Source organism: Populus alba, chromosome 1 (genome assembly GCF_005239225.2).
Source record: "Populus alba chromosome 1, ASM523922v2, whole genome shotgun sequence".
Taxonomy (NCBI): Eukaryota; Viridiplantae; Streptophyta; class Magnoliopsida; order Malpighiales; family Salicaceae; genus Populus; species Populus alba.
In genome coordinates, this window is record NC_133284.1 from 31,143,612 (window position 1) to 31,198,317 (window position 54,706).

General features: G+C 31.4%; 3 protein-coding genes, 1 long non-coding RNA gene and 1 other non-coding gene across 5 annotated transcripts; 2 read left to right on the forward strand and 3 right to left on the reverse strand.

Moving 5' to 3' along the window:
- Positions 1-3,713: 3,713 nt before the first annotated feature.
- TRNAA-UGC (transfer RNA alanine (anticodon UGC)) lies at positions 3,714-3,786 on the reverse strand. Its single transcript has one exon. It is a non-coding gene; the product is annotated as a tRNA-Ala (tRNA).
- An 8,734-nt stretch (positions 3,787-12,520) lies between these two features.
- On the forward strand, positions 12,521-15,672 carry LOC118047056 (zinc finger protein WIP2). Its single transcript, XM_035056219.2, has 2 exons — positions 12,521-13,585; positions 14,809-15,672. The coding sequence occupies exons 1-2, from the start codon at positions 13,013-13,015 to the stop codon at positions 15,241-15,243; spliced, it is 1,008 nt and encodes a 335-aa protein (XP_034912110.1). The 5' UTR covers positions 12,521-13,012; the 3' UTR covers positions 15,244-15,672.
- A 4,883-nt stretch (positions 15,673-20,555) lies between these two features.
- Positions 20,556-21,393, forward strand: LOC118047059 (uncharacterized). Its single transcript, XR_012169000.1, has 2 exons — positions 20,556-20,924; positions 21,023-21,393. It is a non-coding gene; the product is annotated as an uncharacterized lncRNA (long non-coding RNA).
- Positions 21,394-25,532: 4,139 nt separating this feature from the next.
- On the reverse strand, positions 25,533-26,595 carry LOC118047108 (phospholipase D alpha 2). Its single transcript, XM_035056300.2, has 2 exons — positions 26,486-26,595; positions 25,533-25,966 (listed from the first exon to the last, which is right to left on the reverse strand). Exons 1-2 carry the CDS (start codon positions 26,493-26,495, stop codon positions 25,533-25,535), a joined length of 444 nt encoding a protein of 147 aa, XP_034912191.1. The 5' UTR covers positions 26,496-26,595.
- Positions 26,596-32,840: 6,245 nt separating this feature from the next.
- LOC118047048 (disease resistance protein RUN1) lies at positions 32,841-37,165 on the reverse strand. The gene is made up of 6 exons (XM_035056208.2): positions 36,923-37,165; positions 36,310-36,805; positions 35,102-36,197; positions 34,742-35,017; positions 33,739-34,635; positions 32,841-33,434 (listed from the first exon to the last, which is right to left on the reverse strand). The coding sequence occupies exons 1-6, from the start codon at positions 36,999-37,001 to the stop codon at positions 32,841-32,843; spliced, it is 3,438 nt and encodes a 1,145-aa protein (XP_034912099.2). The 5' UTR covers positions 37,002-37,165.
- Positions 37,166-54,706: the final 17,541 nt, after the last annotated feature.

Genomic DNA, 54,706 nt, shown 5'->3' on the forward strand with positions numbered 1-54,706 from the left:
TAGTAAACTGATCATCTTTGAATCTTCCTCGCTCTCTTTCTTTTATTTTGACAAAAATCTTCACGAATAAAAAAAGAAAAATACTAACAAAGAACTAGTGTGGGTTTCGTAAAAGGGCAGGAAAAAGACGATGAGAAGTTTCGTAAAAAATAATGTTTATGTTTTAAGAGTACTTTTAAAATATTATTAGATGAAGGAGGGTCTCTTACTTAATTTGTTTTTAGCTATTTTTAAATAATTTAATTTTATTTATAATTTAAATCAATACTCTAAATACTAGATTATTTTTTGTTCGGTTTAGTTTTTTATTAAAAAAAATAACTAAACCGAATTAAAAAAAAAACAGAGACCGTTTCAAACTGACTGATTTTGGTTCTGTTAAGTCTTTTTAGAAAAAAACTGGTTCAAATCAGCTTGACTCGGTTTTTTCAGTTTCGGCTAGTTTTTTTTTCCGGTTTGGCTTGATTTTTTGGGTTTGGGTTTGATTTTTCGGTTTCAAGCTTATAAAATTGAAACCAAACAGAACCAATCAATTTTTTTAAAATTCTAATCGGTTTAATCTATTTTTTTCACGATTCGATTTTTTCAGGTTTTTTTTGTTAATTTTCTTGGTTTAATCAGTTTTTCAATTTCTTTTTCACCCCTACTAAATATAAGCATTTTCCTTTTATTTTTGTCATGATTTTATATATTTTCCATGTATTCTAAGCAACACATTAGAAAGATGTAATATTTATCTATTTTTATTAGAAACAATTATGGTATGTATTGGTGGGGCGTGCACCACGCGGGTGGGGCGTGATTCGTTGTTGAAAGGTTAAAAATGGTCAAACTGGGCTGCTACCTTTTCAAATCTTCGTTTTCTCAAGCTCTTGGAGGGAAATAGTTGCTTTCGGTTGACTGATAATAATAATAATAATAATAATAATAATAATAATAAAAGGGGATATAATTGAGTATTGGAAAAGTAACCAGCAAGGGGTGATTTTTTTTAGATTAATATAGGTTGGAGGCTAGTTTATAAGTGTCTTGATTATTTTTACAGATTATTTTTACAGATTTTAAAATTAATAATTATATATATTTTTATTAATCTTGAAATTTATAAAACTGGATAATTTTTTATTTTAGATTAATATAGTTGTTTTGACAGCATCTTGATTATTTTTTACAGGATTTAAAATTAATAATTATATAACTCTATTTATTCTAAGATTTATAAAACTTTAACTAATAATTTAAAAAAAAAAATCTCACCGGTTTATAATCTCAAGATTTAATAAGGAATGATTTTGAAAGCTAAAGAGATACATTCGAAATTCCAATTTCATGGGTGCTGCTTTTGCTTGCATTTCTTCCCGTTTTTCAACCACTGGTTGGAAATTGCTCGAATTTGATGTCTGGGCCCCGACTCGACAAAAGGGAGGGCATGAGCCGAGGCTTATCTGCGGCTTCTTTTCTCTTAAAAAAACGTAAATCTAGCTTTAGGGGATGCAACTTAATTAAAAAGAAAAGAATAATATTCAATTTAGTTGGCCCACAGGATAAGCAATTAGGAATAACACGGCCCGACACATTTGTTCCTCGTCACCTCGGTTTTTTCAAGTGTAATTGGATTGTTTTTATATTATCAAAAAAACTAATTTGCGAGGCGAAATCATTGGAGCCTTTTATGCATCTGCACTCTTTTACAAATTAATGTGGAATTAAACAAGTATTTTTTAGTTCTTGAACTCGTTTTTGTTTTGCATAATTGCTTTTTTTAAAAGAGAGGGCTAGATTCAAAGTTTAAATAACAGGTAAAATAAGTGATAATTTTGAATTTTATTTAAAAATTTATTTTAATCCCTCATGTTTTTAATAGATTGCTAGTCCTTTTAGTTGATAGGAATTCAATTTTGATATAAAATTTTATTTTTTTTTATTTTTTTTTTTGTGAGAGGAGAGAGGGGCTCATTGGATTCTCACTTAGAGAAAAAAAAATCGTCTTTAATGAATGTTTTGTGTATTTTTAAGGTTATTGATAAATTTATTAAGGATTTAAGAATGTTTTGAGTCAAATGAGTTTTGTTTTTAATTGAAAAACCTAAACCCCTATTTTTTTCGGCCCTTGATTGCTGAATTCTGTGGAAAATAAATGACATGTTGTCTTTTTTTTTTTTTTGTTCTCTCCAAACAAAAGCAGGGACACCCCCCTTAATTTTGTTTTTTAAATATGAATTTAGGCTAAATGCATAGGCTAGGCTATAAGCCCCATGTGTCTAGGTTGTTTTTTTAAGGACTAAGCATGTTGGGTCACCAGGTCCATGTGTTTGGGCTCTATTTTGCTTTTTATTTTTTTAAAATTTTTTATTTTATATTTTATTCTAAAAAACAATTCATTTAACCCAATCAAATTCAATAGCCGAACCTTAGGTTTAACAAGTTAATTCGCGACAATCAAACTATTACTTTCTCCCTTTTGTTTTCTTTTATACATGTTTTGTCCTTCAATTTAAAAAAACACAATTTCATCATTTATTATCAATGATCCACTTTATTAATTTTGGTCCAACAAACATATCATGTTTTTTTTTTTTTTAAATGTTTCATACAAAGAAATTACTATGTGATTTATTGTCATATAATTAAATAGAGATAATCTACAAGATAAAAAACTTATTGAATCATGTGGCGTGCATGGATTGCATCATGAATTTTCTTTATTGACTCGAGTTCATATAGTTTTTTTTTCAAGATTATCCTCGTGAGTTTTGTAAGTCAGTCCGAGTTAATCCATATAGATATAGTGTGTTTTCATCTTAATATTAGATAAAAATATTGTTGAATTTATTGTTATAATCTATTTTTCCTCTTTAGAAGATACATTACAAATACTTAGACTCTTTTCCTGGCACTTATTTTTTTTACTACGGTTTATGATAGAGCGCGGGCCAATGAGTTAGTTAATAGACTACGAGCCATTTAAAAATAAAATAATATTTATTTTTTCAATAGTTCTTTATAAATTATATTAAAATTTAAGAAAATATTTTTTAAGTTTTTCACAATTTTCATATATAAATTTCTTCCCATTTTATAAAGAGCACAAAAGTTCTAAGAAATAACACAATACTTTTCTATCTTACACAATCACTTTTTGTGAACAGAAACACATTAAAATTATTTTCTCTTATATCATCATATTTATCCTTCATATTTGATCAATATCATAAATTTATTTTCTTATCATAAAACCTTATACAAGAATTTTTTTAGTTCGTAAAAATAACTCTGATAATTTATAATTTGAATAGAATTAAATACAAAAAATTAAGATGTTATTATAGATTATTTTTTCTATTTTTCATGAGAATAGCTATAATCCTGGTAGTTTGTTTTAGTGGAAAAAAAAAAACTACTACATTTTTAACAAATGAATATAATTTTCAATTTAAAATTGAAAATGAAGAAATACAACTTAAAAACGAAGAAGAAAAATAATTTTCTGATCCTAAAATGCCTACATGATCCCAGTAGATAGCCATCAAACAAATCTTGAAGATTCATGGACGGGATTTATCAATCAACAGAAAACAATTTTTTTTTTTTTTGGGATAACCTATCAGTATAAAGAATGGACTCAAATTTGGGCTTTATTTATGGAGTGGCCTTTCCATGAATGTGACTGGGCTTTGCAAAAATGGTTAATAAAGAAAGAAGAAAAACCCATGTGGAGATGCGGGGGATCGAACCCCGTGCCTCTCGCATGCAAAGCGAGCGCTCTACCATTTGAGCTACATCCCCTTCTTGAAATTTTCTACATCGTTAGATTAATTGATTTAACTACTTCCAATCCCATGTTAGTTAGTTAGACAAAGATTTAATATAGAACTAATGATAAAGATTTAATTCTTTTTTAAGAAGTAGAAATGAGATTTATGAAAATAAAATATCAATTTTAAAAGCATATTTATAATTCTATGGATATTGAAAGTATTTCTATTTTATATTGATCAGTTCTACGTACTTTTTTAAATCGGTATATATTCCTTAGAGAACTTCGTATTCAACTTGTATATATTTTGCCATTGCCCAGCAGGCTGCCTTTTCTTTACGCACGCGCATGTCCCCCTTGTCCTTGCAAGTGTGACATGGAATGAAGCTCCAACGCCAAATGAGAAATGAAACCATACAGTTGTACGTGGAATGGCCACGAGCTGGGAAGAAAAGTAACAGTATTCATCGCTGGAGAGTCCAAAATCCAAATTAATGGACGTATTCGCTTTGATTGTTGATGAACAACACTTACTAAATAATATAGCTGTCTTTCTGTCGTTCTTTTTAGGGTTTTAGTTATCTTTTAGCCTAAGGTTATGGCGATGGGAACTGTCTCTATCCATCCATCAGTATGTAGGGATATACAGGTGTATATATATATATACAGCCATATTGAAGTTCCAGTAATCGAATTAGGTCATGGAAGCTGTCCTTTTCAAGTTAGCAATACTGGAGCTCATTGAGAGGCCCATTTCCTGCCACACTATCCTTCTGCTAACCCTTCAGAACAGTAGCCATCTGCTTCAATGGGGACAGCAATCATTTTCCACATTGTTCACAAAATAATTTCTTCTGGAGATTTGCAGTGCTGCGCTGGGCAAAACACAAATGCAGGCTTACCCTCCGTTCGTTGAATCCATTGAATGCACGATGCTGATATGTTCCCCATGAGAAGTAGACTGGAAATCCAAGGCAGATGGACTACTGTACCATTGATGAGACTTGAAACACCTTCTGTTTGATTACATAATACTTTGCTACACATGAAATTGCTAAATTGAGATATTTATTGTAGGGTTTGATGAGACATGTGTATGCTCAGTGAAATTAATAAATTTAAAATTTAGTTTAGAAGTTTCAAAAATCTCATTAAACAGATTTAGAATTATTTATGATCTGCTAATATATATATATATATCTTACAATTAAAAATCCAATAACCGATCGGAAAGCTTGCGTTATTTAATTTACAACTTTAAAATGCCTCCTCTTAGGCAAACCTATGCTAATTTTGCATGAATTCGTCATTCTTTTGTTGAGGTTGATATAGCCATTAACTGATATTTGACTAATTATGATGTATGGTACTCTTGCATAGATCCTTCCTATACGCAATTAATCAACATGAACGACCTCGAAACAAGGCTGCACCTATCGTGCTAGTACTGTCTTGTGTTTTGATTTGCAGGTTTCGATTCATTTACGTGCTATTTTTAATTGCTTTGGTGGCCTTTGATAATCTTGTCATTTATTGACTTTTATTTCAATTATCAATATGTGTTCTTAGTTCTTAGTGTGTTTGTTTGTTACTCTAAAAAACATCTAATTAATATTTTTGAAGTGTTTTTGATAATTTTAATGTGCTAATATAAAACATAAATAAAAAAATTACTTTAATATATTAAAAAAAACTTTTATAAAATATTTCAGAACACATAATTAATACTGAGAACTAATTTATGAGCAGAACTTACCTGCCTTGACTTTTCAAAGAATGCTTTATGCATTTGATAGTTTTATATGGCAGAAGACAACAATTGTAGGCCCCAAACTGAGTTTCTGGGTTATTTATGATGGCAAACTTCGAACCATGGGCCTGCTTCGACCAGTTAGAGGACAATTGATCGGTTCTTGTAGACAAAAAACAAAAACAGAAAAAGAAAGAAAGCTAGCAGTCTAAGGCTGCAATGAAAGTGTTAGGTCCTACAAGGTTTAATTTTGTAAGTGGGAGTAAATGACAAGTGAAAGCCAGTTAAAATTAATGTGACAAGCAACTCTTGACAAACTTCTGAAATTAAAGCTTTCCTAGAATATATTGCTTGTAAATGTTTATAAACCAGCAGCAGTCCCTACCTCTTATCTACTCGATGTTAATTGTTCAGCTCCTCCCGTTGTTTTTCCCAAAAGGGTTTCAACTCTACTACCTCACTGGTGAAACCCAGGCATGGCAGATAATAACCCATCCCTTTCGTCTATTAGGCGAATAAGGAGCAAAGAGAGAAAATTGTCAGAGACGATGATGTCGCAACAGTGCGTGAACAGTGAGTTCCAATCATGGCGTCGGAGTCTCCCTCCCCCCACCCTTCTTTTGTAAACATCCCATGTAGGTCCTCGTCAGCTGTCACCCTCACAAGTGTTGTCGTCATTCAATAACACCTCTTATGGCCTGTTCTTCGTGAGGGAACTCATAGCCTGCGTGACAGGATTTAAACCTTTGATCACTGTTTAAGATTTCTAACTTGACAGTTGATTTATCAAACTTAAAATATTACCTGAAGTAACCGTTGATAGTTTTTTCTAGAGAGATACAATTTCTTTCGTGATCACTGCTTCTTGAAATATTAGTGAGACTCACTAGTTCTACCAGCTAAACTTTTTTAATGAATGTGATTGTTTCTTGATTTTAGAAATAATATTTTGGTAAAATAAATTAGCTTTATTAATTGTTGAAACTACAATTCATTGTTTCTTGATCGGTGGGAGAGAGACCATTTTGTGCCCAGCTAAGACATAACCATATAAAGCAGCAAAGACAAATTTCTTAATTTTGTTAGCAAATCTCCTTGATCTTTCGGCTGTAGACCACAGGCAAAATGTGAACAAAATAATTGTGATTTGGTTTGGATTTTATTGGATTTCCAATCTCGCAGGCAATTGTTTGGTATTTTCAAAACAATCTTGGACATGGGGACTCAAGAGGCCATTCCCACTTCCCGTTGACACTCACTCGTGCAATCTTGGAAACAAAAAACTTATAAGATCATGGACTCTGGTCAAATCAAAGAGAGGGGCTCTACCAAAATGAGTAGAACAGCCCCTCTTAAATTAAAGCTAGCCTCGGAAAACATGATCGTCGTTCCTTAAGGAACTCAAGTACCTATTGAATTGGACAGATTTTTCAGAAGTTCAAAATGTTTAATCAATACTATATATCTCTGGAGCAGGAAAAATATGAAGTTGAAATTATTTTGTTTTCCTTGTGAGTTCTAGAGCTAGTCGTCGTCTAGCTCCACCTCGACAAACAACGCCACCATCCCCCCCTCCTTCTGATTTATTCACCAGATGTATGCCTTAGACATTCGCAAATGAAATCCTGGAAGTAGAGATATACATATTTAGCAAATTAATCCTTGCGCATACCTAAATTTTCCATGTATCGAGAACATGAATGATTTGGGAAGTTCGATTTGTTCTTTTCACAATCCTTGATTCTGACTAGGAGGCATGTACTTTTTATTATCATCAGTTTAAGTTGGGATGAAATGCGCTTTTATATATATATATATGGTCAACATAGCTCCCAAAAAGTCTTCTTTCAAGACCGAGCTATAGTTATTATGGTTTGAGGAATTCTAAATCACGGTTCCCTTTGGAAGTTTCTGTTGTTTTTTAATTGTAAAGACCATCTGGCGGTGAAATTGGTATGAATTTCTGATCTTAAGTAAGTTTTTGTTACCATTCCGAGATGATACGTGCAATAAATTGTTGATCTAAATTCTAAAACTCCTGGGAGTTGATGAGCAAGGAGTATTGTACATAATCTACACTCAAAATTTCTTTGATTTAAAAATAAGTGTATAAATAACAATAAATACATTAACTGTAAGCACGAGTACCAAGCAATATTACGTCTTCACATTCATTTCGAAAGACCTAATATTATGTCTCAGTTCTTGTAGAGAGTTGATAAAAGAGATTTTTGAGCAAGATCAGATTCGGTACAAAAACGTAGAGGGAGACATTGATACTCTATTTGATCGCGAGGAGAGCAGGTGGGCAAAAAACCTACGTACATATTATGGAAAATCTGGTAGTAATCTATATTTGTCTGAAAATCTAACGTTTTTCATGTGACTGGTTTTATGTTCTAATCCAAGAAAGGGAAGAGGATTGGTATAGAGTATTAAATTCCCAAGCTGAATCTGTTGGGCAGGCATATCAGCGAAAAATCGAAGCCTCACTAGTAGCTGGCGATGAACTAAAATTGGTAAATATACAGTACCACACACTTACCTCAATCTGCGATTTTTTTCCTGGTGAGTTGCACCTCGTGTTAAAGCAACATAAATAACTCTATCCTCGTCCTTAACTTTGTACCAATTTCTTCTGCCCCGTCATTAGAAAGGGCTTCTCTCTTTGCGTCGGAAGGACCTAGCTGCTGCTGCTGCTATATATATATATATTAATTATTTGTGAATGCTCTACTATTCATGTTTTTTTTTAATTTACGTGGGTGTCCGGACCAGCTTGCGCGCACCACGATTAATTCCACGGTCCACTGAACACCCTGCAAACCCAGTGGGCATGTAAGACACCGCGGGGTTGACAAACATACACATGAGGACTTGAACTCAGGAGCAGTGGAAGGAGACAAGCTCCTCCCACCGCCAAGTCAAGGCCCTCAGTGCAATTCATGGTTTTTCTTAACACAAGAAACTGTTTCTTGAAAAGAGGTGGCTGTCTCACAATTAATAATGAATCTCACCAATAAAAAAATGTTTTTATTGTATTATCAAATAATAATAATTATAGTTATAAATAAATTTTACCCGCAATAACAATACCAAACAGCATGATAGAGATAGCCTTTTCCACCACTATCATTGCTGGCTGACTGCCAAATTTCTTTCTAGCCTCCATCTTGCACTTGCATTTCATTTTCATGCCAAAGTTTGTGTTCTACGCGTCGAGATGGTGTTAATGCCGACACCCAAAAAAAAAAAAAAAAAAAAACATTTATAACGTTAGAAATTTTTCTAATTTGATCAAACACTTCCCCCCCCGTCTAATGTGTATACCACGTGTTCCACTCTTTTTAATCGTGGAAAGTTTCATGGATACTTTGGAGTAATGGATTCACAGGGTATTTTTCCAAGGTCTGTTTTGCTGAAAGATCATGTACTGATTATTGACTCGTCTTACCCTCGAGAAATTAGTTTGATAATTAAGTGTGTGTTTTTAGTTGCTGTGGTGTGCGGTGATTTTTAAAAAATATTTTTTTATTTAAAAATATATTAAAAAAATCTTTTAAATTTTTAATATTGACATATTAAAATTATTATAAAATATTAAAAATAAATCTTAATGATTTTAGGATAAACATACTTTTAAAACACACACAAACATAATTGAAAATATATTTCCAAATTATCATTACATCCTGTTTGGGGTGTGGTGCAAACCTTTTTTTTAATCAAAATTTAAATTTATTTTCAAATTAATTTTTTAATGTTTTTTTTTATTGATTTCATGTCTAGATATCAAAAATAAATTTTTTTTTTAAAAAATATTATTTTAATATATTTCTAAGTAAAAAATACTTTGAAAACAACATCTTTCATACTCCCACATAGTCTCTAAAAAGTCTTGAAATTTAAATTATTTTGATATATTTTTAAATGAAAAATAATTTGAAAAAAACATCTTTCATAGTCCCATATAATCTTTAAAAAGCCTTGAAATTTACATTTTTAGCTCGACATTCAAATAACATTTATTAATTTTTTTAAAATACATCAAAATCAAATCAATACAAGAATATATTTTTAAGATTGTTTGAAAAAAAACTTGATACAGACTAACAAATAAATTAATTTGACAATATATATCAATTTTATCATTAAAAAATAAGAGTTTGAAACATAAAATTCAACATGACCTGATAGAAAAAGTAGAGGTTTTTAATTAAAAGAAATCTCAAAATGCATTTTTCTATTATTGAAATTAATATTTTATCCAGCCTCTTGAAATTAACCAATCATGTTATAATATTTGTTATTGAAATTAACTGATATATATATCTCCTCTAGTTTCAAAGAAAGAGTGTTGAGTGGAAAATTAACCTCAAGAAAGAAGAATGAAGAATTGATAATGACATGTAACCAGTCATGTTGAAGGTTTAGGTGGGCTATAGTTAGGTTAAGATTTTATTTATATTAAAAACTTATTTGTTTGATGGAAAGTGAATTTTTGGAAATTGTTTTTCAAAATTTCTTATATTTATTTGTTATTAGAAAAATTGATCAATGAAAAATACTTGAAATTTTTTTTTTGAGGAAAAAAACTTTTCAGAAGTGAAAAATTTAAAAATATCATATTATTTGCTGATTATAACAAATTTGATCTTCAAAATTTTCATTGCTATATATTTTTTTTTGAATTTCTTTCTCTTCAATTTCACTTTTTAGAATTTGATTTAATTTGATTTTTATATTAACTTTGGTCCTTATTTTTTTTATTATTTGTTTTTCTCTTATTATTTTTTTAATTGAAATTTTTTATCTATCAAATTTGGTCCTCATTCTTTTGATTGTTACTTATTTTATTTAAAATAATTTATGAAATTGTAATTATTATTATTTTAATTTCATCATCATTTTTCAATTTTTTTCATCTATTATTTTGATTGTTATTTATTTTATTTGAGATAATTTATGAAATTAGATTTTGTTTCAATTTCATTCTCATTTAACTTTTTAATTTGTAAGATTTGTTTCTCGTTGTTTTAATAAACTTAAAAACATAATATTAATAAGTTATTTTCCAGCTCATTTTCTACTGGAAAGTGTTTTCCAACTTATTTCTATGACACTATCAAACATAAAAAAATAATTCACTTTTCAGGAATCTTTTTTTTTTAAAAAAAAAAAAACTACTTTCCAAAAAAACTATTTTCCAATGAACAAACGGGGCTTAATATTAAATCAATCCAAGTTACATTTAACTAAATTATCTAAAAATATATATTTTTTATCCATCAAATCACCCATTCTTTTTTTTAATTAAAATCTATATTTTTTTGAGTTAAGAGAGCCAAAGTTGAAAATCGTAACCCCCCTGGTGCTTGATTACTTCTTATTTCCCTATATATTCAACTCACAAAATTTAACAAAAGCAACACACCTCTACTTTTTTCATTTATTGTATGGTACTATCCATCACATAAATTCAACTTAATTTTATCATAACTACTGAAGCATTGCTTTAAATTTTAAAAGATGTTGAATTTGATCTTCTCCTTGTACATATATGATATGCTTGCACACAATATGAGATTAACATGCTACATACAAATGCTTCTTATGAGATTGACATTCCACATAGTGTATAAATTAATAATTGATTTTGAAAACATAATTCTATATATTTAACTTAGTAGCATAGGGCATAAAAAATTCCGAGCTTTGCCTTTAATTGTAGCTACGACAATGTTTGACATTGTGTTTTGAAATTATACTTTTGAAAAAAATTAAATTTTTTTTTACTTCAAGTTAATATGTTTTTGATATTTTTATATCATTTTAATTTGCTAATGTCAAAAATAATTTTTTAAAATAAAAAAATATTATTTTAATATATTTTAGAATAAAAAACACTTTAAAAAATAATATTTACTCTAATTTCAAATACCCTTTTAATTACCTTAATTAACCAATCAGCCTAAATGATGGAAGAAATACATTGTCTTATCCTTTAGCATTGTAGAAGAAGTTCAGTTCATTTTGTCTTCCTTGTCATTATCGTTGCAAGCTATACTATAATGATGTGACTTCACATGTTAACATGCATGGTGTGTCTTGGATTTGTCAACATGTGTCACCTTATTAACTCATATATGCACCAAGCCTCATACCATGCATGTAACCAGAATAAAAAGTGGTTGATTTCACATTAAAATATATTAATGGGCCGTGTATAAAATTGTTATAATAGTTATTTTTTAAACTAATTTTTATTTAAAAATATATATAAAAAATTGATATCAATATATTAAAATAATTTAAAAAAACATAAAAAATTTAATTTTTTTTTAAAATAAATTAAAAAAATCATGATTTTAATCGTAAAATTAATTTTTTTAAAAAATTAATATAGAGTTTTTTTTAAAAATAAATCTAGATGAAAGTATTTTTGAGTCCGTTTTTGTATTTAATGAGATTAAGTTATTTCTAGACGATTTTAAGACCATATGTTTCACATCAATTTCATTAAATTTAGATATTGTTTTTGAACCTAAAAAAAAAAAAAACGTGTTTAATTATCAGACCAGTCTCTCAAAATCAAGGTAAATTAGTTCACATAAATAATCATAACCCATGAAAATTTAAAACCCAGCACTGAGTTTTAAGGAGTTTGTTGACCGAGCCGTCAATTTCATGCATTGAATTTAGATATTGTTTTTAAACCTAAAAATAAAAAAACAAAACAAAACATTTTTAATTATCATACCAATCTCTCAAGATCAAGGTAAATAAGTTCACATAAATAATCATAACCCGTCAAAATTTAAAACCCCGCACTGATTTTTTAAGGAGTTTGTTGACCGAGCCGAAGCCGTAAAGAATGCCGCTGGTAATTAAAAGGGGCATTTCAGTCCACAATTTTGAGATGATATTTTATTTTTTAAAAAAGAAGAATAAAATTCTAGAGATTCATTCATTTAACTATTTTAATTTATGGGTAACACCACCCGTATTAGAAATCGAAGAAATTTTGGAGTTGAGGTGCTTTCTTCCCATGGAAATACTGGCAAGCTCAGAGGTGTAAACAAACACAAAACACACCCATCAAAGCAAATGCCGAAGGAATTACTGGTTGTTTCAGGCAAGATAATATTGAAAACTGATAAAAATAATAACAATAAAAACAGAATGTTCCCTCTCTCTTTCTCTGATGATGTGTGGCGCAATCCTCTCTTGGGAGACAACCTGCTGCAAGCCTAATCCCTGACTTTTGTCTTTGGCCTCTCCTTTCCTCTTCGTTATCATTTCATGTCCATAAGTTTCTTGAGTTAACGCAGGGGGTAATTTCTTGACTTTCTACACCCTTTCTTTTCACTATCGCCTTGTATGTTCTTCATATATGTTCAAAGTTACCCAGGCCCCAATTTACTTTCTGTGCTATATATACTCCTACAGTCCCTCTGCTAGCCAAAGTGCCAAATCACACTATTCTTTCTCTTGCTTCTTTCGCCATGGCAGACCCTTGCTCTAATCTCTTCAGTACTGGATCTTTCAACTTCGTGCTTCTTAATCCTCACTGCAGTACTGCTTTCAGTACTTCTTACTCGAATCCTTCTAGCCTTCATGCCTTCTCGAACAGCTACTCGCTCAACAACAAATCTTCAATTCCTCCCTCATCGCCTCCTCCAAAAGAAGCCCTTCCCCTGATAGAATACTTAAGTCCCGCAAGACAACAAGAAGAGCATCGTGATTCCTCATTTAGTTCCATGGAAGAGGATAGGTACATGAAAAAAGATGATGATAGCCTCTTTGTTAGTACTGCAGATGGTAATGTTGAGCCTGTGACTGTAGCTCTGCATATAGGCCTCCCTAACCCTAGTTCTGATCTGGAGAGGGCACTTAGGGTTTTCCCATCTCCAAATGCACCAGATAAGGGAGAGATGAGTGCAGTTTCAGGGTACCCTTCGGAGAAACTAAACAAGGGTCAGTATTGGATTCCTACACCTTCCCAGATTCTTATTGGTCCAAGTCAATTTTCATGTCCTCTTTGCTCCAAGACCTTTAACAGATACAACAACTTGCAGGTATGCCCCCTTTCTTGAAAGACGTCTCCTTAAGCTCTTCCTGCCTCTCTTTTCCTTTTTTCTTGCTCCATTTCTGCTGGATCTAGGTACTTTGTTTTTAATAATTTGCTATTATTAGCTAACTTGTACGAGTAGCACAGTGCTAGCCTAGACTGCAGAAGGTCTCTGTCCTTAATTTTATGTTTGATTTCCATTTTGCATACACTATACATGTATGTATATCTTGAGATCTGCAGTGAGTAATTATTAATTGTCTTTTTTTTTTCAAGTTCCAACTGAGATTTTTTGCGTGATTTGACCTTTCATGAGACGTCCTTGTACTTTTGTTACTTTGAAGATCAAGCTAAGGTCAGTTGCTGAGGTGGGTTAAAGAAAAACTGCAAATAAATAGAGCGCTTCAGAGTTCTGAGAATCTACAGGCAAGGCTAGCTGAACAGTGAAATTCAGAGTGCTCCGATCCTTTTCATGCCTGTGAAAGTTCACCCTAGATCCCTTTTTTTTTTTTACTAAAACCTGATCAGTACTGTGTCCCTCTAAAGGCACATATTAATGGTTAACAAAAATACTAAATATAATGTCTGTTATAACTAATACTAGTATTTCTGCAACCCTAAATCAAGAATAAAGCCTGGCATGGACAATCTCTCAAGGTTAACAGAATATTTACCGATTCCCTTGATAGCAAGGAGGCTGCTAAAATCATCTCCCAACCTTGATTTCGTTTTCTTGTCATCAAATTTGCCTAGTGTCTTATATTGTATATATAACTCATGACCCAGTAGTCCTCTCACATGGATCAAATGTCAAGTTTTTAGTCATGTCCCCCTCTACCTAGAAGCTCACATGCACATTCACTTCTCTTAAATTAAAGTAGGCCTTGCACAATTAAATGGATGCCTATAGTTTCCATCTGGGGAAAGGAAAGTTATTCCTTATGTAGGTGCTGCTTTTTTTAGGTGTTTTACACAGCTTGTTTTGCTTTTATGAAAAAGTATTAAATTGATTTTATTTTTAGTATTTTCTCATGGTTCTAATATGTTAATATAAAAAAAAATCTAATTTTTATTTTATTTTAATACATTTAAAAAAAATTACTATTTTATAAAAGAATCTTACATCACATTATCAAACACCCCTAAGAGTTCCTCGTATACATTGATGCTTTGTTCTTTCAGTCTCTATTTATTTCTAGCTATCTCACTGTATTTTGTTTAATATTGCAGATGCATATGTGGGGACATGGATCTCAGTACAGAAAAGGACCTGACTCTTTAAGAGGAACCCAGCCGACAGCGATGCTAAGACTTCCATGTTATTGTTGTGCACCAGGTTGCAAGCACAATATTGATCATCCAAGAGCAAGACCGCTCAAAGATTTTAGAACTCTCCAAACACACTACAAGAGAAAGCATGGGATCAAACCCTTTATGTGTAGAAAATGTGGTAAGCCATTTGCTGTGAAAGGAGATTGGAGAACACATGAAAAGAACTGTGGGAAAATATGGTATTGCATTTGTGGGTCTGATTTTAAGCACAAGAGGTCTCTAAAAGACCACATTAAGGCCTTTGGCCATGGCCATGTTGGCATTGATTGCTTCGAAGAAGAGGATGAACTAGCATCTGAAAGTACTGAACATGATGGTGAATCCTGTATGTGATCATCAATAGGGTTTTCGGTGAATTTCACGTATCACCTTCATATGGACATATTCTTGTTAGCTTCCATTAATTTCTCATGGGTGCATTAATTTGTTTAGCTGCCCGATTTTTCTCGCCAGTGTATTTCTAGGCATAATGTTAATTAGGTTCCATGACTATGTTAGACCAAGTTGTGTAAATCCACCCACTTACAAGGAAGAACTAAACAAGTGAAGTCTTATTATTCTTCTTTTCTCAAATGGAGTTAAGAGCAAAGTTCTGATAAGTGCTTGCAAGTGCAAGCCTTGTTAATTTTGAACTGCAGTTGGTAAATTAGCAGTGGAATTCAAGTAGATTATTGTGGTTCTTCTTCCTTTTCTTTTAATCCATTGGAAGTGCTGCCAAGTCTTCATAATAAGTGCATGTTGCCATATTAGTAAATGCAAATTTTGTGTCGGGAACAGGCATGCATTATGTAATTTTCAATGAACATGGTGCAAGAATTTTTTTTCCCTTTCTACAACCGAAAAGACGATCAATTGGAAGGTCTAATGTTCTTCCATTTTCTAATTATCTCTTTCATCTTAGGTATGTATGATGCAAGATTTATCCCCAAATCCTTTTATTTTGCACGAAATTGTTAGATTCAATAAATCTAAATATGTTTATAAAACAATTTGCATTTAGATATGCTACTGATGAAAAATACATATGCATTTTTTTAAAAAGATTCTAGTACTTCTAAGCTCTAATACACTCAAATTTCATTGTGTATTTTTGTAGGTAAAATTCTGTATTTTAGTGTATAAGCTTAAGAATCAAAAATTTTTATTTAAATAACAAGAATCCCATTAAACTCATATTGATATAATTGTGATGTCTTTAATTTCAAAAATATTAATATGTGAGTTAATTTACTGGATCAAATTAAAGTTCATGGAAAAACCCAATCCCACATTAATAGGGATTAATAAAACATAAATTTAATATTCCCCCACATGAACCATACATCTAACCCAATGTCTTAACTTAACCCCATTCCTTAACTTTTTTAGAAAACAAATGCATGAATCATATTAAGAAGTCCTCTAATAATAAGTATCATAAAAATATATCTTGATGTTGACTTGTGTGAATCAACATGGATCACTAGAGAGTTGTAAAAAAGGTAAAGAGGTACCTTTAAGGGACTAAATATTGCATGCTTATGTATGAAAGAACATTTGGATTACTTTGATATTATCCCAACATTCTCACATAAATGCAACGTCAGGTCTTATACAGACCTGAACATGTATCAGGCTTTCTACAATAGAAGTATATGGAATGTTCATTTTCCCCTTTCAATTCTTATTTTCAAGCATTGGTTCAAATTGAACCTATCACCCTTCACAATTAGAGCTATACTTGGTGAACAATCTTTCATTTGAAATCTCACTAAAACTTTATTGATATAGATTTTTTGAGATAGACCTAAAACGCCTTTAAAACTATCTCAATAGATCTTAATACCAGTGATATAAGATGTCTTACCCATATCCTTCTGTAGAACAAGAAAACAAATTTTACTCCAACTGACTTTTTGGTATATACATTGATCCATGATTTTTTTTATAACCCAAATGAAGAAACTACATCATGGAATTTAAATTACCATTATCAAGATGCTTGTTTTAAACCATATATGAATTTTTTAAGCTCGCAGACCAAATGTTCACCATCATTAGAGGAGAATCATTCCAGTTGTTTGATGTAAACCTTGTCCTTTAGATCTCCATTGAGAAATGCAATTTTCACATTTATTTGTTGCATTTTCAAGTCAAAATATGCTACTAATATCAAAATAATATGTAGAGAATCTTTATTAGATATAAGGGAAAAAAGTCTAGGTAATCAGTTCCTTTTTTTTTAGTGAATCCCTTAGCAACGAGTCATACCAAGTCTTTTAATGTTGTCCAATGAGTCCATCTTTGTCTTAAAACCCTGTTTGCATTCAATAACTATTGCATTATTTGGCAACTCAACAACATCTCAAGATCTATTACTTTTCATAGAATTCATCTCTTTTTTCATGGTATTGTACCAAAATTATGATTCTATGCAACTTATAGCATGTGAAGATAATTTATGATTATTTTTACTCCAATGTTATACTCAGATTATTATAAATACACAACATAATCATTAGGAATTGTTTATCTCTTTATTTTAGTAGATCTTCTCAATGTTGTACCATTATCTTCTTAAGAAGTATTTGGTTCAACTAGTTGTTCAAAAATTCTAGGTAATACTTGAACTACCTGATCTACTGGAATTTAATGGACCTCTTCGCGCGCACAGATACTAGGTTGGTGTTCAATACTTTGAAGTAACTTAATAACTTATTTCAAATTATTGTAGAAGGAATTTTAGTAGATAGTAATTTTAGCATGAAGTTATGAAATAAAGAGGTAGTTCAATGCCTTGTTGAATGGGAGAGTTTAAAAGATTATTTTCTAGTTAATGAAAATAAGTCCCTTGAATGGATGAGTTGAAAAAATTATTTTGTGATTAATGGAAATAATGCCTTGATAAATGAGTACACGAATATGATGATTTTCTAATTAAGAGAAATAGTATCCTGACATATGAAAAAGTTAAGAGAATTAATTCCATGATTAATGGGATAAATACTCGGTATAATGGATGGTTGTAGAACTTAATTGATTTAGATTGAAGTTAAATATATGGGTTTGTTAGAAACATTCTTGGTATTTTCATAAATTTATTTCTATTTAGAAATCGTATTAAGAATAATTGATGAAATTATTAAATTACTAAAGATAAGATATTTCATTTAATGATATGAGAATTACATTAATGCACATGAATTGTTGGTCCTTAATTATTTGTTCATTGTATTGTTCAATTTTAACCATGCTTAATATGATTATATATTTATGTATATTGCACCCTCAAACCGGAAAGTAGATGTATGAATAAATAATTTTGTTAAGTAATTGATGTTATTAGAAGAACCAATGTTTTGTTGCAATACACTCTTGTGTTTAAAAATTGTAATATTTAACTTAATTACTTATGTATGATGTAATTTAAGATGTTGCTTTTATTAAGTTGAATTATAGTTAGTTGTATGCATATTTTAAGCATAATTACATTTGAAAGAATTTAATGCATGCCATGAATTAATTAGCTTCAAATGATTATTCTATAGAATATGGAAATGATAATTTGATATTATGGTTGAGTTTTAAAGGTCTAGATGATGAAACGATTATTGTGATTGATGTTTGCAAGTTGAGAAATATGGAGTTGATAACTTGGTATAAAAAAAAATACAAAGAAAACTGTGTTGGAATTTTAATTTTTTTTTTATATATATATATATATATATATATATATATATTATAATTTGTGATTATATTTAGGGTTGTTACAAGGTATGTTTTCTTGCAAATTAGTTGATAATTATGTTTCTTCCTTCAAAATAGATATGTTGTTTGATTATATGTTTTTTTATCTTACAATATTTTGTTAGATTGTTTATGCTCTTTAATATCTTATTTTTATGAAACCAGATATTATAAATAAGATATGTTGATTTATGCATGTTAATTTTTAATGGTACATATTGGGTAGTCATTAAATGCATTTTGTGTTATTTAAAAGGTATAGTTTTTTTTGTGATTTGCATATTACTTATAGCTCATCCTTCTCTCTTAATGGTTATATAAATATTAATTGCACTGATAGTTTTGATGACTACAAGAGTTAACATGTGCTTATTTTGTGTATTTCAACATCATATTATTTTTTTAAAAATTCATCAGGCAAATAATTAACAAAACTTCGTCAATTAACTATACACTGGCTAACTAGCATAAAAAATAATAATTCTCTAGATGGCACCTGAAAACAGAGAGAGGTAGTAAAATCATGTATCGTAATTGTGTAACGATATTCAATTAATTTTATAGGTCATGTATATATATGGCAGTGCAAATATAAAATATTTATTTTTTATTTTTTTCATTTTGCGGGTGGCCTATTCTCAGAGTACTTTTTATATAAGAAATCGAATCTAAAAACAAATTATCTATATTATAATTAAATGATTTGTAAAAGTTTTCATTTGTACGTCTGGCTTGAGATTTTTTGAACCAGCTTGACAGCTAAGAAAAAAAGAGTTGTACGATCATAAAAAATAAAAGTCATTAAAGAGTAGTTTTAAGGGATGTTTACTCTAAATTTATTTTTTAAAAATTATTAATTTGAGTTTTATAAATTTTAAAATTACTGAAAATTTATATGATAATTAATTTCAGGACCCGTGAAATTAATCAAGGTATACACAAACTGGTTCAGATACCTATATTCATAATAATAAAAAAAAGTCATTAATGACTATTCTTTTAGTTACAGGCTCACCATGATGCAGGGTGTATTTGAGATTATAATAGTAGTGATAATTTAAATTTTTTTTATTTAGAAATATATTAAAATAAAATTTTATGAAATATTATTTTTAATATCAATATATTAAAATATTAAAATGATCTGAAAGTATAATATTTTTTTATTTTAAATAAAAAAAATATAATTTTAAAAATTATGATTTACACTTTAAGACCAAATCTCATTTATGGAAGTGGTTTTTATAAATAAGCTATTAAATTATTTGGTGTTTATAGCGGGGAAAAGAAGAGTAGAAGAGAAGTTTCAAGATTATAGCCGACGCAGAGAAATTTTTGAATTAAAAAGTTATGAATAATCAATTTTCTAGAAAATAAATTAAACATGTTTATACTATTCATAAATCTAAATTCTTATTAAAGTTACATGGTTAATAAAATCTAACTAGCGTAATAGCTCACAAACTAAATAATAAAAATAAAATAAAATAACTAATAAAGATAAAGAAAAACACAAACAACAAATATCCTAGATCTAATTTTAGATACGTTCCGACCTCGGTTGGCCAACTTCAATTATTCTTACAAGAAACAAAGCTTGTAGAATGTTTTGATAAAATTTAATGTCAATTCATTGATTGGATCGAAAATCATTCATGTTTTTATAAAAAAAATGTTTGATATGCTCATATTTGTTTTGGACTTGGAATTGTTAATACGCTTATGATGATCATTATACCATACTTTGTTATTTAAAAACTTGAAACAATATCTTGATGATAAAATAAATTAACAAATGGAAGGGAAAACCCATCCTTTCTATCATCTAATCAGGGAAAAGCCAAAAAGATGACAATGAAGCTGGAGACACCTTGAGCCATGATGCAGCTGGTGTTCAAGAACACTAGCAAAGAGGAAGGAAAAAAAGAAGCAAAAAGATGATATAGATTATAGGCCCATGTTTTCAGTTCCAAATTCATGGGCCACTATTATACACTGTAATGGACAGTTTTCTATGATTCGGCTTTACTATAAAGTCTTACCAGCCCATCAATGGCCTCTATCTCCGTCAGATGAATCTGCAAGCATGGCTATGACATACCCTCTCTCCCAAACCCTTGACTACAAGCCACCGAGTGTGTTAAAAATCAGGTCATCTTCAAGAATTGGTGGCACAAAACCACATATCACTCAACTCCAAACCAAGAAGCGTTGCTTGAGGTGCAGTACTCTTTATCTTGACAAAGATAATTCCCCAATTGCCTGCTCTTTCCATGGCCACACCACAGGTATGCAACTATGCATATTCCTCCTCACCAACTTGCTAAAGGAGTTCCCTTTCTTCCATTTTTATATGGGAGTCTTATGCTTGCAACGTTCTGTGCAGGGGAGAAGGGGTTGTTTTCTTTGTCTCCTCCTCACCAGGGGATTGACGGAGAGTGGAGCGACCGCTCTGGTGTGATAGTGTATAAATGGAATGACAAGAATAACAGACCAAATACTGGAAGTGTCAATTGGAAGAAAAGATGGAGTTGCTGTGCTGAGTATGGTGAAAATGCCTCACCTTGGAGACGAGGGTGGCATGTTTCATATGATGATGACTTCACTTTGTATTAGCCCAAATTGGTTTGTAAGCAAAATCCAGAAGGATATCACGAATTGTGTTGTGTATGTTTCTTTGTTTTTATGTACCCATATGTAAAGCATTTTGGATGAAGTGGAAATGCAAATGCAAATGCAAGCATATTTCATATGATATCTTTCTCTCTTTTTTTGAGGTTAAACAGAGCAATTTGATTTGTTTTGGCTTTTTGATGTGTTCAACAGGCACAATTGCTTGTAAGCTGTTACGTGTGATTATAATTGACAGAATATTATTTGATGGTAAAATGCTTTGCTTTTAAGCTGGAATTCAAAGTATTCTACTATAGGATACATGTAAAATTAAGCTTTCACATAGTGGGTAACTATTCTAGCGAAGTTTGGTAAAAATTTTGGGAAAATAACATAAGTGAGAGTTGTAATTGAGGTTGATTCAAAATTCATGTCTCTTTTAGTATTTACAAAGATCAATCCAAAATTTTATGAAGATTAAATTATTAAGAGATAAGATTTAAAATTCAATAATCAAGAAAAGAGAATAAGTTGATATAGCAGGAGAGAGAATTAGTGGGGAAAAGATAAAGAAATAATGGGTCACCGGGGACATATTAAACTCTGTTTTTGACACACCCGATATTATTAAAAAAAACTTGACGAAACAATTTTAACCACACCTTGAAACCAAATAGGGTCCTAATTGGCTAGAGATTTTATTCATGGTTAATTTAAGGTTATTTAAGACCTTGTTTGATGGTTTTTCAAAGCATAATTAGAATTGTTTTGTTGAGATTTTCTAACAATGTTGGGTATGTAAAAAAAAAAAAAAGAACAGAACTTCGATATGTATCCGATGACCATTTTTTTTCTTCCTTTTTTTCATATTTCTCTTTTATACCACATCATCTCATCTTCTTTCTCTTTCTTGGCTATTGGATCTTAAATCTTATCTTTCAGCCATTGAAATTTCATAAAATTTTAGGTTGATTTTTGTTTAGTGTAATTAATTTGTATAAGACATGAATTTTAGTTTTGACTAAACAACTGCTATTGTTATGTACAAAATATATATTTAGAAATGCAATTGTGTTCAAACTATATTATCTTTCAAATACTTTTCCAACCTATGTTATTCTCCTAAAATTTTTACTAAACAGTTTTTTTTTTCAAAAAACAATTATCAGAGTCCCTATTAACCAAAGCTATAAAATTCCTTGGCAATATGTAAATATCTATTTTGTATTACTACTTATGCCAGAACCATTGTTGGAGTGTATTTTGATTAAAAAAAAAAGGCAGTAGAAGTCAGAGTGTCAAAAAACCATCTCAACCTAATAATTTAAGCTTTTAGGTGATGTCTCATGATATGATTTATATTATTCTCTAACACACCCTCTTAAGTGAAAGTCATTTGAGCTTGAAACTTATATAGACCCACACTACCTTGTGTTTAATTTTTATCAAATAAATAGGGATGATGAGATTCGAACTCGTAATCGCTTGATTATTAAGACTCTGATACCATGTTAAAGAACTAATTCAACCCAAAAGCCAACAAAGAATAAGGAATTCATACAATATGCATGTCTATCCAGTTCAAAAGCTCATGTTTTAGGGCAATATGTCTCTCTCTTTCCTCCTACATGACTTAATCTTGATACTTGAAGCAGTTGATGAAGAGTTATTGACACGATCAAAAGATTGATATCTTATCCTAAATGCATAAGTGTCGATATAATAAATAACTCAGCAAGACCGGGGTCAAACCACATGGACGTGAACTATATAAAATGATAAACAACAAATGAAAAGGAGTTGAAGAGAACTTTTGAGATGTGATATTGATGTGAGTATTAATATAAGATAAAAGCAATTGTTAAGGTTAGAGGATCCACTAATAGTATTAGAAATAAGTATAGTATAAACTCTCTTTATTAATCAACTGGAAACCACACACAAAGGAGGTTCCAATCGAATGATTTATTCTTAATAGTTCATTATAAATTTTTAACATGATCATATTAATTATCTTATTTTAGTAACACCATACTTTTAAATATTGTAAGGAATTCATGATGTTAACTTAAGTTAACAACAAATCAAGTTTCTTTCATAGCACGGGTGTAAGTTATACCATTCCATTGGCTATGAAAGTACCAAACATTTGTTGTACCAAGTATTATACAACACAAATTTAGATTAACAATTTAACAAGCCAGGTATTAATAGTTAATAAGATAAAAAGATAAGACATGTTAATAACAAACTTTCTTGGATATAAACATTGAAGTCCATATTGAGTTTATATTATACCTATTTTAATACTATTAGTGAAACCTTTTCACCTTGACATAATAAACTTAACTAAACATTATGAAGAAGAGAAACATAAAGAAACTAAATAAGAACATAGTTATGATGAAAAGTATAAATAAGAGATTAATGAAAACAAAACTTAAACATTACAAAAATACAAAGAAAGAAAGCAAGAAAGCAAGAATATGATCTTGATCTGAAAATTAAGATGCCTAAATGTATGGCAAATGCCTCCTTTTATAGGTCAAAATTCAGAAATATTGATTTGATGACTAATTGTTGAGTGGGTGGTCACCTTTTAATTTGATAAAAATCCTTATCTTTTTATCTGCAGAAAATACCATTGCTAACATCAGAATTTGAACAGATAGTCCTCATGAAAGTTCTGAGAAATTATCTCAGCTTTCCAACAAAACAAGAATGAGATCAGTTGAACTTCTAGAACTTGAGATATGGGTTGAACACTGAATAGTATATGTGCTGTAGAATAGATTCAGACTTCTCTTTTGATGCTAAGATTTGGACTTCCAAAGGACAGAATTCAGTCTTGGACTTTTTATGAATGTTTTAGGCCCATGTCTTAGCTTTCTAGCCATATAAACCAAACTGAAATCCAAGATCTACAGCTCCAGATATGACCTAGTGACTGAACAATGTTCTAATTTGAATTGAATCAACGTCTCTTTTCTAAACGTAGTATTTTCTTTGTCCTTTCACTTTCAATAATTAATCACATCAATCAATCATTTGAATTGTAAGATATGTCTGCATTTAAAAGGAGCATTTACCATAAATTAAAGCTATCTTATATTATCATACTTGTTATTATAAAACATGTTCTATTTAAGAAGTTATTGATACTTCAAGTTCAACATGATAATATAAAACCTTGATAATAATATATTTTTAAATACTAATCAGCTATCCATAGTGAACGGCTACAATCCTAAAAAACTTACATTGTAAGATACGGATCCAATATTAAAAATATTTAATTTTCCCTGAAAAATTTCAAAAAAAATCCTAAAAATACAAAAAAGTTTACTTATTCCAAAAAACACGAAAATAGGTTTTTGTCTTCATAATTTCATTTAATATGGGCTTGTAGATTTACATTATAAGATACAGACTCAATATTAAAATACTTGATTTTTCTCTTAAAATTTTAAAGAATTAATTGTGAGTTTTATTATTTGATGATATAAAATTACACTGTTAAAATATACCCTCATATATTAAAGATACAAAATAGAAAATAAATACGATGCTAGAATTAGAGCTTTAGAATAATTAGAATTTAACCCGATAAAATAGATTTTCTTACAAAAAAAAAAATTGCCTTGAACCTTAGATAATATCAACAAATAAAAACATAACCTGAATATAATAATCAATCATAATATAACTTACCATAAATAAAATATACTAAAAATAATACCTTTTCATTACATAATAAAAATAATTAATCTTCTTATCTGGGCTTTCATAAACCATTCCCTCAAAATCATATCACTTTATAATAAAATTCAAAACACCCTTTAATTCCGGAAAATAGCTCCAATATCATGCATGACATGATATATTTTAAGTAAATGCTTTCTTCGAAAAAATATCCAAAAAAAGCTTTTACTTCGGAGGAAAGGCAACTATTCCATTTATCTTAGAGCATAGCCAAAAAAAAAAAAAAACGAACAATAATCTGCAACAACAAAATCTGGCACCGTATCAAACATACATCAACAAGTAAATCAAGCTTACAAGTTCAAAACAGTTAGCATTAACATTCGCACCATATCGTTACATCTCTGTAAATCCTGATATGAACAATCTGGCAAAAAAAATAAAATAAAATAGCACCCCAGCAGGCTGACACATAACATTATTTATTATTCTGCTACTGGAAATATAAAATCAGAGGAGCAAGGATGGGAGGCATGTTATCAGATTTGGCACCAAGAACACGAGCCTTTGTGTCGGGGTTGTTAAGTAGTAAGGATGGGAGGCATGTAATCAGATTTGACACCGAGAACACGAGCCTTTGTGTCAGAGAAGAACTCTGTTCCAGGCAGTTCTGTAACATTTCCTTCGCTGGAAATTCCAATGGGGTAACGGAGCAAATGACCTGGTAGATCACCCTCAAGTGTCTCACTGGAATACAAGTCCCAGTATTTGTCAGCAATCTGGTTCACCTTCCTAATGCAATCTTCATTTTCTGGTTTAAGGAAGGTGTCATCCAGCATGCCAAGGTGTTCGTACCATAATCCCAAGCGGAATCCATGGATCTGGCCTCGTGCAGGCTGTCTGGTTGCCAAGTGATATGGCTGGTATCCTCCCATGGCTATTTCAGAGTCCCTGGCACCATCCATGGATCTCTGATTAATGTTGGCAGACCCAATAATGATGTATTCGTCATCAACTGCAAAATGTCATGTGTCAAATCCATGAGGCAACCACGTAATAAAAATAACAGTAAAGCAGCAAGAAACAGACATATCAAAAACTAACGATGAGAGCACCATGCATGGATAAAATTAAAGTTTACAGTCGTAAAGCATACTTTTTTCTATGTCATATATTGGGTGCATATTTTCTTTCTTCATTTTGTATGCAGCAAAAGATCCTTATGGTAGCCTGACACTCTTACAATAAAGGATAATTTATGGGTATCCTCAACATCACTGGACATCCACCAGAAAGCCGTTGCTTCCTTTGCCAGGAAGTACTAGTTTCAGAGTACTTACCTCTTTTCATGCCTACTAGTCAGAAACTAAGAATATCAGTTCCTGGTGTGATGTGAAAATAGACAAGCAACAAGATCAATGCCAACCATAAAATTGAAGATCTAGAGGAAGTGGAAAGTTAGCTAATTGGTGCTGACAAGTAAAAATTCAGTTAGTTTGCAGGGCAGACTTAATTAAAGATAATTCAGGCTTACCAATCATCATCTTTGCATGAACATGAGCAATTACACATCCCAATATTTCTGTTTAACCTTCCAGCAATAACTGCAGACCCAAATGCACATGCCAGATTCATTGAGCCACCTGAGAAAGTGAGAAGGGTCCTGCAGCCAAGACACTGGCTCCTGCCGTAAGACCTACTGCCAAAGGTCCAATGGCGCTCAACGAACTACGTCTAGGGTCTCCGGCAGCGTAAACAGTGTACACCAAGCCAAATGTCATCACACTTTCTAGACACGCTCAAAGGTTGGAGAAAACAGATTGTACACTTATTTGTTATAACAGCTGTACACTGATTTGCACAGTGTATGTTAGTGCATGTTTGCTAACTCTGTCCTCTTAAAAAATGATTTGCCCCAGTGAGCGAGACAAAAAAGAAGAAAATATTCAAGAAAGATGTTTCCTAAAAAATGGACCGCCTTGGCCTCTCTCTTTCTCACTCTCATACTGATTGAAAATCAAATGGGATGTTTGCTTTTTTCATTGAGTAAGCCATGTAAAGAAGGGGAAGGGAACAAGAAAGATGTTTCTTTTTGCTCTTTATTTCACTTTCTATATTGGAAGTTTGAAAAACTTTATTACAATAATACACTTTCAGGCTTGGAATGTCTTTTTGCGTTCCTTTTAACAATGCCAAGAAGATAAACAATATGGCAAAGCAATAAGATTGTGATGATCCTTATGGATTGCTGTTGCTTTTGCTTCTCGCCGATGGCCATGCCAAAACCTTAGTGCTATTTTTCACATCAACAAATCTTAATTACCAAACAAATAATAATTCAATAAGACCCTTTTTTATCCAAAGAAAAAAAAAATAATAGAAAAGAAATCACTCATCACATTAAGATTATTGAGATTGTGTTTTCAAGATACAAATGGCCTTGAAATTTCAATTTACTGAGAGTTGAGCATATGAAATGTAGTTGATGTAGTCTTTAAAATTGTATTTCATTTAATTAGACCTTTAATTCTTAATTTAGTGTTATATACTAGAATTTTACTTGAAACCAAAGACTAAGGTAATCTAATTAAAAAAAAAACAAGAAAGCACATAAAATCTTTACGAGAGTCTTTCTCTTTTTTGTCTTCTTTATTTTAATCTTCATTTCAATTAGCTTACACACACACAAATTATTTTTTTGCATATCAATTCTTAGCTATTTATTGTTCTCTCTTTGGTTTTTATACATCGAATTAAGTTTTTTACAAAATCATCCATATATAAATGAATGTATTCACAAGACATTAAAATCTCCCATCATTCATATTGAATACATGAAGGGTTGCATTCATGAAGAAACTCCATTTTTAAATATCTATTTGAACTCAAAACCAATATAACAATATGTGAGTAAACTCAATTGTCAATTTCAATCAACACATTAAATCATAGATGAATATGAAAATACAAGGATTAAACATTATTTTCTAAGACTACAAGGATAAATTAATTATTTTCTAAATTAGATTATTGTCATAGGGTTTCTTTAAGTTTAAGCAATGCAAGTTTGGTGTTTTAATAATGTTTATATTTTTTTCTTTGTTTAATAATAGTCCCAAATTTATTATTAATTGGTGTTGGTGCCATGAAACTAATGACAAACTAGCAAGACAAACAAAAGTTGTATATACAAGAGAAGAAAATGCAAAAAAATAGTAAAAACCATGCAATAATACATAGCAAGATCTTATAGTAAAAACTAACAACACTTTACTTACTAGACTAATTATGGATGCTCTCATAAGTTTCCTATGTATCGGTAATTTTCATCAATTATTTTAAATTATATATAACATTAAATGATGAAGAACCAACTCAAGTACTATATTCCAATCAATAATCTCTTCCTAGAAAACCAATTTATTTCTAACTAACATCAAGGTTAACAGATTGTACACTTGTTTTTTTTAACAGTTGTACACTGATTTGCATAGTGTGTGTTGGTGCATGTTTGTTAACTCTGTCCTCCTAAATACATTATAAAACTAGATTTAATCCCGTCTTAGCCTGATATTGATGAGACAAACTCGAATTTTTTTAGTTTTGTTTATGATTATAATGTAGTGGTAAGATTGTGGATGCAACATGTTGTTGATGCCTAAGCTGAATAAAACCATGATTGTAAATCAATGCTATTTTATCTGCCTAGAAGATTTAAAATCAATGAGAAAAGGAAAATTAATGATGAAAAGTGTCTTCAAAGTGTAAGATTCGGCTGTGGTTGAGTGATCAATGTCATTGTTATCACATTTTGTTCTTTGTTTTGTTACTTTGAATTTTGGTTATTGTGTGATGCAATGTCAAGATTTTATCTGGCGCTGCATGCTTGTAGTACTCATATGAAATCTATTCCAGGGAGCCATTCATCCGGTTGGGGGCAAATGTGCTTGCAAGAGCTGAGAGTGTAATGAGGACTATTGAAATGGATCAGTGCATGGGGGGTGGAAGTAACAATTCAACACCTTCACATAATGGTAATGAGATTTTCGATGTAGTTCTTCACTTTGGTATCATTGACATCCTCCAGGATTATGATATCAGCAAAAAGCTAAAGCATGCATACAAGTGGAAAGAAAGAATGGAAATTTATACATACTTTTTATACTCGGAAATTAAAATCCCGGCGACATCCTAAAAGAAATTTTTTATGGGTGATGGATATTGTGAAGGAAGGCACGTTGATTGCTTAAGGTGTTCAATGTTTATGGCTAAATTTTTGAGATTGGCCATTATGTGATGTGTTAATTATGGAGAAGGTCTCAAGAGATTTGTTGAGCAATCTGAAGAGTGAAGGCAGGCAACTAGAGCAATGTGTTTTCTTTAGTTTTTAGCAAGCCAAGAGCATAGAAAGTAGAGAAATGGATGCAGAACTGGGGAGGGATTGGAAAATAACAAAGTGTATAGTCAAAAGTAAATACTTCTACAGACAATGTGGGATTGGGATTAAATACAATTCTTTTTGATGGCATGCTATTCAAAATTTTAAAAAGAAGGTTTGCTCCAGTGAGCGAGGCAAAAAAGAAGAAAATATTCAAGGACCTCCTTGGCTTCTCCCTTTCTCACTCTCATACTGATTGAAAATTGAATGGGGAGTTTGCTTTTTCATTGAGTAAGCCATGTTAAGAAGGGGAAGGGAACAAGAAAGATGTTTCCTTTTGCTCTTTATTTCACTCTCTATATTGGAAGTTAAGTTTGAAAAACTTTATGACAATGATACACTTTCACACTTAAAATGTTTTTTTTGTGTTCCTTTAAACAATGCCAAGAAGATAAACAGTACGGCAAAGCGATAGGATGGTGATGATCCTAATGGATTGCTGTTGTTTTTGCTTCTCACCAATTGTCATGCCGAAAACTTAGTGTTATCTTTCACATCAATAAATCTTAGTTACCTAACAAATAATAATTCAATAAGACCCTTTTGATCCAAAGAAAAAAAAATAGAGAAGAAATCACTCATCACATTAAGATTATTGAGATTGTGTTTTCAAGATTCAAATGGCCTTGAAATTTCAATTTGATGAGAGTTAAGCATATAAAATGTAGTTGATGTATTCTTTAAAGTTGCATTTCATATAATTAGACCTTTAATTCTTAATTTAGTGTTATATATATATATATATAAAGCACATAAAAGCAAATTCAAATTATTTTTTTGCATATCAATTCTTAGCTATTTATTGTTCTCTTTTCAGTTTTTATATATCGAAATTAAGTTTTTTACCAACCAATTCTTAGCAAAATCATCCATACATGAATGAATGCATTCACAAGACATTAAAATCTCCTATAATTCATATTGAATACATGAAAAAACTCTCTTTTTAAACATCTATTTGAACTCAAAACCAATATAACAATGAGTGTGTTTGGTATTGCGGTAGCTGTTGTGGTTGTGGTTTGAAAAAAGTTGTTTTATAAAAAATACTTTTAATTGAGGTTGGTTTGAAAAAATAGGTGTTTGGTTAAAACTGTGGTTGAAATTGAGGTTGAATAAAAAGTAGTTTAATGTGTTTGGTTAAGAATGCTTTTGAAATTAAAATTATAAAATAATAATTTAAATATATATATATATATATATATATATTAATATTGATGGTTTTTAATTTAAAGGTTGTAGATTTAACTATTGTTATTATTTCATGAAATAAATAATACTTTATATGAAATATTTTTTATTATTCCATTAAACCATCTACAATTACATTACGTACAAAATTCATCCGACAAGAACTATAATTTCTATAATTTTTTAAGTGTGCAATAAAATTAGATAAAATATTATCAGGAATAAAATTGATTTGATATTACAGTGCGAGTGAATTTAATTCACTCTACACTAATTTTTCAGGAAAAAAAAATATTGTTTACATGGTAATACAAGTAAATTTAATTTACTCTAAACTAGTTTTTTTTTTTTTTTTTTTTTTTTAAAGTGTATAGAAAATAAACATATTTAAAAAAAAACACCTCACGCGAGCAGTGCAAGTGAATTGCACTGTTCACGTGAACAGTGCAATCAGTTGCACTGTTCCCGTGCACAGTGCAATTCACTTGCACTGTGCACGTAATTAGCCACTAATCGTTCCAACCACAGGTTGAAACTTGTGAAAAAAACAGGATTTTATTGCTTCGTCAAAATCGTGTTCCTGCCACCGTAAATGATGGGGCCCACGTTTTTTAATTTCTTAAGAATCGGTAACCAAACACTTAATAAGTGCGTTTTTAAAGAAACGCAACCGTTAACGCGTTGCCAAACGGACTCAATATGTCATAGGGTAAACTCAATTGTCAATTTCAATCAACACATTAAATCATAAATGAATATGAAAACATAAAAATTAAATACTATTTTCTTAGACTACTAATTATTTTCTAAATTAGATTATTTTCATAGGGTTTCTTTAGGTTTGAGCAATTCAAGTTTGATGTTTTAACAATGTTTATGTTTTCTCTTTATTTAATAATAGTCCAAGATTTATTATTAATTGATGCTAGTGCCATAAAGCTAATGATAACCTGGCAATAAAAACAAAAATTATATATATATATATATATATATATATATATATATATATATATATATATATATATATAAAGAGGCTAAAAAGTAGTAAAAACCATGCAATAATACATAGCAAAATCTTATAACATAAACTAACAAAACTTTATTTATTAAACTAATTAAGAATGCTTTGAGAACTTTCCTACGTATCGATAGCTTTCATCAATTATCTTAAATCATAACATTAGACGATGAAGAACCAACTCAAATATTATATCTCAACTAATAATTTCTTCCTAGAAAACCAATTTATTTCTAACTAAGATCAAGGATTTTCATCTTTTGAATAATATATCAAAGAAGTGAGATAAAAAATGAAACCATATTCATCAAAAATATAAATTACATCATGGATAATAACAACTAGGTTATCCAATCTCAAAATGGATGGAAAATATTTCAAAGAGCATTCAATAAAACTTCCAAACTTGGAAAATAATCTTCAAGCCAACAACTATATATTAATACATCAGATAGTAGTACAATACTAATTTGGAGTAACTTCAAGCATCTCTATGTAAAATGATCTTGTGCTATCTTATCCATCCAGGTCCTTAATACCTATAAAACCATCAAATTCAGTAGAACTTTCAAGTTTGGAAATAAAGTTAACGGTGCATGATTATATATGCATCTTGTTATTACAAACAAATCCCGTTCACTTTTAATTAAGAAACTTACTTTATAATAAAAAAGGTTAATATTATATTTTTTTCATTTTTCTTAAAATATTGAATTTAAAATAAAATATAAAAACATTATTCAATTTTTTATTTTAATGTAAAAAAAAAATCAGTTTTCAATATTTCCTAAATAAACTAAAGTGATTTTAAAAAAATATGTTAGTGATTGTTGGCTTTTTGTTTTTCAAAAAATAATTATTAAAGATATAATTTATTTTTTTGAGTGATATTGGATAGATCTAATTATTAAAGATAATATTTATTTTTTAAAATTAAATAAGATAAATATTATCATAAAATCAAGAAATAAAAAATAATTAATTTTTTATATTAAATAATATAATAATATTAGTTAAATATTTAATAAAAAAATTATTAAAGATAATATTTCATCTCTTAATTTAAATAGAATAAAATAGAAATAACTAAAGGAAATATGTATCCTTACCAAAAAGCCTTAAATATTTAATAATTTTTTTATTATTAAAGATGATATTTAATTTCTTAGATTATAGAAAAATAATGAAATGATTAAAGATAATATTTAATCTCATAAATTAAATATAATAGAATAAAAATAACTAAATGAAATATTTGTTCTTACCTTGACGTGCTAAACTGAGGCTATGTTCTTGCAGCTTCGAAAATAAATAGTCACTCCATTGCTTAGGTGTAGACGCTGTGATTGAACCACAATGAGGATGAGGAAGCACATGATATGACGGTGGTGAAGGCATCACTGTATCTCTTCCCACTGCCGACTCTTCAAATGAATCTAACTTCCCTGCGATCACATGGACCCCACATTCTTTAACGTGTACGGGTTCGAATAGATGATCGTACAACACTGAAAAAATGTATAGTTCCAATTCGTCATCTGCACAGTAATCTTCCATTGCCATTTCACTTCTACTTATGTATCTTATCCATTCCCTAGGAGTTACAATACGTTTATCTTCAAACAATTGAATACCATTGCTTTTATTTCTTATGATAATAATAATGTCAGTGTTCAAGTAATGATGAGAATCCTTATCAAACCAAAGAACTAGGCCTTGGAAGACTGGAGGTATATGAAATGACAAGGAGCATCCTTCTCCACTATAGCTCATCCAATTTGGCATCTCACCGGGAATGTCGTAAATACGATATGGGTGACGACCGTTGCACATTACCTGTATAAATATATTATCATAAAATCAAGAAATAAAAAATAAAACCAAGCAGACTTCAAATATTTAATAAAAAATAATATTAAAAATAATATTTAATTTTTTAGATTCAATAAGAAAAATAAAAAATATTATTAAAGATGATCTTTATTTTTTAAAATAATAATAATAATAATGATAATTATTTTGCCTGTATACATATTGAATACATATTGATTTCAAGAAATACTGAGATTTTAAACATTAATCAATGTATGTGCCAATTGTGTGTTTCTTCTTGTGCATGAGAGACAGAAAGAAATAGTACCTCAACAACACTCTTCTGTAACTTATTTGGTGAATGCCTATGGTCATCAACATAAATGTACCAGAAACTATTACTTAGACCTTCGATGCCCTGAATCTCTTCTAACGAATGGCTTTCATGTAGATATATATGTAGTTTTTCTTTTGACTCGATTGGTATTCTTACTCTTTCCAATGATTTGCAATAAGATGCAACCAAAGCGTCTAAACTTGAAGGTAGATCTGGGATTGATACAAGATTGTTGCATAAATGGACTCTCAAGATCTCTAGCTTGGGAAGGAAGCCAATCCCAGAAGGCAGGCTAGAGAATTTGTTTCCTGATAGATCCAATACTTCTAGAGAGGACAAACCACTGAAATCAACACACTTTGCTGCGCGATCAGATAAACCACCATTAGAAAGCTCAAGACATTTCACTAATATCCATTCAATGAAAGGTGTTGGCAGCCAACGTTTCCAATTCGAAACACCTGCTGAAATCAAAGAAGAACTTGGTGGAGACGAATTGTATCCACCCAATGATAACCTTTTGACATGCTTTAATTGTCCAATTGAAGAGAGAAATTGATCATTTTCAATCCCATCAGCTAGCAACTTGGTTAAGGATTCTATATCACCCATGCGTTCCGGCAATTTCACAAGTTGTGAACACCCAGAAATATTCAAACATTCAAGAGACTTTACATTGCCAAAGCTTTCAGGAAGAATCTTCAGACTCCAACATCCCTCCAGATTCAAGAAAACGAGGCTCGTCAAATTTCCAATTGATTGATGCACCTCAACTAAACTCGAGCAACCTTTCAGAATTAATTTCTCTAGACTTGAACTGTGCAAGTTTGGTGTTTTAATAAGGTGCTGAGAATGACTGAGATTAAGAATTTTTAGCCTGTTGAGAATCTGTATAATAGAGCGCAAAATAATGAAAATTAATCTTAAGAAGTCGTAACATGTAAATATAAATTACATACTGGAGAAATTTTAGGGATTGCAGCATGTTTCTCACCTTTTTTCCCTTCCATAGTTCTTTGACGTTACTGTACTGTATATCAAGAACAACTAGATTGTCCAAGGTAAAATCAGATGGAAAATATTTCAAAGGACATTGAAGCCAACAAATCCACACCAACTCTTTAGAAAGCAGTTTGAAGGATCCGGTGAGATGTGCTCCGTTGATTTGGAGTAAATTTAAGCATTTTAGTTTTGCAAATGATCCTGTGCTCAGTGATTTAGCTTCTGATGCTCTGACATCCAGTTTAAGACCCTCTACAACTTCCGTACCCTAAAAAAATAAAATCAATGCAACTTTCATACAATTATTTGTAATAAGTTTGACTATGCTTTCATGTATGCATTGAGCTCTTACCTTCTGCTGCTCAAGCACATTCCATGCATCCTCTTGATTCCAAATTCTGGTCCTCTTTCCAGGTTCTTTTGGAGACGATTCACGAACGACCTCCCTTCCCATGTCTCGTAATAGATCATGCATGGTTACCGTCTCTCCCAATACTTTAATCAGAGACCTTTCATGGAGAGTTTCCAAATCAACTTCTGGATTGTAACCGCACCGCGCTCCTAGCACTTTTGCGACATACTCTTTCTTTCTATCAACAAAGAAGCAAGCGATATCAAGGAATGCATTTCGTAGTTCTTCACCGTCCAGTGCGTCGAAACTTATTATAAGCTTTCCTTGAATATTGTGGTTTGGAATTCTTCTCAGCTTGTCAATTACAGATTTCCAACCATCTCTGTTTTTCCCAGACAGACAAGCACCCATAACCTCAAGAGCCAAAGGAAGTCCCCCACAGTAATCAACTACATCCTTCGAAAGCTCAATATAATCTTCTGTTGGCTTGGTGTCCTTAAAGGCATGCCAGCTGAAAAGCTGAAGGGCCTCATCTGGTTCCAGTTCTTTGATCTGATATCTTTGATCTACTTCACGAAGTAAACTTGAATCTCTTGTTGTGATAATTACTCTACTTCCAGGACCAAACCAACTTCGATCTCCCATCAAAGCTTTTAGCTGGTCCAGATGAGCCACATCATCAGCAACAAGAAGAACTCTTTTGCGACGAAGTCGCTCTTTGATCATAACCTTTCCTCTATCGACACAATTGATGTTAGCAACATCTTGTTTTAAAATATCATGAAGAAGTTGCTTTTGTAAAAGAGCTAGACCATTGAATTGTTTTGATCTTTCATTTATATCCGAAAGAAAACAGCTTCCCTCGAATCCATTGCAGAGTTGATTAAATACAACTTCTGCTATAGTCGTCTTTCCTATTCCTGGCATCCCATGTATGCCCACAAAGAGTACATCATCCGTTGCAGTACTTAGAAAGTCAAAAATATTGCGAGAAAGCCAATCCATACCTACTAGGTGCTCAGGAACATATAAGTACTTGGGTTCTAATTTATTCAACACATCCTTGATAATCTCTTTGATAAATTTTGCTTCATGCCTGCTCATAGACAAAAGCAAGTCATTGATAACGAGTCAATTAAGTATTTTATTGTTTCACATTGAAAAATGTAAAGTATATTGACTCCATAAATTTGGAAAAAAAGACATACCCATTTGCCATATCATTGAGATTCCATCCAGATAGATTTCCAGTCTCCTCAAGAGCTTTTCTCCACTCCTTCACCAACTTCTCTTCAAAACGCTCTTCATGTTTAACAAATGCTTCTGCAAAATTGCCATTCTGTTTTCTCACATATGAAGGATCAATGTCATAGAATATAGGAAGAACAATCTGACCGGTTTTCCTATTTTTGCACTTAAGAATCTCTACAAGTTCATTGAGACACCATCTAGAAGAAGCATATCCTTTTGAGAAGACAACTATGGATATCTTTGATTCTTGAATTGCCCTGAGGAGATAACCGGAGATTTCTTCTCCTCTCAGAAGTTCATCATCATCTCGAAAAGTGTGGATTCCTGCCTGGACCAAGGCAGTATATAGATGATCTGTAAATGTCTTGCGAGTGTCTTCTCCTCTAAAACTCAAGAAGACATCATAGGCCCCTTCTGGTCTAGATCGAGAAGACTCTGGCTTTGTCATGGCAGCTGCAGAAATCAAGGCAAAGTCAATTACCAATGGAGCAATATAACAAAGAGTTAGCTATGAAATTCCAAAGCTATGATATTGGAATGGGGTTAATTGTATTCTCTATATAGGCTTACTGAGGTCAGCTTTTCTTCTCTTTCGCGTAGATGAATCGTTCTCTTCATCTTTGGATTGCTTGCGTTTTTCTTTCTGCATTTCTAAATTAAATAGAATGATAGAGGATGAACTGGTCAATGATTATCTATCTGAACGTAAGGCTTTCAAGTTATCGTTATGAGCAAGAAGCAAAGAAGAGTAAGTTAAATATAACGAAGAGTTAGCTATGAAATGGCAGCAATGGGACAGAGAAGTTAGATGCAGAGTAATATGGTTATTTGAAATAAAACCAAGGATATGGAATACCGAAATTTCCAGTCAATGCAACAGTGCTAGAGTCAACACTAATCAAATAATATATTCAAATAAAATCAGCCATGTCAGGACCCCAAACAGTCCCTCCATTAACAATTCAATTCAGTGGGATCTTTCATTCACATTTATACGATATTTTTATTATTTGATTCAGGAGAGACTCTTTAATTATATATTAAAACCTAACATTATGTAATTCTAATACTATATTTTGAATAATATTAGGGAAGAAATTATAAAATAATTGTAATTAAGTTCTTAGAAATTTCACAAATAGAGTGTTTGGTATTGCGGTTGTTGTTGTGGTTGTGGTTTTAAAAAAGTTGTTTTATAAAAAGTGCTTTTAGTTGAAGTTGGTTTGAAAAAATATATGTTTGGTTAAAACTGTGGTTGAAATTGAGGTTGAACAAAAAGTAGTTTCATGTGTTTAGTTAAAAAAATGCTTTTCAAATTAAGATTATAAAATAATTAATTAATATATATATATATTAATAATTTTTAATTTAAATATTGTAGATTTAACTACTGTTATTACATCATGAAATAAATAATATTGATATCAAATATTTTTTATTATTCCATTAAACTATGTGCAATGTAATTACATACGAAATCTATTCAACAAGGACTATATTTTCCATGGTTTTTTAAGCGCGCAACAACAAAAAACTAAAATTTTTAATTTACGTAGTATTATAAAATAATAAAGATTGTGATATCTTTATTATTGGAATTGCGATTAAATTCCACAAATGCTACATTATCATGCGATATCTTTCTAATTTATGTAGTGTTATTAAATAATATTAAATACTAGTTTTTTGAGTAAAACATAATTTTTTTAAAAAAATTACAATTTCATTACGTACAAAAGTCATTCGACAAGAACTACAGTTTCCATATGATTTTTTGAGCTTGCAATAAAATTAGGCAAAATATTATCAAAAATAAAATTAAGATTACAGTACGAGTAAATTTAATTCACCTTAAACTAATTTTTTTAAAAATATTATTCACAATTAACTGTATTGGTTTTTCAGGGGGAAAAAACTAAACTTTTCTCACTAGTTTTTTTTTTTTTTAAAAAAAAGAACATTGCGATGGCTCCACTGTTCCTAAAAGTAGTCATGAGAAGCAGTTCTCCAATTCTGCGGCTGCCCAGCAAAAGTCAGTGGACCCTACCACCTAAAATTAGGTTTATTTTCTTTACCAAACATTAAAATGTGTGGCTGCGGGTGAACTTCACCCGCAGTCACAATTAATTTTTTTCTTACAATTTTAAAAATTAAAAACTTTAATTCTTTAGCTTTCTTGCAAATACTTTGCAAGAAGCCAGTCAATAATAGTCAGTACAAATTTCCTTTATAAATTACTAGAAATTTCCTTTATAAATTACCGGTCAATGCAAGCAGTGTCAAAGATTTGAAAAGAAGGTAAAATTATCAATAGACACTCTCTCCAGCAGTCCCGTAAATGACATGATTTTCCACACGGCAAACTAAGAAGACCATTTCCATGCAATTGTCAAAATCAAATTATGTAAATTTCCACAAACCTATTTTCATAGCCTGGCTTCTTTTTTTTTTTTCCAAAAAAGACTCTGATTAGGCGTGTCAAAAATTCCTACACTTATCCGGTGGCCTGGGTCTACCCGGAAGGATCACTGAGTTAAAATAATCTGGTGTTACCTTGGTGAGTTTGTAGAAAAAAGAATGGGTGGGAAAAATAATATATTCGAATAAAATTAGCCATTTCAGGACCCCAAACAGTTCCTATGTTAATAATTCATTCAAAAGAGTTATATAATATTTTTATTATTTGGTTCAGGAGAGACTCTTTAATTATATATTAAAACCTAGCATTATGCAAGGATATTTGACTTCATTCTATTCTTCGAACTTCTTCTCTAGATATATTATAATAGGAAGTGGTACCATTTATTCGAACTAATTCCTATTTAGTTGCTGCTATTATTTAATTTGTTATTGCTATATATATATATATATATATATACATATATATATATATATATATCAGAAAAATAAATATTTTTTTTGTAATTTACATGATTTACTGTCTACCCATTAAAACCATGATACGTTTAAAGATAATTGAAAAACTTCAATTTAGTCATTTTTATAAACGATCCTATCATTAATTGTGTAATCATGTCTTTTATCAATTTTATTTATGCTAGAAAATAAGTCAGTATTCAATATTGATGATCAATAATAAATATCAATGATTAATAATAAAGAGTACAGTTCTTGCTGTTTTTAGTAACTAACAGTTGGCATAAAGTTTCGTGCATGAAGGGTTAATAAAAAAGAAAATGAACGAAGGAGTTTAGGAGAAGTAATCTGAAGAGTAAACCAAGGAAATTTCTAATTGGCATAAGTGATTCATACTTTACACTACTTTTAATAAATTCAAATGATGTACAGTACATCTATTAAAATCATTTTTCTTCCTGCAGAGTGCAGATCCTCTGCAAAATTTCCACAACAACTGGGTCCACGTGTTACTGATTCCAAACTCTTCCAAGCTATTGTTGACCAATGTACCGAAAACACAAAAAAGAAAAATCAAACAGAGATTCTGCTTCAACTCCATTGTTGTTTTTTCTTGAACCGTTCCTCTCTGTGATATTACGGTAACAATTTATTAAAGCAGTGTAAAGCGTTGAAAACATGGGTATCATGAAGTGACATAAAGTTTCGTGTTTGTAGTAAGTGTATGTCAATAATTAGTGATACATGTCATAATTTAATTCTTTACCTTTCATTTTTCTTAAAAACAAAAAAATTATGTTTTTTTCAATAAATTTATTCATAGTTATCGAACCCAACCTGAAATTGATCAGACTAAAAAATAGAGTCTTGGGTTACAAGGATTGACCCGGTTCAATCCATAAAAATAAAAAAAAATATTTGATTTTTAATATTTTATATGAAAAAAATTAAAAAAACAATTCATATGAATATAGGTTATACATGTTGCATATAATAAAGTTTAAAAGATTATTTCAAAATATTTTTTTATCTCATATTAAAAAGATATTATCTTATTCTTTTAAATTGAGGTATGTAAACTAAAATAATTTTTTTCACATTCAATTTTCTCTTCACACTGCATAGATCTTTCAAAAATTTAATATAAGAAGGAACCTGTTTAATAGCATCCAACAAAGTTATATTGATCCTTACTTGTTTGAAAGTTTCAATGATTTCAGAGTTGTGATTGAGTTTCCTTTGTTTGGTCATGGCATGAGGAAATAGGAGTGCTGGCGGGAAATCAACATTTTCTTTGCAATGTCTAGGCTCAACCTCTTCCTTACCCTTAGAGATAAATTCATCATCTTTCTCACAAGGTTCAAGAATGAGTTTTTTAATAACCTTACCACTATAAAGAGTGATGACTGATTTGACTTGATTCATGTGTTGGCTTCCGGAACTACTTGCATTTGCATTGTATTACCCTTTTGGATTTTGTTATTGTTGAGATGGAAACTTACCTTTCTCTTGGAAACTAAGAGCAGATGTTAACTTTGCAAGAGTATCTTTAAAATCTGTCATGCCTTGAGCAAGTTGAGTGTTGATTGCCTGTTGCTTTTCAATGAATACATGCAATGTTTTCTCAAGATTTCTTCTAAGAGGTGGAGCATAAGGAGGTGTATATCCATGAGAATTTTGGAAATTATGGTGAGCTTGAAACGGTGGCTGTGAAGTTTGTTTATTGTTGCTATCACTCTTCCAACTGAAATTTGGGTGATTTCTCCAACCAGGGTTATACGTTTGTGAGTATGAGTTATGGTTGGGCCTTTGGAAACTATTTAAAGCATGAGCTTGTTCATGAAGGCATTCCCTAAAAGAAGGCAAAGTTGGACAATAATTTGTTGAGTGTTCATTAGTTTCACAGATTTGACACACAATGTCTTAAATAGATTTTAATTAACCACTCTTTTTCAATTCAAGTGCTTCGACTTTTCTAACTAAAGATGCAAACTTGGCTTGGAGGTCATAATCTTTCTTAAGATTGTGCATACCTCCACTAGATGTATGAAGTTGAGTTTTACTTGTTGCCTTATAAGTATCTATGGTGTCCTAATTTTGAGTAGTTTCGACTTGTAAGTCTAGGTACTTCATTGCTTCATTAGGGTCTTTATCTTCAAAAGTTCCATTGCACATCAATTCAACCATTTGCCTATCTCTAGGTGTTAAACTTTCATAAAAATATGAAACCAACCTTTATGTTTCAAAACCATGATGACGGCAAGTATTAAGCATGTCTCGATACCTATCCCAACATTGGTAAAATGTTTCTCTTGGCTTTTGAGTGAAAGTGATGATTTGTTTTTTGAAAGAGTTTGTTCTATGAGACGTAAAAAACTTCTTTAAAAATTATTGTTGCATTTCATCCCAAGCACGAATAGATCCTGGTCTCAAATTTTGTAGCCATGTTTTTGCTTTATCTTTTAATGAAAAAGAAAAAAGCTTTAATCTAATGGTGTTCATGCTATAATTTGAGTCATTATAGGTATTACAAACCTCCTCAAATTCCCTTAAATGCAAGTATGGATTTTCTAGGTCTAAGCCATGAAAAGAAGGTAAAAGTTGAATAATGTCTGGCTTAAAATTAAAATGGGATGCATCAGGAAGGAAAACTATGTATGATGGTGCATTTGTTCTTGTGGGATTCATGTGATCTCTAAGTATTCTCATACGGTTATTCTCATTATGAAGCGATTGATTATCTTCTTCGGCCATATTTTCTGAAAATGATGAAGATATCCTACAAAGTCTACCACTTAATGTACATGACCAAACTCTCATGCACGTGTAAGAAGAGAATAGGAGGAAGAAAAGAAAAGAGAAGAACAAGAAACAAAACAAAACAAAAGAAACAAGAGTTAGATAAAATGAAAAGTGAAAAGAGAAAATAAAATAAATATTATAATTTATACAAGAATTTACCTCCTTGGCAATGGTGCCAAAAACTTGACACTACCAAAAGCTTGATGTCTTCTCCCAAGTGTAGAAGTGTCGAAGTAATAAATAACTCGGCAAGACCGGAGTTGAACCACAAAGAGGTTAAACTATATAAGTTATAAACAACAACAACAACAATAATAATAATTAGTAGTAGTAGTAGTAGTAATAATAATAATAATAGTAGTAGTAGTAGTAGTAGTAGTAGTAGTAGTACTGATATTAATAATAATAGTAGTAGTAGTAGTAAAGAGAGCTTTGAGATGTAAGATTGATGTAAGGATTAAACAATAATAAAAAAGAAATGTCAAGGTTAGAGGATCCACTAATGGTACTTCAAACAAGTATAGTATAAACTCTTATTACTCAACTAGAAACCACACACAAAGAAGGTTCCAATCATATTATAATTGTTAACATGATTACATTAATTATCTTATTCGAGTAATGCCAATACTTGTAAATATTATCAGGTATTCATGGTGATAACTTATGTTAACAACAAATCAAGTTCCTTTCATAGCAAAGGTGTAGGTTATACCATACGGTTGGGCTATGAAAATGATAAGCATTTGTTGTATCAAGGGTTGTTCAACACAAATCTAAATTAACCATTTAACAAGCAAGGTATTAAGAGAGCAAGATAATAAATATAAAACATGTTAATATCAAGCATTCAAGTCCATGTTAAGTTTATACTATACTTATTCTTATACCATTAGTGTAACCTTTTCACCTTGACATAATAGATTTAGCTAAACATAATGAAAGTAAGAAACATACATAAACAAGATAAGAACATAATTATTTAAATAAAGGAAAGGAAATGAAAAGCATAAACAAGAGATTAATATAACATAAAATAAAACTTCAACATTACAAAATACAAAGAAAGAGAGCAAGAGCATTATCTTGATTTGAACACCAAGATGCCTAAATGCATGGCAAATGCCTCCTTTTATAGGCTAAAATTTGGAACTGTTGATTTGATGAATAATTGTTGAGTGGGTGGCCACATCTTGACTTGGTGAAAATCCTTATCTTCTTGTCTGAATAAAATGTCATTGCTAACATCAGAATTGGAACCACCTGTACGCAAGAAAGTTCTAGAAAATTGTCTCAGCTTTCCAGAAAAAAAAATTGAGGTCATTTAGACTTCTAGAACTCGAGATATGGGCTGATTACTGAACAATGTCTGGGCTGCAGGACAAATTCAAACTTCTTTGTTGTTGCTATAATTTGGACTTGAAAACGGTATTTTTAAATCTTGGACTCCACATGAAAGTTATAGGCCTATATCTTACCAAATCTGTGTAAACAATTAAGGTTATTTTGACATCTAGAACTCGATATATGACCTAATTACCAAATAGTATTCCAATTTGGACTATACCAACATCTCTTTTCTAAGCTTCACCATCTCTTTATCTTCACAATTTCAGTAGTTGAATTCATCAATCAATCCTTTAATTTATGTGATAGGGATAGGCCTGCATTTAAGATGAACATTTACCATATATTAAGGCATTTTATAGTATCAGACTTGTTATTATAAAACATGTTTTAGTTAAGGAGTTATTGATACTTCAAGTGCAAAATGATGATATAAAACCTTGATAAACATGCACTTTTAAGTACTAATCAACCAACATCAATCTTATTAACATTAGTACTACTACTAGTACCAACACCAATATCATCAATTTGAATCTGCAAATCATCTTCAGTATCATGACTCTCCATTTCAGCATCATTAGGAATTTCTTCTTCATCACTTTCATCTTCCTTACCATTTTTTCTTCATGTTGCCTTGTCAATAGCACCAAGCAATCAATGTTTGAATGTTTTTCTCCCATGATTATCCAATCACCATCAGATGAAAGATCATCTTCTACACCAAAATCATCAGCTTGCTTTTTGACTTGATTATTATTCAATATCAGATTGCACATTACAAATATCAATTCATTTATTTTTTTTTCTAGTGCAAATGATTTCTTCGTTTTGTATGAACCTAAATAAACAATTCAAATTTATAAGATTTTTTTAAATATTTCAACATTTAAAATAAAAAAATAAAAAAACTCACCATTTCAAATGCACTCCAGTTATACTCACATCCAGATGAAGTACAAGTCAAGCTTAGAACTTGAATTATAAACCTTTGTAATTCTGGACATTCATCCCCATAAGAATCCCACCATTGAGCTAGAGGTTTTTTTTATCTCTTCAATGCCAAACAATCTTTTTGCATTCTTGAATGATCCAAGTTGTAAGTCAATTTTGCACCTTTCACTTGCATTAGGTACCATCCTTTCTAAGCATTGATATAATCCAAGTTTAATGTTAACATTAACCTTAAAATTGGGTTATAATGATAATGAGGATTTAAATAATAAGTTGCTGCATTTAAGGGTTTGTGAAGTTGAAGTTTTTATCTTGCATCAACAATATTCCATATAGGTATATAACTATATAAAACAAAACAATAAAAATATCATTACAATCTAGGAATATCTCAATTGAAAGTATCTCTAAAGACATTCATATTAATAGATGACAACATTTGAAATAAAAATTAGCAAGATATATACCTTTTTTTCACAGAACCAAAATTCACTTATATCTTCTCCTTTGCTTGATCCATTGCTTTATATATAAAACTCATAGTTGGTTTCTCATCAGCATCAACTAATTGAAGAACTTTAATTAGAAAATACGTTGTCTTAATATATATAGTAACATCATGCCAAAACTTGTTGTCCAAAACACAATTTTGAATTCGTTTCCCTTCTTCTATTCTTGCAAACCTACATGAACTCTGTTGTTTGGAAGTAAACATAGTCATCAACTGTATTTTATGATCATTCAAATATCCTAGAGTCAAATATGCAGTAGCAAACTGAGTGGCAGCAGGCCTAATCAAATCCCTTCCTTTCGTAAAGTGTCTTAGCATGGAAATAACAATAGTTCTTGAATAAATATATGAGATGATTCTCCTCCCCTTGGCAGTAGTTACTTGATGAACCTCTAACTTCTTCTAAAAATCTTCTAATATCAAGTCAATACAATGGGTAGCACATGGTGTTCAAAACAAACTCTTTCTTTTTTCCATCAATAATTGTCTTGCTGTCTTATAATTTCTAGCATTATTGGTGACTATTTGGACAACATTTTCCTCCATAATCCTCTCCACAATGTCATCTAACATCTCAAATACCTTATCAACAGTCTTGGACATATTATAAATATCAATCAATGAAAAAAAAAACAATTGTCCCTTTAGGACTATTAACCAAAAAGTTACAAATACGTCTTTTTTTATCTGTCCATCCATCAGACATTATTGAATAACCTGTTTTTTTTTTTTTTTCATTCTAGCTTGTACTCCTTAAGCAAATTCATTGTTTGATCCACTTCCTGCTTCAAATACTTTTCTCTAATATCATGGTGGGATGGAGGCTTAAAACCTGGCCCATTCTTTGCAACTAATTTAAGTGCCTTAAGAAACTCAAGAGTTTTTTATAGAATTATATGGAATTGCACTAGTGTAGAAAAACTTTGCAATTTGTCAACATGCTTCTTCTTTAATATATTTTTTTAGCAATTGATTTAGGGTTGTTTGTGTACTTCCACTCCTACTAGTTGCTTTCTTTCCTTTGTCTTTAGCGCTAATTTCTTTTATTTCATCATCATCATCATTTACACTATATTGATGGCCTTTCTTTTCTTTTCAGTTGCTTCTAGATTTTTCACCAAAACACCCAAAACTGCTTAATATTTTTTGGTACTTGTTGACATGGCTCAACATCCTTACAAGTACAAACTAAATGCTGTTTGAAATGAAAAATGCCTCCAGTGATAATTTTTTGACAATACTTGCACTGAACTTTTCTAGAATTTTTATCAATATCTATACCATATTGCCATCCCACATCAAGCCTATAACCAAAATAAGTTTTTCTAGATGCCATAAGTTAAACAATTTAAGAATCAATTCAAATCAGCTCTGTAATCAATCCAAACATTTTATAATTGTAATTAAATTTTTGTTAAAAAAGAAATACCATAATACATAACAGTCCATTTTCTATATTACTATCCAATCAGAAAACCTAAGATAATTGATTTTAGTACACACTATAATAAAATAACAACCCATCTTCTATTCCAACTGAAAATAGAAGTACTAAAATCAAATCACTAAAATTGAGAATTTGAGAGATAAATTAGCAAAGGCACATAGTTATAAACACACACACAGAGTAAACTTTGAATGCAAAATCAACAATATTAGAGTTATAAAGTAAACCATCAGCAAAGGCAATAGATAAGTATAAAAACAACATACTATCAAAGATTCGAATGCAAAATCTCAAAGCTAAATCCAGAAGCTAAATCCATTCATCACAAGTTACAACCCAGTTAACTTGCAACACTCTAAATTATAGTAAATCCAAATTCATTCATCACACTCATGAATCATCTATATAAACACACACACACGGTAAACTTTGAATCAAAAATTTGAATACAAAATCTCAAAGATAAACAGAAACTTTGAATCAAAATCTCAAATTCTCAATCTTTAACATCATTAGAGTAAACTGTAAAGATTAAAGCACCTAAACAACAGTCACGCAAAGATTAAAAACAGAGTAAGAAACGGACAATGAAAACTACAAATATAGGTTATTACCTCTGTTCTGAGCAGTGAGCAGATCAATATTGCAACCAGAGAATCAATCACGAATCCAATCAAACTAATATTAGCAACAAAGTAAGAAACGGATAAGGAAAAAAACAGCACCTCTGGCCCTGGTAGGCTGGTAGTTAGCAACAGATAAGAGAGACCATTGAATTTTCACAGGAGGTGAAAAAAGATAAACAAAGTAACTTACCTAGTGGAGATTGGAGAGACGCCACTATTGTTGTGTGGACTCTGGTTCTCACGGTGGCTGGTGAAAAGCTGAGAGAGAGATTAAGAGACTGAGGAATCCTCAGTGAGGATTTAGAAATTTAGGGATTTCAATTGTAATTTCTCTGTAAAGTCTATTCTGAACATGAATGGTGAATATGTGATTTTGTAATTTTTTGTTTTGCTTAGTAATAGGCCAAATGCCAATAGTTGATCAACACACACCTGTAATCAACATTGCAATTTTATCTTCTACGGGTTAACTCGTTCAATCAGTGGTGAAATCATGTTTTTATGCGATTTCATTTGATTTTAATAATTTTATCGATTTTATCCATTTCCGAGTTTTATGAATAATTTAGCATGTAAAGCCTACATTGACTCGTAAAATCGTACGATTTTACGAGTTGAATCATAATTTTAACAACCTCGTTCAACCAACCATTTATCTCACCTTTTTTTTTTCGGTCAACTATCTCTCTTTAAATATAGGGACTGAAACATAAATAAAATAAGATTTTAACTACAACAAAATCTTAAAACCAAAATGATTAAAAAAGAAAGAAAGAAGATGTTGCAGAACATGTAGACTAACATGTATTATTTCACGCAAATTAGCTGAATAGTGGGGAATTCATCAATTTGCTCATCGAATTGATGAAACAGCACGAGCAATTTATATCAAGCTGGTACCCACACTCGAATGATGAGTTCAAAATTTATATTACGCAAACAGGATCCTAATGATACTCTCCTTAAAGAGGAAAAGAAACTGGAGGGAAACAATGAACAAGCAAGAATTTTGACGCCAGCTTAAAGAAAAGGGAAAAAGGAGGGTGCGCAGTAGAAAAACACAACATGGAAACAAAGCTTTAAAATAACAAGTCGACCTGACAAGCCTTTCATAACAAGTGGAATCTGTAATAATGGAGGACCCACGTGAGATTAAACTGTCAGAGATGTCTATGAACATAAAATTTAACGACCCTACACAGGAATGAAAAGAAATCAATACGTTAAATAGTACAAGCAAAATAAGGTACCATTTTCCTCAACCATCACCAAAAAAACTCATCAAAGGAGATCGGCCACATTCGATGGCAGCTCCTCAATGACCACATTATAGAACTTCTGGATATCAAACAACATTCTGTCATCATCACTTATCACAAAGTTAATAGCAACACCCTTTCTTCCAAACCGTCCACTTCGTCCAATACGGTGAAGGTAGTTTTCAGGTTGAGTCGGCAGATCATAATTTATGACAAGGGAAACTTGCTGAACATCAATACCACGAGCCAGGAGATCGGTTGTGATGAGAACTCGAGAAGAGCCGGACCTGAATTCTCGCATAATGATATCACAAGTGTTCTAGTCCATAAATTTAGATCCGACTGTTGGATCGCACTCAAATTTTTTTCAGGAGTTTCCGAGGGCTACTTTTCTTCGGATTAGCGTGAAATTGCTACTCCACGCAGAAAACATCCAGTCGGACCATACCACCAAAGCGACCCGAGTACGGGCTCAAAAGATCCATAACTTTAGATCTGACTGTTAGATCGCGCTCAAATATTTTCAGGAGTTTTCATGGGCTATTTTCCTTTGGATTAGCGTGGAATTGCTACTCCATGCAGAAAACGTTCGGTCGGACCATACCACCAAAGCGAGCCGAGCACGGGCTCAAAAGGTCTATAACTTTAGATCCGACTGTTGGATCGTGCTCAAATATTTTCAGGAGTTTCCGTGGGTTGTTTTCCTTTGGACAAGCATGGAATTGCTACTCCACGCATAAAATGTCCAGTCAGGCCGTACCACCGACCCGACCAGAGTACCGACTCAAAAGGTCCATAACTTTAGATCCGAACGTTGGATTGCGCATAAATTTTTTTCGGGAGTTTCTGTGGGATGTTTTTCTTTGGATTAGCTTGGAATTGCTACTCCATGTAGAAAATGTTCGGTCAGGCCGTACCACCGACCCAACCATAGTACCGACTTAGAAGGTCTTTAACTTTAGATCTGATCGTTAGATCACGCTTAAATATTTTCAAGAGTTTCCGTGGGCTATTTTTCTTTGGATTAGCGTGGAATTGCTACTCCACATAGAAAATGTCCGGTCAGGCCGTACCACCGACCCGACCAGAATATCGGCTTAAAAAGTTCTTAACTTTAGATCCGACCGTTGGATCGCACTCAAATATTTTTAGGAGTTTCTGTGGGTTGTTTTCCCTTTGGATTAGTGTGGAATTTCTACTACACGTAGAAAACGTCCGAGCCAGTATTCTGGTCGCGTCGGTGGTATGGAGGAATTTGATGCATGCCACGAATTAATTAGCTTTAAATAATTATTCTATAGAATATGGAAATGATAATTTGATATTATAGTTGAGTTTTAAAGGTCTAGTTAATGAGTTGATTATTGTGATTGATGTTTGCAAGTTGAGAAATATGGAGTTGATAACTTGGTATAAACAAAAAACAAAGAAGACTGTGCTGGAATTTTGATATATATATATATATATATATATATATATATATATATATATATTGGTAACTAGTAACTACTAATATATGTATTATAATTTGTGATTATATTTAGGGTTGTTACAAGGTATCTTTTCTTGCAATTCAGTTGATAATTTGATATGTTGTTCAATTATATGTTTTTTTATCCTATAATATTTGTTAAATTGTTGGTATTTTTTAATATCTCACTTTTACGAGATCAGATATTATAAATAAAGTATGTCGATTTATGCATGTTAATTTTTAATGATATATACTGGGTTGTCATTAAATACATTTTATGTTATTTAAAAGGTATAGTTTTTAGTGGTTTGCGCATATTACATGGAGCTCATCCTTCTCTCTTAATGGTTATATAAATATAGATTGGAATGATAATTTTGATGACCGTAACTCAATAGGTGCTTATTTTGTGTATTTCAACATCATATTAATTTTTTGAAAATTCATCATGCAAATAATTATTGAAACTTCGTCAATTAACTATAAACTAGTTAACCAGCATAAAAAAAAAATTCACTAGATAGCACCTGAAAACAAAGGGAGGTAGTAAATCATGTATCGTAAGTGTGTAACGATATTCAATTAATTTGATAAGTCATGTGACGTAGCAGAAGTTTATTAAGTAAAAGGAACATTGTCCCTTTATAGGTAATTGCTCAAGTCCACGAGCAGGAAATAGATTTCTCGAATCCACGAGTGAGAGATTGAAGTTTTGAATGAAATTCTTATTCCAATGAAAATTTTAAGTGCCTGTAACAAGGATTGGTTGCTTGTATTTATAGCTGCCAATCCTAATTCCAATCAGAACATACTTGCGGAGATAATTAATAAAGACATACAATATTCCTACTTAAAAACGTAAACTAGAGTTCTAACTTGGAAACAATAATATCAGTAGCAGAGGGGCTCTTAAATAATGGAATCCGTGTGTAATAAGGAAAAGAGCAGTAGTGGTAGAGTGTGCTTCTAACTCTGAAGCTTGAATCCTGACATGTTTATCCTTGCTGGCCTAGGATTCCATTTAGTCTAGAATTCCTTCATTATGTTGTTCTACATCAGTCTCCCCTTCTTGAACAGAACGCGTCCTCACGTTGATTAGGTGAGAAGAACATTCATCGGGGGGATGATATTTAAACAAGTCAGCAACGTTGAAGGTGGGAGATATGTTCATTTCTACAGGGAGGTCCCTAATATATGCGTTGTCATTAATCTTCTGTAGGATTTGAAAAGGGTCATGCTTTTTATGGTTCAGCTTGCTATACATTCCTGCTGGTAGTCGCCCTTTACGTAGATATACCATCACAAGATCTCCTACCTAATATTCTTTGGCTCGTCGTTTGCGATTTGCGGCTGTTGTACTTGACATGAGCTTCCTCTAGATTTGCTCGTACTTCTTCCTGAATTGTTTTAATCCGGTCAGCAATATGCTCTGCTGCTATGCTCTTTCCTGGAATTTTAAGCAGCGGTGCTAGGTCCAGTGCATGATGTGGTGGCTGACAGTAGACAATTTGGAATGGAGTTTTTCCCGTGGACCTGTTAAGCATGCTGTTATAGGCAAATTCAGCTTGTGCCAGTGTAAGATCCCATTGTTTTGGTCTCTCCCATGATAGGCAGCGGATTAAATTTCCAAGAGTGCGGTTTACCACTTTCGTTTGGCCATCGGTTTGAGGGTGGCTAGTGTTGCTAAATTGCAATGATGTATCAAATCGTCTCCATAATGTTCACCAAAAATGGCTTAAAAATTTCGTGTCTCGATTTAAAGTAATGGATTTAGGAACCCCATGTAGACAAACAACTTCTTTAAAGAACAGATTTGCGATGTGCACGGCATCTACTGTCTTTTTGCATGCGATGAAGTGTGCCATTTTAGAGTACCTGTCCACTACTATAAAGAAGGAATCAAATCCACGCTAAGTTCATGGAAGTCCCAAAATGAAATCCATAGATAAGTCTTCCCAAGGGGCTGCTGGGATGGGTAACGGCATGTAGAGACCTGTGTTATGCGTGTCCTTTGGCTGCTTTGCGTGTGGGACAGCGTTTGACATGGTTACCAATATCTCGTTTTAGCTGGGGCCAATAATACCTCTCTTCTTCCATGGCCACTATTTTGTCCCGACCAAGATGGCCTCCCATACAGCCACCATGTAGCTCGCGGGTTATTTGTTCCTATAAGGAGCTCTTGGGGATACATAACTGATTGCCTCATAATAAATATCCCTCTTGAATATGCATGTCTTCCTATGAGAGTACATGTAGGCATTTGGTCCTGATAGGGCCAAAGTCTTCATCATCCACATACAAATCCTTGAGGCAGTCGAAACCCATAACTTCAATCCGTATGGTGACAAGCAATAACGCCCTTCAACTTAGAGCGTCCGCTACTTTATTTAACTGTCCAGCTTTATGTTTCAAGGAGAAGGTGAACCTTTGGATGAAGGATACCCAACGTGCATGCATTCAGTTCACACTGTTCTGGTTATTGATGAATTGTAAGGCGTGGTGATCACTGAAGAGGATAAACTCCCTTTGCACTAAGTAGTGCTCCCAAACCTTTAAAGCACGAAACACAACATAAAGTTCAAGTTTGTAGGTGGACCATTTCTTGCGAGATTCACTTAGTTTCTCGCTGTAGAAAGCAACAGTCCTACTTTCCTGAGATAATATAGCACCAACACCGATAATAGATGCATCACACTCCACTTTAAATAATTTGTTGAAATTTGGCAATGCAAGAACTGGAGTGGAAGACAACCTCTCTTTAATTAGTATGAAGCTTTGTTCTGCTTCAGTTCCCCAATGGAATTTCCCTTTCTTCATGCATTCAGTGATTGGTGCGACAATTCGACTAAAATTTCTGACAAACCGTCGATAGAATATTTCTAGGCCATGGAAGCTACGCACCTCACTGGCATTCTTTGGAGTAGGCCATTCTCGAATGGCTCTTATTTTGCCTTCGTCGACTTTAATCCCTTCAGCACTCACAACAAATCCCAAAAATAGCAAACTACTGGTCATGAATTTGCACTTTGTCAAATTAACATACAACTTGTTCTGTTATAATATTGTTAGCACTTCCCTTAAGTGCTTAAAGTGGTCAGACTTGCTTTGGATATAAATTAATATATCGTTGAAGTACACTACAACAAAACAGCCGGTGAAGGGTTTAAGTACCTGATTCATTAGGCGCATGAAGGTACTCGGGGTGTTGGACAGTCCAAAAGGTATTACTAGCCATTCATATCATCACTCAGTTCATCCTTGTAGGCTAACTGCCTATATGGAAGTGGATGGCGTTCACGAGCAGGAGCAATCCTTTCTTTGCAATTTTCGCCTTCATGTTGCAGGTTATTTCCTATTGTTAGCCTAGCAAGGGTTGCTTGTATGGCTTGTAATGCTTATTGGGTCTCACGCTGGAAGTTCCTAAATTCAGTTTGTGTGATCATGCCCTCTTAATGTTTGTCGTCATAAAGGGCTTTGTTTTCACTCCATGTGTTTGCCATCTAAACAAGTTAAACCTGCTCTGATACCAACTGATTTAGCAGAAGTTTATTAAGTAAAAGGAACACCATCCCTTTGTAGGTAATTGCTCAAGTCCATGAGCAGGAAATAGATTTCTCAAATCCACGAGTGAGAGATTGAAGTTCTGAATGAAATTCTTACTTCAATGAAAATTTTAAGTGCATGTAACGAGGATTGGTTGCTTGTATTTATAGCTGCCAATCCTAATTCCAATCAGAACGTACTTGCGGAGATAATTAATAAAGACATACAATATTCCTACTTAAAAACATAAACTAGAGTTCTAACTTGGAAACAATAATATCAGTAGCATAGGGGCTCTTAAATAATGGAATCCGTGTGTAATAAAGAAAAGAGCAATAGTGGTAGAGTGTGCTTCTAACTCTAAAGCTTGAATCCTGACGTGTTTATCCTTGCTGGCCTAGGATTCCATTTGGTCTAGAATTCCTTCATTATGTTGTTCTACATCATCATGTATATATGGCAGTGCAAATATAAAATATTTATTTTTTATTTTTTATTTTTTCATTTTGCGGTTGGCTATTCTCATATTACTTTTTATATAAGAAATCAAATCTAAATTTATCTCCCTGTTAAAAGCAAATTATCTATATTATAATTAAATGATTTGTAAAAGTTTTCATTCGTACAACTAGCTTGAGATTTTTTGAACCAGCTTGATAGCTAAGAAAAAAGGAGCTGTACTGTCATAAAAATAAAAGTCATTGATGATTAATCTTAACGAGTGCAGTTCAACTGATCAGACTTTAAGTTTGCTCACTAAAAGTCACTAGTTCGAGTCTCATAAATCTCAGGGCCACTGAAAACTTACATCATCGTTAACTTTAAAACATGTAGAATTAATTAAGATACGCGTAAATTAGTCCAGACATCTATATTAATAATATTAAAAAAGTCATTGATGACTATTCTTTTAGTCATAGGCTCACCTTAAAATGTAGAGTGTATTTGAAATTGTAATAGTGGTGATAATTTAAAATGTTTTATTTAGAAATATATTAAAATAATTTTTTTAAAAAAATTATTTTTAATATTAGTATATTAAAATGATTTGAAAATATAATATTTTTAAAATAAAATTAAAATTTTTAAAATATAATTTACATTGTATTTCCAAATAGAATGAAAACTCATCTATGATAGTGGTCTGTATAACTATGCTATTAAATTATTTGGTGTATAGCGGGGAAAAAAAGAGGTAGAAGAGAAGTTTCAAGATTATAGCCGACGCAGAGAAAATTTTGAATTAAAAAGTTATGAATAATTAATTTTCTAGAAAATAAATTTAACGTGTTTATACATTCATAAATCTAACTAGCGTAATAGCTCACAAACTAAATAAAAAAAAGTTAAATAACTAATAAAGATAAAGAAAAACACAAACAACAGATATCCTAGATCTAATTTTAGATACGTTCCGACCTCGGTTGGCCAACGTCAATTATTCTTACAATAAACAAAGCTTGTAGAATGTTTTGATAAAATTTAAAAGTTAATTCATTGATTGGATCGAAAAT

Excerpts from the sequence above, each read along its gene's own strand:
- LOC118047056 (XM_035056219.2), top strand. The coding sequence starts at position 13,013 with ATGGCAGACCCTTGCTCTAATCTCTTCAGTACTGGATCTTTCAACTTC. Across the intron at positions 13,586-14,808 it reads ACAGATACAACAACTTGCAG|ATGCATATGTGGGGACATGG; the intron begins GTATGCCCCCTT and ends TTAATATTGCAG.
- LOC118047048 (XM_035056208.2), bottom strand. The coding sequence starts at position 37,001 with ATGCAGAAAGAAAAACGCAAGCAATCCAAAGATGAAGAGAACGATTCA. Across the intron at positions 36,198-36,309 it reads CTCAATGATATGGCAAATGG|GCATGAAGCAAAATTTATCA; the intron begins GTATGTCTTTTT and ends GTCTATGAGCAG. Across the intron at positions 34,636-34,741 it reads AACTATGGAAGGGAAAAAAG|ATTCTCAACAGGCTAAAAAT; the intron begins GTGAGAAACATG and ends TCTATTATACAG.